At 38.4% G+C, this 72,089-nt stretch overlaps 1 pseudogene; it reads left to right on the plus strand.

The window, feature by feature from the left end:
• Positions 1-26,443: 26,443 nt before the first annotated feature.
• LOC117694899 (SNW domain-containing protein 1 pseudogene) lies at positions 26,444-34,790 on the plus strand (annotated as a pseudogene).
• Positions 34,791-72,089: the final 37,299 nt, after the last annotated feature.

Consider the following 72,089-nt stretch of genomic DNA (forward strand, 5'->3'; position numbering starts at 1 on the left):
TGCACCCTATCAGACCCCCATGGATTAAGGCTGCTCTTTAATAATGACAAAAACAATGGAAAGCCCACATACACATGGAAACTGAACAGTGCTCTACTCAAGGATGACTTGATCAAGGAAGAAATAAAGAAAGAAATTAAAGACTTTTTAGAATTTAATGAAAAGAAGAACACCTCATACCAAAACTTGTGGGACTCCATGAAAGCAGTACTAAGAGGAAAATGCATAGCTCTAAGTACCTACAAAAAGAAACTGAAGAGAGCATACATCAACAACTTGACAGCACACCTGAAAGCATTACAACAAAAAGAAGGACACATACCTAAGAGGAGTAGACAGCAGGAAATAATCAAACTCAGAGCTGAAATCAACCAAGTAGAAACAAAAAGAACTATACAAAATATCAACAAAACCAGGAGCTGGTTCTTTGAGAAAATCAACAAGATAGACAAACCCTTAGCCAGACTAAACAAAGGGCACAGAGACAGTATCCAAATTAATAAAATCAGAACTGAAAAGGGAGGCATAACAACAGAAATTGAGGAAATTAAAAAAAATCATCAGATCCTACTACAAAGGCTTATACTCAACAAAATTGGAAAATCTGGATGAAATGGACAATTTTCTAGACAGGTACCAGATACCAAAATTAAATAAGGAGCAGATAAACCATCTAAACAGTCCTATAAACCCTAAAGAAATAGAAGAAGTCATGAAAAGTCTCCCCACCAAAAAAGTCCAGGACCAGATGGTTTTAGTGCAGAATTCTATCAGACCTTCAAGAAAGACCTAATTGCCAATTCTCTTCAAGCTATTCAATCAAACAGAACAGAAGGAACAATACCCAATTCATTCTATGAAGCTACCATTAAACTCATACCCAAACCACAGAAAGACCCAACAAAGAAAGAGAACTACAGACCAAACACTCTTATGAATATTGATGCAAAAATACTCAATAAAATTCTCGCAAACCGAATCCAACAACACATCAAAACAATTATCCATCAAGATCAAGTAGGCTTTATCCCAGGAATGCAGGGATGGTTCAATATTCGGAAATCCATCAATGTAATCCACTACATAAATAAACTCAAAGAAAAAAACCCACATGGTCATCTCACTAAATGCTGAGAAAGCATTTGACAAAATTCAACATCCCTTCATGTTAAAAGTCTTGGAAAGATCGGGAATTCAAGGCCCATACCTAAACATAGTAAAAGCAATATCAGCAAGCCAGCAGCCAACAACAAACTAAATGGAGAGAAACTTGAAGCAATCTCACTAAGATCAGGGACTAGACAAGGCTGCCCACTCTCACTTTACCTATTTAATATAGTGCTGGAAGTCCTAGCTAGAGCAATTAGACAACAAAAGGAAGTAAAAGGGGTACAAATAGAAAATGAAGAAGTCAAAATTTCACTATTTGTAGATGATATGATAGTATACTTAAGTGACCCTAAAACTTTCACCAGAGAACTCCTAAACCTGATAAACAACTTTAGCAAAGTGGCTGGATATAAAATCAACTCAAACGAATCAGTAGCCTTCCTCTATTCAAAGGGTAAACAGGCTGAGAAAGAAATTAGGGAAATGACACCCTTCACAATAGCCACAAATAAAATAAAATATCTTGGAGTGAATCTAACCAAGCAAGTGAAAGATCTGTATGACAAAAACTTTAAGTCTCTGAAGAAAGAAATCAAAGAAGATCTCAGAAGATGGAAAGATCTCCAATGCTCCTGGTTTGGCAGGATTAACTTAGTAAAAATGGCCATCTTGCCAAAAGCATTCTACAGATTTAACACAATCCCCATCAAAATACCAAATCAATTCTTCATAGAGATAGAAAGAGCAATTTGCAAATTCATATGGAATAACAAAAAACCCGGGATAGCGAGAATTATTCTCAACAATAAAAGAACTACTGGGGGAATCACCATCCCTGATCTCAAACTGTACTATAGAGCAGTAGTGATAAAAACTGCATGGTATTGGTACAGAGACAGGCAGGAAGATCAGTGGAATAGAATTGAAGATCCAGAAATGAACCCACACACATATGGTCACTTGATCTTTGACAAAGGAGCTAAAACCATCCAGTGGAAAAAAGTCAGCATTTTCAACAAATGGTGCTGGCTCAACTGGAAGTCAGCATGTAGAAGAATGCAAATTAATCCATTCTTACCCCCTTGTACAAAGCTCAAGTCCAAGTAGATAAAGGACCTCCACATAAAACCAGATACACTGAAACTAATAGAAGAGAAGATAGGGAAGACCCTTGAATACCTAGGCACAGGGGGAAAGTTTCTGAACAGAACTCCAATGGCTTATGCTCTAAGAACAAGAATCGACAAATGGAACCTCATCAAATACCAAAGTTTCTGTAAGGCAAAGGACACTGTCAATAAGACAAAATGGCAACCAACAGATTGGAAAAAGATCATTACCAATCCTACATCTGATAGAGGGCTAATATCGAATATATATACAAAGAACTCAAGAAATTAGATGCCAGACAACAAAATAACCCCATAAAAATGGGGTACAGAGTTAAACAAAGAATTTTCAACTGAGGAAACTCAAATGGCCGAGAAGCACCTTAAGAAATGCTCAACATCCTTAGTCATCAGGGAAATGCAAATCAAAACAACACTGAGATACCACCTCACACCAGTCAGAATGGCTAAGATCAAAAATTCAGGTGATAGTAGATGCTGGTGAGAATGGGGAGAAAGAAGAACACTCCTCCATTGTTGGTGGAGTTGCAAAGTGGTACAACCACTCTGAAAGTCAGTCTGGCAGTTCCTCAGAAAATTGGACATACCACTACCTGAGGACCCAGCTATACCATTCCTGGGCATATACCCAGAAAATGCTGCAACATATAACAAGGACATATGCTCCACTATGTTCGTAGCAGCCTTATTTATAATAGCCAGTAGCTGGAAAGAACCCATATGTCCTTCAACAGAGGAATGGATACAAAAATTGTGGTACATTTACACAATGGAATATTACTCAGCTATTAAAAATAATGAATTTGAGAAATTCTTAGGTAAATGAATGGAACTAGAAAATATCATCTTGAGTGAGGTAACCCAATCACAAAAGAACACACATGGTATTTACTCACTGATAAGTGAATATTAGCCCAAAAGTTTGAAACAACAAAGATTCAACTAACATACCACATGAAGCTCATAAAGAAGGAAGAACAAGTGTGGATGCCTAGGTCTTACTTAGAAGGAATAACAAAATACCCAAGGGAGCAAATATAGGGACAAAGTGTGGGACAGAAACTGAAGGAGAGGTTGTATGGAAACCATTCCACGTCGGTATTCATTGTAACGCGCGCCCCCAAAATCCCTTTTCGCCCGCGAATAAGGACACGGAGGCAGTAATTGGGTATCACTACAGACGAGGCTTTACTTCTTGTAACAGCAAAAGCGGAAAGACCGAAGAAACCGGAAGAGGCTCCCTTAAATACACCCTAGAGTGACGTATTCACTTTTGGTTGGCTGTTCGTTCACCACCCAATATGCCTCGGGATTGGCAGTGACTAATGGCCCGCCTATCAGCCTAGCAACTGCGCAGATAATTGTATAGCCACTGCTAACAGCAGCTTCCTACATCTCCCCCTGTTTAAATTATTAATATGAAACAGCCTTTTGCCTATTAAATGTAGTATCAAATAAGATTCGAACTCAAACCCGATCAAGCAAACTCCATCTTGGGGGGGAGTAGGCGATCAAGAGCTTATAGCCCGAAGAATTTTTCCTTACCCTTCCAGGTGCCATGGAAACGAGTCCTCTGGGTGCATGGGCTAAGGAAATATAAAGAGAATTGACACCCATCCCTGTGCAATGGAGTATATATATAGCTCCCAGGAGTGCGAGGGCTGTCAACCTATTATTAGGTATCACAATTATTTAGGCAAGAGCTGACTGGACAAGACCTCTCATCTACCCAGTGCAAATGAGCAGAGCTCTTGGGGTGCATAGACTGAGAGTGTCTCTGTCATAGGCTATTTTTTAGCCTAGATCGTCAAATTTCAGGGAGGGATGCTTGCTCCAAGGCTTGCGAGTGCTTAGGCTTTTAGCTACCTTGTCACTTATATTGCTGGGCTCTGAGCTTACAAACCAACCATTTATGAATACTAATTCACATCATAGAGCTGTATATCAAGCAGGCCTATTCCCGCTCTTTAGAAAGAAAGAAAGAAAGAAAGAAAGAAAAGGCAGAAGAAATTTATTTTTAATAAGTAAAATCTCCACGGGAAACAGGCTCCATCCACACTCCATCAAGGCTGGAAATCCGGATTTGCAATGGCTGCTGTATCTGGTCCAATTTCCCATTTCATTTTCCTTTTAAATAAGCAGAAAGATCATGGCTTTAAGTAAATGCATCATTCACAAATCTTAGAGGTGTAACACCTGGATGTGGGGCTGTTGACACAGTTTATTTGAGCCACATCTGTGAGCCCCTTCACATGGGCTAGAGCCAATCAACTCTCTGATTGACCAAAGTATATTTTAAGTCTCTATAATGATGTATTGAGATGGGCACAAAGGTAGGCACATGCACAACCAAGGCTAGGTCTAGTGATCCATTTTAGCCTTGTGCTAAAAGCATGTAACATTTTTATAATCCAAGATATCAGAATTATTTTGAAGGTTGGATAACATAAAGAAAAATGAAGGGTCTACACACACCAACACCGGTTGTGTAGATGTATTTTTAAATACCTTATTAATTTTTTAATGTTATTTAAATGGCTAGAGATATTAAATCTTGTAGCCGAAACATTTTGCACTTTATGAAACATATTTAACAAGACAAAGGTAGATATACCCCTTTTTAACATTTAAAACAGTGACTACAACACATAAATTGTGTTGAAGCAAGATAAACTCAAGAAAATATATATATGATTTAATTTAGGACTTACATCCCTTTGAAAACATTAAACAGAGGTTTTAAATCTTCTTATGGTAAGCTTAAAATGAGGTTTTAGTCAAATAATATCTCTTAACAACCTTTAAAAATTACTAAGAGTAATTCAAGATTAAAGTAAACTATTTTTCTTTGCATGTACACTCATAGGCCAGAAGATGGCGTTAGATCCTCACCACAAATGGTTGTGAGACACCACGTGGCCGCTGGGAGTTTAGCCTTTATATTTTAAATTAAGTCCAGCCTTAATGGCTGAGTTATTTCTAAAGTCAAATTGACTCAAACATTGAAAGACACTGTCTTTGAATATCTTTTTGAAGTAACAAGTATTTTAAAAATTTTAAAAGCTCGCTATATTGAAGCGATAGTTTGTAGAAAAAATTTCTTTAGAGAAATCCACTAATAAGCTATAATATACACCAAAGGATTTAACCTCTTACCCTTTTGTATTAAAGCAACAAAATTTGTATATATATGTAAAGTATAAAACATTACCCATTTTTTAAAGCAATTATTTTTTAACAAATATTGTTTCATGGGCTCTTAAACATTATGAATAAATTTATTATCTGTAAACCTTTTACCTTTACCAGAAATGTAAAGGAATGGTATAAAAATATTTTTTATGTAAACATTTATTGAAATGGCAGCTGGACAAGACAAGTTTGGCTTTATAAAACTTAAATTTGAATTTTATTTTGGATTAATTTAATAACCAATCTTTTTTGTCCCATGAGAATATCAGATAAAAGCCAATTTTATTCTCTAATAATTGTTACACATATTAAAGGAATCTAAGGAATCTTATTTTTAACAACTTTGAATATAGAGGAATTAAAATAATTTGAACCATATTCTATCAGCAGGCACAGCTATACTCATGGAGGGAAGCAGATATAATTTTAATTTCTGCAGTACAATCATAACCTTTAGCCCACAGACTGTTGTAAAATCTTTGGGTCTTAGGTTTACTCCTCCTCTCACAAGAAACAATGAGAACAAAAGACAAATTCCCTTAAGCACATTTCTAGGGCCTGGTCTGAAGACCCAGAACAAAAGGAAATGCTTTGCACCCGGGCTTCTACAGGCAGTCTGCATTGTCTTAATTCAAATGTAAATGCACTTAACCTCCCTCTGCCTGCCTGCCTGCCAGTTTAGGTGCAGTCTCGAACTGAGAGATTTTGCCTTTATTTAAAACCTTAAATTTGAACTAAAAACCTCTGGAACAGTTTAAGATTTTACCAAATCCCACATCGATATACTCAGCCAAAAATGGCAGGAGAGTCAGAGCCGAAATCTTGTAATCCAGCTTCCTTCTTTCTGATCCTGCGACGGCTCCCGCTCCTGCAGCCGCGTCTGTACCACGTGGGGGCCAGCGACTCCAGGCCGTGCTCCGCCATCGCTCCGCCATTTTGGCTGCAGCAGCCACGTGGGGACCCAAATTAAATTGTTTCCACCTGTGAAATAAACACAAACAGCTTCCCACCCCGGGCCACAGCACGCTTCTAGGCAATTTTTCAGTCTCCCGTTCCCACGTTTCGCCGCTGCCGCCGCGAGCGGTTTCGCAGCTGTCGCGCGCGGTTCCGTCTCTGCGGCGCGCGGTTCAGTAAAAATCCCTTGTTCTATCACTGGCATCTTGGGTGGTCTTTCCACGGCACCTTGACGTTCCCGGGTTTTTGGCACCAGTTGTAACGCGCGCCCCCAAAATCCCTTTTCGCCCGCGAATAAGGACACGGAGGCAGTAATCGGGTATCACTACAGACGAGGCTTTACTTCTTGTAACAGCAAAAGCGGAAAGACCGAAGAAACCGGAAGAGGCTCCCTTAAATACACCCTAGAGTGACGTATTCACTTTTGGTTGGCTGTTCGTTCACCACCCAATATGCCTCGGGATTGGCAGTGACTAATGGCCCGCCTATCAGCCTAGCAACTGCGCAGATAATTGTATAGCCACTGCTAACAGCAGCTTCCTACATCTCATCCCATGTGCAGTCACCAAACATAGACACTGATATGGATGACAGTAAGTGCATGTTGACAGCAGCCTGATAAGGCTGTCTCTTTAGAGGTCCCCCAGAGTCTGACATACCTAGAGGCAGATACTCACAGCTAACCATTAATCAGGTCAAGGGTTCCCAAAGGAGAAGTTAGAGAGAAGACTGAAGGAGCCAAAATGGTTGGTGGCCCCAAGAGGAGAGCAATAATACCAACCAACCTGAGCCCCCCAGTGTCTAAACCACCAGCCTAGGAGCACATAGGGAGGAATCCATGACTCCAGCTATTTATGTAGGGGAGGATTGTCTTGTTGGGCATAGGCGGGAGAGTAGATCTTTGGTCACATGAAGGTTCATTATTAAGTCAGGGGGAATCTGAGGGGGGAGGTGAGAGTGGGGGGTAGGTGGGGCCACACCCTCATAGAAGCAGGAGGAGGGGGGTTGGGATAAGGGGTTCCTGGGTGGTGGGGGGAATGGGGTAAGGGGATAAAATTCTAAATGTAAATATTATATTCAAAAAAGGGGAAAAAAGAAAAGCTGTTAGAACCAACATATTTAAAAAAATATCAGCCCTCTTAAACAATTATCTTGATACTAAAATTTGTTATGAGAATTGTACATTTCAGAATACACAGCATTGGTGTTTCTACTCATCAAGCAAGCTATGCAGACCTGCTCAAACCTCTGAGATCCTGGAATTCCAACTGGATGCAGTGAAGACACAGCCTCAGAGGCTTATCAACTTACTCCTTCCCCAACCCCTCATCTAATATCTCAATGCCCCTAATCAGCTTGAAAAAGTTAATGAAGAGTCAGCCTCCCTATTCCCTGGGCTTGTGGACTAAGGTGGTTAATATTGGGCTGTCTTTCTAGGGAAAAGTAGCGGCTTTTGTGGTAATACGGAGGATTAGCTAGGATTTATTACATAGCCATAACCTATTGGTAGAAATCGGTATAATTGTTATCAAGATGAAGTTATAATTTCTTAAATGGTACAAAATTTATTTTGATTTCAAATTTAAGGTTTTCTTTGGTACAAGCTTCTTTTTGACATAAAAGTGAGATAAATATTGGTACTCTCATAGGCATTTTGCCTGTATAACACATTTAGAAATACAAGGCTTAGACCCAGTCCTTCTTTAACTTTTTCAACTGATTTGAGATGGTTAGCCTGTGAGTTAAGGGACTATAGCAAATTCATGGCTTAGAGTTTATTGTTAGAGTGTTTTCTATATTTTATTTAGAAATAGCTGAGTGGAATTAATAGACAACACTCCAGATTACCTTACATGGATAGTTGGTTTTCAAAACATCAGAAGTCCACAGAATTGACTTTACAAACATTTCTGTATTAATGTTCATTTTGATTAGAGACCTGTCTGCTCCTGACAGCTTCCTGGATTGGATTCTAAGAAGAAATTGAGCATCTTTGGAGTTACTCCAGTTGTGGTGAGTAACCCACTAGGCAAGAATTGACTCTTTTCTTTTCTTTTTTATTTTATATTTTATTTACATTTAAGATGCCATCCCCTTTCCCCACTCCCCCCCCCCCCCTAGAAAAACCCTGGTCCCATGCACCTGCATTCCTTTTTGCTTTTATACAATTTTTTAAATGTTAATCAAAGGATTTATAAGTTTGGTAATGCTCAATCAGAAGTGTAACCCAATACCCAACCTAGATATAAAAAACTATCTTTGACTGGTGGAGACATGTGAACATCTGCCTCCATGCCCCCTCTCTCTTTCTCTCTCTCATCACCTAGCTTCTCCTCTCCTTCATCTTCTCTCCTTACTCCATCTCTTCCTCTCAGTACTCCTTTCCACTTAGCTCCTCCTACATATCTCTCTTCCTGTTAAAGTAAAACTTTTCTCTCAAAATACAATTAGAGCATACTTATTCCTAATTGTACCAGTGAGGTACAATATAGTCCTAATACCCAGTCCATCATTTTGTTGACTAACCAGAACCTCTGTCATCTCTTCTAACTAAAATACTTACTTTTGATCCTGGCTTTTTTTTTTTTTTTTTTTTTTTTTTTTTTTTTTTTGGCTTTAGAATGAATGTCAGCTGAAAACCATCTACTCAGATCTTTTCTCTCAAAGTAAATAGCCAGGATTGGCTATGAGACTATAGGTCTTCAACCCCATCAGAAATCCAGAATGACTGAGTTAACTGAAGTTATGGGAAGCACTAAACATAGCTTCTAAAACTTAGCCAATTTATAGAGACTGCTGAACACCTGAAAAGCCCCTATACTACCGAACATTGGAGCATAAAATCTTCAGCCTTCTGGAATTGCCTCTTTTCATCTACAGACATATTACTGTCCAGAAAAGAACACAGTTGCAGAATAGTCAACTGATTATATCTGCCTAGACAGAGTAATCAGCCCTACAGAGTAATCAGCCCTTAATAATTCTGCATCACTAGGTCTGTCAGATGATCCTGGGCCAGAAGGCTGAAGATCAGATGCTCCAACGTTTTGTAATATAGGGAGTGTCCAGGTGTTCAGCGGTCTCTATAAATTGGCTAAGTTTTAGAAGCTATGCTTTGTGCTTCCCATAATTTTAGTTAACTCAGTAACCCTGGATTTCTGACAGGGTTGAAAACTTATAGTCTCATAGCCAATCCTGCCTATTTACTTTGAGAGAAAAGATTTGAGTGGATGGTTTTCAGCTGACATTCATTCTAAAGCCAAGAAAAAAAGCCAGGTCCAAAACTATGTTTTTTATTTAGGATAGATGACAGAGGTTCTGCTTAGTCAACAAAATGATGGGCTGGGTATTAGGACTATCTTGTATTTCACTGGTACAAATTGGCATAATTATGCTCTAATTGTATTTTGAGAGAAAAGTTTCATTTTAACAGGAAGAGAGATATGTAGGAGGAGCTAAGATGAGAGGGGTACCCGAGAAGAAGAGTAGGAGTAAGGCAAGTAGGAGAAGAAGGAGAGTAGAAGCTAGGTGATGAGAGAGAGAAAGAGAAGGGGGATATGGAGGCAGTTGTTTACGTGTCTTCACCAGTCAAAGATAGTTGATATATCTAGGTTGGGAATTGGGTTACACTTCTGATTGAGCATTACCAAATTTATAAAGCCCTTGATTAACATTTTTAAAACGTGTATATAAGCAAAAAGAAAAAGGGGGCATGGGATAGGGGCTTTCTGGGGGGGGGGATGGGGAAAGGGAATGGCATCTGAAATATAAATAAAATATCCAATAAAAACCCAAAAAAACCCAAAAGACAAAACAAACAAACAAAGAAACTACAATTCCTCTAACAGACGCTTCCTTAAGAGAATATTAAGTTTGAGAAAAATCCCATGAAAATAAGGAAATTAATAAGTAATGATTATACCTTAACATCCAAATAGAGTATCATATTATGTTGCCAATTTTCTCAAAGCTTTATTATAAGAAAAAAGGTGTTTGTCCTAAGATATATTTGACAATTTTGTAAATACTATTTTCAAGAAAATACCTCTTAAATTGAAGAAGAAAGCAATTCAAAAAAGAGATCTTAAAGTTTAAAAAAAAGAAAAGAAAAAAAGAAAATTAAGCTTCACTCAACGTAAATGTCTTTTATTTATTGTTCACCTGGTTTCTCATACAAGGAATACATTTATAAATCATCTGAAGATTGTAAAACGTTAGTAGCAAATATTAGGAGAAATGGCACTCTATTTATTTACATTAATTTCTCTGTGATGCAACTTTCAGGTGTTTTCTGTATCCTTATGTATTTTATTTTATATATACACATATACATTTTATTTTGAATTTTTATCTCTCTCTAGTTAGTCCCACAATTCTACCATTTCAGAAGCTGCATGAACAGTAAGTGTAGTTAAGTTATTTTAATTATACTTGTCTCTGTCATCACCAATAAGTGTGGATCTGCCCTGTGTTTAGGCCTAGAAAATAAGTTAGATAATGTATATGCATATTTCCCATAGCACTGTTATATAGAGATAATCACTTTGGAAGGAAACAGTGGCTTGGAGAAGCTCAATGAAAAATTGAAAATTATAAGACTTTTTAATTATTTTTTTCTTTATGATTGACTTATTTGGTCAAAACCTATAAAAAGTCAAACATACCTTATATGAGCATAGTTGCACTTGTTTTTCTAGAATTTTTCTCTTTCTAACTATGGAAGCTCTATAAAGCTGTAATTTAGTCAACTTATACTACACTGAATATTTTATGAGCTAGAACCTCCTGGACAGTTTCAGTAACATTTTTTTGCTCTTTCTTATTACTCTAACAGAAGAAATATAAACGTCATTATTGTTCATTATTATGTCTATGATTTTCTTTTTAAAATTGCTTAGGCAATTTGTTTTCTGAAACAGGGTATCGTGTAGGTGAGACTATGATGCTAAGCAGCTAGGGATGGCTTTACATTCTTAATATCCTGTTTCTACATCTCAAGTACTAGGATTCTAGGCATTCACCCTCATGCCAGATTTTAATTCTTTGCCTTTATCTCCCTATATCTCTGGTCATTTTCTGGTTGTCTGTTGTATGAATCTGAATTGGTACTTGCCCGTGTGGTGATTTTTGAATCTGTCTGTTAGTGTGTCTGTATGTGGGGGATGCCCATGCAACTTACAAAGTGATGTGCTTTCTCTTTTATTGAACTTCACAGAAAGCATAGCATAAGGAAGGAATGAGGTATAATTTGCAGAAATCTTTAAGAGTTGTATAAGGTAGTAAGTCACTAATTCCAACAGATCCTGATAACTGTACTACAACATCATTTCACACAGACTTATCAACCTGTATCTTTGTTATATCCAACATCTGTCATGGATATTTGTTTTATATGATTTTTATAAAATTCTTTCAAGCCTCTTATTGCTTTTAGCATTTATTACTATAATATACATACACACAGGTATATTACTTCAGGTTAGGGAAATGGAAAAGTTCAGAACTTAAGATTAGAGCTATGCATTAGCTTAGGTTGTGAAGGTCGATCACGAATGAATTCAAAGGCCAGGACAGTTTGTTGATGCATTGTTTGTTTTAAGGCAGGTTAAGCAAATGAGCTCACTACAAAGTAGGATATGTGCCTTAAGTCATGAAAAACTTTAAAATATGTTAACTTTGACTGTGAGGTCCAGCATAAGCTCCACTGTCTTCAAAAGTAGAAAATATTTTCATAAGATATAATAATGAGGAAGAAGACAAAATATTACCCTTGTATTTGGCTGGTGGAAATATAAATTGGTGCAATCATCAAAATTCACATGGATGTTTTTCAAAACATTGCAACTATTAAAAGAACTACTATGTGATCAAACCTACATCCAAAAGAGACAAATTTTATATCTCAGAGAATTGTCTACACCCATGTACACTGTAACTATAATGTTGCAGTGACCAAGAGACTCAATTGGGATACTCCTTAGAATTAAGGATTCCCATCTCTTTGGATTGAAACATAAAATAAATTTTGGAAGATGATGAAAAAAAGATAATAGCCAGCAGGGGTGGCACTGTCTTTAATCCCAGCACTTGTGAATCAGAGGCATGCAGATTTCTGAGATCCCAGCCAGCCTGATCTACAGAGTTTGTTTCATGACAGCCAGGAATACACACACACACACACACACACACACACACACACACACACATCTTGTCTTAAAATACCTATTCCTGCAAAATTTCAGTTTTAGCTTTGTAAAAGAAACTTGTATTTCTTTTTCAACACAATAGATGAATCTATGCTAAGGGTACCATGCTGGTTACCTGGGATATGTGTGTGGTTGGGGGGTGGGAATGAGAATTTGAGAACTTGATCACCCAGTACAACCCTCCAGTTATAAGGTACAACCCTCCATTTATAAGGTGAATTAAGTTTAGGGAATCTTGTGTACAGTATGGTAATCATAACTGGCATGGGTGTTTTATTTGCTTGAAATGTTGTAAAACAGCAGATACTGTTACATTACTACAAATACATACATAGATCACAATTATATCTTTGTGACAGATATGTTTGTTTAATTTGATTGTGCTAATCAATTCATACTGATATATGAAAATCATAACATGTGATGTTCAACTGTATACACATTTTATGGTTAACTATGACTTAAGAATTCTGGAAAAATATACCCAAAATTTGTACTTGATGTAGTGTCTCTTGGTAGGTAGATGTAGTTCATAGTTTGTTACCAACAAATAGTGACTGAATTGAGAACACTTTGGGGTGTGCAAATCAGAAGTTCAAATTGAGAAACACTACAGTAGACAATATGCACAAACATGATTTGGGCATTGCAGCCCACCTGTGATTTCAGTACTGGGAAGGCTTACATAAGAGATCACATAAAGCAATCTGGCTAGCCAGAGTAGTTGCATTGCAGAGCTCTGAGTCCAATTGGGAGATACTGCCTCAGTGAATAAGATGAAACCTTTGGACTACATGCACGAGTGTGTGTCCAAGCCCTACAAACCAGAAAATAGAGCAAAAGAAACATACTGGGGAAAAACATGTCTTTACAGAGTTAATGCAAAAGTTCCCTGACATAAATATTATTCAAATCTAATCTCAAGAAAAAATGATTATTCTCAGAAAAATATTGATATCAATACTTTCTACAAAGGAGAAAGATAAAGAAAGTGATATCTTAAAACTAAAACAGAAAATCTTAACAGCTTTTTTTTCAGCAACACTGTGGTGCAGAGAATTATTCAAACTCAGTGCTATGAATTGAGTTCAATCTGGAGGCAGATATTGACTGACAGGTGAAAGCCTCTGAAAAGACATTTCTGTGACTCCCTTTGTCATTATTTTATATGGTTGTATCCAATCAATCAAGGAGGTAGAACATTCTTAGAAAATGTGGCAGTTTTGTGAAAATAATCTATTGAAGTATGTGAACCATGTCCCATCTTTCTTGAAGACTATGAGAAAAAAAATATATATGAAAATCATTCTATAAGATACACTCAAAATACAAATTAAAAGTTTGGGAAGGTGATGAACAGTTTGAAGGAAGGTAACACATTTGTCATCTTTGATTCCCAATGTAGGGGCGACAGCGGGTAAAGAAACAGGAAGCTTCCGTCATGACAGAAAAGAGGCCTCAGGCTTCCTAAAACATTGTTATGGCATATTTTAAATTCAGTATATAAGGATTCTTTAGAATTCTGATTTTCTAGTTTATAATCTGTCATTCATTTAGGAGTTGATTTTAAGTCAAAGAATTTAAACAGAGAGGTTATATTTAGAACTTCTCACCTACCCACACAGATTTTTTTAACAGTTGAATGATTTAGGGAGAGCATGATCCTTGGAACCGATGTGAAGCTGAGAACTTGGTTATCATATGCTACACCTAGGAAACTTGACTAAGAAAATGTCCTTGATGAGACCCCAAATTTTTATCAATAAAGTTAGAATTTTTATCATATGGTTGAGGAAATTAAACTCAAAGGAGATTGAAGCACACTAAAATATTAAGCTGAGAGGACCTGTGTTAACAGGCTTAAATGATGTCTATGTCAAAGAACATTTGACTTGACTCTGCAGAGACATATTTGTCCTCAGCATACTTTAAAACCTCACCAGGTCAAAGCTCACTATACCTCATAATTCCATGCTGATACCTAGTTCCAAATATTACAATCCTATAGTCACCCCAACTACAAAACTCAAGAATTTAATTGCTCTAATTCTTCCTACTACAATCTCTAAGTGTTTTATTTACATATTTCAACAAATCTAGTCTTTTCTATGAGAGTGCTACCATACCTGTTTTTTCCTGCAAAAATTTTTTTGAAGACTGTAAGAACTTAAGAAACACATATTCAAAATAACCCACATATTCAACCCTGCTTGAATCTGACTTTACATATTAATTCTGAACAGATCAAATAAACAATTTTAGTAAACTTGTTACTGAATTTCTCTCAAGGGCTGACATATTTCACAAAATTTTTGTGAGAAGTATATGAGAAGGTATGATTAAAAAGGTTACTTATGTGAAGCAAAGTAGCATCAAAAAATCACAGAACTTATTTTTACCTCTACTGAAACTTCTGCACATAGCATGCATGTAAATATTATCTTAAGAAATGGCCTTGAGAATAGTTTTTGCTATTCTGAGTTTTTTGTTATAACAAATGAATTTGAGAATTGCTCTTTCTAACACTATGAAGAATTGAGTGGGAATTTTGATGGGGATTGCATTGAATCTGTAGATTGCTTTTGGTAAGATGGCCATCTTTACTATATTAAGCCTGCCAATCCATGAGCATGGGAGAGCTATCCATCTTCTGAGGTCTTCTTCGATTTCTTTCTTCAGGGGCATAAAGTTCTTGTCATATAGATCTTTCACTTGCTTGGTTAGAGTCACACTAAGATATTTTATATTATTTGTGACTATTGTAAAGGATGTTGTTTCCCTAATTTCTTTCCCAGCCCATTTATTCTTTGAGTAGAGGAAGGCTACTAATGTAATAGGGTTAATTTTATATCCAGCCACTTTGTTGAAGTTGTTTATTAGCTGTAGGAGCACTCTGGTACAATTTTTGGAGTCACTTATGTATATTATCGTATCATCTGCAAATAGCTATATCTTGACTTCCTTCTTCCCAATTTGTACAATCTTGATATCCTTCTGTTCTTTAATTGCTCAGGCTAGAAATTTGAGTACTATATTGAAAAGATAAAGAGTGGGCAGCCTTGTCTTGTCCCTGATTTTAATGAGATTGCTTTGAGTTTCTCTCTATTTAGATTGATATTGGCTACTGGTTTGCTGTATATTGCTTTTATTATGTTTAGATATGGACCTTGAATTCCTGACCTCTTCAATACTTTTAACAAGAAGGGGTGCTATATTTGTCAAAGGCTTTTTCAGCATCTAATGAAATGATCATGTAGTTTTTTTCTTTGATTTTGTTTATATAGTGGATTACATTGATGGATTTTCCATATGTTGAACATCCCTGCACTCCTAGGATGAAGCCTTCTTGATCATGGTGAATGATCATTTTGATGTGTTCTTGGATTTGGTTTGTGAAATTTTATTGAATATTGTTGCATTGATATTCATAAGGGAGATTGGTCTGAAGTTCTCTTTCTTTGTTGTGTCTTTGTGAGGTTTAGGTATGAGTGTAATTGTGGCTTCATAGAACAAATTGGGTAGTCTTCTTTCTGTTTCTATTTTGTAAAATAGTTTGAAGAATATTGGTATTAGGTCTTCTTTGAAGATCTGATAGAATTCTGCACTAAAAGAATTTGGTCCTGGGCTTTGTTGTTGGGATAATTCTAATAACTGCTTCTACTTCCTTAGCAGTTATAGAACTCTTTAGATGGTTTATGTGATCCTGATTTATTTGGTACCTGGTATCTGTCTAAGAAACTCTTCCATCTCGTCTAGATTTTCTAGTTTTGTTGAATATAGACTGTTGTAATAGAATCTGATTATTTTTTAATTTCCTCAGTTTCTGTTGTTATGTCTGCTTTCTCTTTTTTAAAAAAAATGAATATTTTTATTTATTTACATTTCAGATATCATCCTCTTTCCCCATTTCCCTTCTCTAGAGAAACCTCCATCCCACCCTGCCCCCTGCACCTGCTTTTTGCTTTTATACCATTTTAATAACATGTAAGTATTAAGGTCTGATTTAAGTTGAGGAAATAGCAATACAATAGATGCAAATAGTCAAGGACCAATCAAGACAGTAAATGCAAATAGTTAAAGAATAAGCAAGGCAATAAAAAAAAGTTCCATGAAGACTCCTGTGATCACTTTTTCTAAGGGCTTGTCAGGATGTTCAAAATATCTGAGCCAACTTCCCTGTCCTAGCCCAACGTCATTTTCATCTCTCAAGCCTACTTCCTTGTTTTAGCCTAATATTTAGATTCCTGCCTAAAATTACTTCTTTGTTCTAGCCTAATATTTAGATTTCTGCCTGAAATTACTGCTTTGTTCTAGCCTAATATCAGATTCCTGCCAGAAGCCCACTTCCTTGTCCTTGACCAATGTCAGATTCCTGCTAAGCAGCCCATTTTCTTGCCCTTGGCCCATGTCAAATTCTTGCCAAGCAGCCCCAAAAGCTCTCTGCCCCTCCCCCTTTTTATTTAATAAACAAGACTGAGCATGTCTTAGGTGATTCTGACAAGAATGCCTTCTATACCCATCATGGAATATGCATTATCAAAAGACTTCTGTCTTAGGTTGGTAAGGCTCGGTGCAGAATTTTACCCATCCTTGGCTTGCCAGCCTGTTAATTTAATAACTCTGTCTGGGGGTCCATTTTCAGGTTCAAACCATGCACTTTGGCTGCCAACATGTTGATGTTGCTAAAGACAATCTTTCACATGATGGGCAGGATTAAAAGTATTCACAGTACAAAAAGAGCTAGTATGATCAAGCTATATATGTCATTCTTGAGGCTTGACCAAAATAGAAATACTGACTGCAGGTCATGGGTAATTTTTTCAGCAGTATCTGCAGCATCAACACTCAGCAGAGCAGCATTCTTTACATTCATAAGCTCACTGTGAAAATTTAAAATATTCAGAGAGTTGTTAGAATTATGTCAAATACACTTCAAGTATCTTTAAACTTTTTCCTAATTATAATGACTACCATTGTAAATTATAGAACTAATGGTATTGAGCATAACACTTGAGGTGGCTTCTTTCTTTTAAACTCTGAATCTCCTTCCAATAATTTGAATAGAATAAAGAACATCAATCTGTTGTTCCAAATGCCTATCTAAATCTTCTTGTACATTCAACACATTAGTAACATATATTTGCTAAATGATTAACAAAAGTAGTTGTCTTAACTTCTTGTGTCAAAGCAATTGCAGAAGCAGTGGTGGTAATTAATATAATTAAAGCTTTTATACCAACAATAATCAAGCTCACTACCCTCTTGCTTCTGCTTAAAGCCTGAGTCACTTCTTCTAGTACTTGAAAGCTATTTTCAGAATACCAAGGTTCTGTGATACTCAGGGCAATAAAAATAAATAAAAAAAAAAAAAAAAAAAAAAAAAAAAAAAAAAAAAAAAAAAACAGCTGGTTGATAGACTTCCCTAATAGATGTGCTGGGTTTCAACACAGTAACACAATTAGAAACTGTACAATCAATGCAACCTACATTAAATACTGTAGAAGAAACAAAAGTATTTTTAACTTGACAAAAAAAGAGCCAAACACATGTCCAAACACTTGTTTGAAATCCAGATCAGGTCTCATCTTTATCTCTTGCTAACATAAACATCATAGAGATCTGCAACAAACTTCCAAATATGTCTCTGACAATGTCCAGATCCAGCCTTCCAAATGAAGACTGTTATTTCCAACATTGGATTGATTTCTAGACCAGTCCATGATTAAGTCCAAATAACTGGTCACATTTAATAACAATACAAGAGTCATTATAACTTCTCTTTTTGATTCTCTGTTCCACAGGGTCTAAAAACTTGAGGCAAGGCAGCTTGTCCCATCTGGGATACAGGTAAACAAAAGTGGGAACATATGTCCAATACAGCTTCCTAGTCTCCATTGTCAGGATACTCAGCAAGCTCACAAGTCAGCATCATTCTTTGTCCCAGCATCAGTATGTCTCACCTGTCACTCTGGCAACCACCTTGCTCCTTCAGCATCCTGCAGAAAAAAACAAAAACATGCCCTCTTACCCATAATAAATACCTGATCAGGATCATGTCATATGCCAGTAAGTAGATCCTTCCCTCTCACCCATGCATAAGTATGCCTAGTTGTAGGGTACCATATACACTCAGCAGAAAGTTCCTTGGCATCCAAATTAAAAAATTAAATAAAAAGAACCTGATTTAAATGAATTTGTGGTGTATAGGGATATACCTCCCCTCTTTTTTATTTTATGAATATATTGTTTAAAAGTTCCATGGTCCCCTCCCACAATCCCTTGTCCTTGACAATTATTAAGGGATCTCAGTAATATGGGTAATATTAAATTGCTGACAAAAAGTCTCAAGTGCTTGACTGCGATAGCCAGGTCCATTATCTGCTACTACTACTACTACTATTGGATAATTTATTTTTCTTCATTTCAGATGTTATCTCCTTTCCCTAGTCTACCGCCCAGAATCCCTTTGTCCCACCCCCTCCTCCTGTTTCTATGAGGGCGTGCCCCCAACCATTCACCCATTCCCACCTCCACACCCTTGAATTCCCTCATATTGTGGCATCTAGCCTTCATGAGACAATGCCTTCCTCTCTCACTAATGCCTGACAAGGCCATCCTCCACTATATATACAACTGGAGCCATGGGTTCCTCCAAGTATGTTCCTAGGCTCATGGTTTAGAACTTGGGAGCTCTGGTTGCTTAGGATTCTTTCTCTCCCCATGGGGACTCAAGCTCCCTAAGTTCCTTCAGTGTTCTCTCTAACTCCTCAACTGGGGACTCTGTGTTCTGATCTCTTCAATGGTTTGCTGTGAGTCTGCCTCTGTATAAGTCAGGCTCTGGCACAGCCTCTCAAAAGACAGATATATATCAGGCTCCTATCAGTATGTACTTTCTGGCATCCACAACAGTGTCTGCATTTCATGACTGCACATGGGATGGGTCCCCAGGTGGAGCAGTGTCCGGACAGTTCTTCCTCCAGTCTCTGCTCCACACTTTTTATCCTTACTTACTTCCTTGAGTATTTTATAACTCATTCTAAAGAAGGACCAAAGAACCTATACTTTGTTCTTCCACCTTCTTGAGCTTCCTGTGGTCTGGGTGTTGTATTGTGAGCTTTTGGGCTAATATCCACTTATCAGTGAGTGTATACCATGTGTTCTTTTGTGACTGAGTTACCTTACTCAGGATGATATTTTGTAGTCCTATTTTCCTAAGAACTTCATGAATTGTTTTAAATAGCCGAGTAGTACTCCATTGTGTAAATGTACCACATTTTCTGTATCCATCCCTCTGTTGAAGGACATCTGGGTTCTTTCCAGCTTCTGGCTATTTTAAATAAGGCTGCTATGAACATAGTGGAGCATATGTCTTTGTTATATGTTGGAGCATCTTTTTGTGTATATGCTCAGGAGTGGCAGAGCTGGGTCCTCAGGTAATATTAAGTCCAATTTTTTGAGGAATCACCAGACTGGTTTCCTGACTGGTTATTCCAGCTTATAATCCTACCACCAATGCAAAAGTGTTCCTATTTCTCCAAACCTCACTAACATCTGCTATAACCTGAATTTTTTATCTTAGCCCTTCTGACTGATGTGCAGTGGAATCTCAGGATTGTTTTGAATTGCACTTCCCTGATGACTAAGAATGTTGAACAATATTTTAGGTGGTTTTCAACCATTTGAGTTTCCTCAGTTGAGAGTTCTTTGTTTGCTCTGTACCTCATTTTCAATAGGGTTATTTGATTGTCTATAATCTAATGTCTTGAATGCTTTGTATATATTGAATATCAGCCCTCTATTGTATATAGGATTAGTTAAGATCTTACTAATCTGTTGGTTGTCATTTTGTCTTAGTGAAAGTATCCTTTGCTTTGCAGAAGTTTTGCAATTTTCTGAGGTCTCATTTGTCAATTCTTTATCTTATAGTATAAGCCATTGTTGTTCTGTTCAGGAACATTTCCCTGTACCCAAGTATTCAAGGTTCTTCCCCACTTCCTCTTCTATTAATTTCAGTATATATGGTTTTATGTGAAAGTACTTTATCCACTTGAACTTGAGCTTTGTACAAGGAGATAAGAATGGATTGATTTTCATTCTGCTACATACCGACCTACAGTTGAACCAGCATCATTTGTTGAAAATGCTGTTTATTTTCCTCTTAATGATTTTGCTCCTTTTGTCAAAGATAAAGTGACCATTGGTATGTGGGTTTGTTTCTGTGTCTTCAGTTCTGTTCCATTGATCTTTTTGTCTATCTCTGTACCAATACAATGCAGGTTTTATCACTATTGCTCTGTAGTACAGCTTGAGTTCAGAGTTGGTGATTCCCCCAGCAGTTCTTTTATTGTTGAGAATACTTTGCTCTATCTTGGATTTTTTGTTATTCCAAATGAATTTGAGAATTGCCCTTTCTAACTCTGTGAAGAATTGAGTTGTAATTTTGTCAAGGATTGCATTGAATCTGTAGATTGCTTTTGGCAAGATGGCTATTTTTACTACATTAATCCTGCCAATCCATAAACATTGGAGATATTTTCATCTTCTGAGATCTTCTTCAGCTTCTTTCTTCAGGGACTTGAAGTTCTTGTCATACAGATCTTTCACCTGCTTGGTTAGATTCACACCAAGGTATTTTATATTATTAGTGACTATTGTCAAGGGTGTCATTTCCCCCAATTTATTTCTCAGCCCACTTATCTTTTAAGTAGATGAAGGCTACTGATGTGTTTGAGTTAGTTTTATATCCAGCCACTTTGCTAAAGTTGTTTATAAGGTTTAGGTGTTCTCTGATGGACGTCTTGAGGTCACTTAAGTATACTATCATATCATCTACAAATAGTGATGTTTTGACTTCTTCCTTTCCAATTTGTATCCCTTTGACCTCCTTTGTTTTCTAATTGCTCTGGCTAGGACTTCCAATACTATATTGAATAGGTAGGGAGAGAGTGGGTAGCCTTGTCTAGTCCCTAACCTTAGTAGGATTGCTTCAAGTCTCTCCATTTATTTTTATGATGGCTACTGGTTTGCTGTATATTACCTTCACTATATTTAGGAATGGGCCTTGAAATCTTGATCTTTCCAAGACTGTTATCATGAAGGGGTGTTGAATTTTGTCAAATGGTTTCTCAACATCTAATGAGATGATAATGTGGGGGTTTTTTTGTTTGTTTATATAGTGGATTATATTGATAAATTTTCATATATTGAACCATCCCTGCATCCCTTAGATTAAGCCTACTAGATAATGATGGATGATCATTTTGATGTGTTCTTGGATTCGGTTTACAAGAATTTTATTGAATATTTTTGAAGTAATATTGAAAAGTGAAATTGGTCTAAATTTGGTTGGACTTTGTGTGGTTTAGTTATGAGCATAGTTGTGGATATATAGAACAAAATGGGTAGTTTTCCTTCCATTTCTATTTTGTGGAATAGTTTGAAGAGTATTGGTGTAAATTCTTCTTCGAATGTCTAATAGAATTCTGCACTAAACCCATCTGGTCCTGAGGGTGGTTTTTTTTTGGGGGGGGGGTGGGGTTGGGAGACTTTCAGTGACTGTTTCTATTACTTTAGGGATTTTGTGACTGTTTAGATGCTTTGTCTGATCCTGATTTAACTTTGCTACCTGGTATCTGTTTATATAATTATCTATTTCTTCCAGATTTTCCAGTTTTGTTGAGTAGAGGCTTTTGTAGTAGAATCTGATGATTTTTTAATTTCCCTGGTTTCTGTTGTTATGTCTCTCATTTCAGTTCTGATTTGATTAATTTGGATACTCTCTTTGTGCCAACTGGTTAGTCTGTCTAAGGGTTTATCTATCTTGTTGATTTTCTCAAAGAACCAGCTCCTGGTTTTATTGATTCATTGTATAGTTCTTTTTGTTTCTACTTTTTTTGACTTCAGCCCCATGTTTGATTATTCCTGCAGTCTACTCCTCTTGGGTGTATTTGCTTCTTTTTGTTCTAGAACTGTCTAGCTGCTAGAGTATGCTCTTTCCATTTTCTTTTTATAGGCATATAGAGCTATGAGTTTTCCTCTTAGTACTCCTTTCATTGTATCCCACAAGTTTTGGTATGATGTGTCCTCATTTACATTAAATTTCAAAAAGTCTTACTTTCCTTTTTATTTTTCCCTGACCAAGTTATCATTAAGGAGAGCATTGTTGAGCTTCCACGTGTATGTGGGTTTTCCATTGTTTTTGTCATAATTGAAGACCAGTCTTAGTCCATGGTCATCTCATAGGATGTATGGGGTTATTTCAGGTTTCTTGTATCTGTTGAGGCCTGTTTTGTGATCAATTATATGATAAAATTTGGAGAAGGTACCATGAGGTGCTGAGAAGAAGGCATATTCTTTTCTTTTAGGATGAAATGTTCTATAGATATCAGTTAAATCCAAATAGTTCATAACTTTTGTTAGTTTCATTGTGTCTCTGTTTAGATTCTGTCTTCATGTCTGTCCATTGATTGAAGTGGGATATTGAAGTCTTCCACTAATATTTTATGAGGTACAATGTTTGCTTTGAAGTTTAGTAAATTTTCTTTTATGAATGTTGAGTGTCCTTGCCTTTGGAGTAGAGATGTTCAGGTTTGAGATTTCATCTTGTTTGATTTTCCCTTCGATGTGTATGAAGTGACATTCCATACCATTATTGATAACTTTTGGTTGGAAGTCAATTTTATTCGATATTAGAATGGTGACTCCAGCTTGTTTCTTGGAACCATTTTTATGGAAAAAAATTTTTCCTGCCTTTTATTCTGAGGTAGTGTTTGTCTTTGTCATTGAGATGCATCTCCTGTATGCAGCAAAATGTTGGGTTCTGTTCAGGTATCCAGTTCAATAGTCTTATGTCTCTTTATTTTGCAATTGAATCCATTGATTTTAAGAGATATTAAGGAGAAGTGATTGTTGCTTCCTGTTATTTTGTTATTAGAGGAAGAGTTATGTATGTGTGGCTATCTTCTTTGGGTTTGTTGGAAGAAGATTACTTTCTTGATTTTCTAGGGCATAATTTCCCTTCTTGTGTTAGTGGCTTCCCTCTATTATCCTTTGTAGGGCTGGATTTGTGGAAAGATATTGCATAAATTTGGTTTTGTCATGGAATATCTTGGTTTCTCCATCTATGATTATTGAGCATTTTGCAGGGTAGTAACCTAGACTGGCATTTGTGTTCTCTTAGTGTCTGTATGATATCTGTCTAGGCTCTTCTGGCTTTTATAGTGTCTGGTGAGAAGTTTGGTGTAATTCTGATAGTCTGCTTTTGTAAGTTTTTTGACCATTGTTTCTTACTGCTTTTAATATTATTTCTTTGTTTTTTGCATTTGTTGTTTTGCTTATTATACAACAGAAGGTATTTCTTTGCCGATTCAGTTAATATGGAGTTCTGTAGTCTTCTTGTATTTTCATAGGTATCTCTTTCTTAAGGTTAGGGAGTTTTTTTTTTCTATAGTTTTTGAAGATATTTACTGGCCTTTTAAGTTGGGAATCTTCACTCTCTTCTATACATATTATCCATACGTTTGGTTTTTTTCACTGTGTCTTGGATTTCCTGGATGTTATACTTTAGGAGATTTGTGCATTTTGCCTTTTCTTTAACAGTTGTGTCATTGTTTTCTGTGGTATCTTCTGCACCTGAGTTTCTCTCTTTTATCTCTTGTATTCTGTTGGTGATGCTTGTATCCATGACTCTTGATCTCTTTCCTAAGTTTTTTTTGTTTGTTTGTTTTGGTTTTTTTGTTGTTGTTTTTATCTCCAGGGTAGTCTCCCTTTGTGATTTCTTTATTGTTTCTATTTCAATGTTTAGATCCTGGATGGTTTTGTTCAATTCCTTCACCTTTTTTTTTTTTTGTATTTTCTTGTAATTCTTTAAGGGATTTTTTTATTTCCCCTTTAAGGGCTTCTAGCTGTTTTACCTGTGTTCTACGGTATTTCTTTGAGCAAGTTATTTATGTCCCTTTTAAAGTCCTCTACCATCAATATAAGAAATCATTTTAAATAAGAATCTTGCTTTTCTGGTGTCATGGAGTGTTCAGGATTTGTTATGGTGAGAAAACTAAGTTCTGATGATATCAAATAACCTTGGTTTCTGTTGCTTATGTTTTTGTGCTTGTCTTTCGCCATCTGGTTATTTCTAGTGCTTCCTTTACTCACTGTTTCTGACTAGAGCCTGTCCTTTCCTCTTATCTTGGTTGTGTCAGAACTCCTCTAGTCCAGCTATCTCTGTGTTTCTATGATTCTAAGCTCCTGGGTGTAAGAGCTCCTGGGAGTCAGGCTGCTTCTGGGATCCTGAAATCTGCTTGTGACCAAACTCCTGAGATCCTGTGAACCTATGATCCTGTGTTCTTGGTCATGTTAGAGCTCCTGGGAATCCAGCCTCCTCTGGGTTTGGAGGATTGGGTGCAGAGCTGGTGCCTTAGGACTGTTCAGGGCACTGGCACAGACCCAAAGAATCTATGTGTGCCTTTTCATTCCTGATTTTGTTAATTTGGATACCATCCTGAGATTCCACCTCACACCAGTCAGAATGGCTAAGATCAAAACCTCAGGCAACAGCAGATGCTGCTGAGGATGTAGAGAAAGAGGAACACTCCTCCATTGTTGGTGGCACTGCAAGCTGGTGAAGCCACTTTGCAAATCAATCTGGCAGTTCCTCAGAAAATTGGAAATAGTTGTATCTGAAGACCCAGCTACACCACTCCTGGACATATACCCAATTGATGCTCCAACATATAGCAAGGACATATGTTTCACTATGTTTATAGCAGCCTTATTTATAATAGACAGAAGCTGGAAAGAACCCATATGTTCCTCAATAGAGGAACAGATACAGAAAATGTGGTACATTTACACAATGAAGTACTATTCAGCTATTAAAAACAATGTATTCATAAAATTCGTAGACAAATTGATGGAACTAGAAATTATCATCCTGAGTGAGGTAACCCAGACACAAAAGAAGACACATGATATGTACTCAATGACAAGTGGATATTAGCCCATAAGCTCACAATGCCCATGATACAACCTGCAAACCGGTTATAGGGAGTTTAGGAGGAAGGAAGGAAAGAGAGTGGATGTTTCTGTCCAGCACTGAGAGGGGAAAGGGATGATCACTGGAGGGAGGGGGAGGGGGGGCCTAGGATGGAGAGCAGACAGGGAGGAAGTAAGGGGGCACAGGATCAAGTAATGGAGGGGATGGGAGAGAGGTACAAAGGATCAAGAAGTCTAATAAAATTATGTAGCAGTTGAGGATAGGGAACTGGAGGTAGCTACTGGAAGTTCTCAGACACCAAGGAAGCCAGAGCCTCCCATGTCCCAAAGGGGAAAACTTTAGTCAATATGTACCTAGTAAAGGAGAGATAAAACCTGTAAAAACCACCTTCAGTAGATAAGCACATCCACCATTTGAGGGATGGTACCACCCACCCATCTCCATGCTTTTAATCTAAAAATGTTCCTGTCCAATGGAAAGACAGGGCCATCTGGTGAATGCTTCACCTGGGGATCCATCTTGTCTGCAGACACAAAACTGTGACACTGTTGTCATTGCCAAGAGGTAGTTGTTGACAGGAACCTTGTGTGGCTGTTCCTTGGGAGGTTCTGCCAGCAACTGTTCAGTGCAGATGTGAATTCTTGGAGCCAACCTTTAGACTGAACTTGGAGTTGCAGGTAGAGCTCACGGACCTTGGTGGAGAAGCTGGCATAAGCACTGGAGGAGCAGAGAGGGGATTATAATCCCAAAGGAAGAACAATGTCAGCTGGCTTAACCACCCAGGGCTCCCAAAGACTAGACCACCAACCAAGGAGTGTACAAGGAGTGATCCAAGGTTCCAGATATATATGTCACAGAGGATGGCCTTGTCTGACATCCATGGGAGGGGAGGCCCTTGGTCTTGTGGAGGTTTGATAGCCTTGTAGGAGGTAGTAACAAGAAAGGTTGCTATGGCCATGCCAGTTCATGAAACTGACAAGCTGGCTCATGCCCAGTATATCTGCTACACACCATCTTAGCAAGGAGGGACATTCAATTCTTGAGCTAAACAGATGGTTATTCGAATGGTAGAAATGCAGAGAGACACATTGGAGCCTCTAAGATGCAAAATTATTAAGAAAATTCCCCAGGGACCACCTTCTACTCTGGCACCTGTAATGTACTCTCCTACTCAAGAAGCCTGTTAAAAAAACAGCAGGGGTGGAAGATCAAGCCATGTATATCCAACTGGAAAAACTCAAAGGGTTATAAGATTCCAATGGATAAACAAGTGGCTGCTAATGAAGGATGACTGCAAGTTATACATATAAATGAAGATTTTGCCAAACTGGTTGATCAGAAGACACATGAAGCTGTGGAAATGCTAGCACAATTGGAGAAAAAGATGGCTCAAAAAGAAAAGGAGAAACATGAAGAGAAACTTAGAAAAATGGCCCAGAAAGCCAGAGAAAGGAGAGCTGGGATGAAACCCCATGTGGAAAAAGATGATGGAAAGGCCCGTGAAAGCGATGAAATCTGTCATGACAGGGGAAAAGAGAGAGAGCACGACCAGAACCTTTCCAGGGCAGCTCCCGATGAGAGATAAAAGCGACAGAGAAATGAAAATTGTGATACCAGTGAAGTCATTGCTCTTGGTGTGCCCAATTATCAAACTTCCAATGAAGTCCAGTATGACCAAAGGTTCTTCAACCAGTCCAAGGGTGTGTGGATAGTGGGTTTTCAGGTGGAGATAAAATTTACAATCTTTATGATCAGGGCTAAAGAGGTGTTAAAGTTGTGGCTCAGAGTATCTACAGGTCCAGTAAAATTCTGGATGGCATGTGCAGTGATGACCTCAGAACCAGGATAAAGACTAACAGATTTGTTCCTTGTAGTGAGCCTCTGTTTCAGTGGCTGCACACGTGCATTTTCCAAGATGGCGCTGGCTGCATGGTTCCCCAGCAGTAAACAATCATTCTGCGCAGCTGCTAGGCAGAAAGAGCACCAAGCCACTGGCCTATCCCGAGGCGTAATATTGGGTAGTGAGCGAACAGCCATTCAGAAGTGAATACGTCACTCTAGGGTGTATTTAAGGGATCCTCTTCCGGTTTCTTGGGTCTTTCCGCTTTATCGTATGGAGTAGTAAAAAGTTCCTCGTGGCAGTAAACCCGACTATCGCCTCCTGTCTTTATTCGCGGGCGAAAAGGGATTTTGGGGGCGCGCGTTACATCTGGTGCCGAAACCCGGGTAATTTTAAGGCACTGCGGGAGACCACCCAAGTTTGGGGACGGATTAAAAACTGCGGAACGCGAGGTGCATCTTGGAAGGTATGCTTGGCGTGGAGACCTTTGTTGCGACCGAATTTTCATTCACTGCCGCTGCTGTAGTAGCTGGCCTTGTGTGGTTTTCGTTGGCAGTCTATTTTTGTTGTGAGGAACTAGCTCGAGGCACAGCTAATAGGGCGAGTGGAGAGGTTTCAAAAAAGGTCTGCTCTAAGCTATCAGAACCAGGATGTGGCAACAGGTGCTCAGCCATAGGGTTGAGAAAAGAGAAACAGACGAAGAAGTCTAGAGAGAGACTGGCCAGAGAGTTTGGTTATAGGAAAGAATGTTCAGGAGGAATACAGGCCACTGCAGGGCCTGTTAAAGCTACGAAACCTTCACCGGCTGGTGAAGAGAAGCGGGAACCCCCGCACCCAATTAAGGAGCCTGCTTCCATACACCTTAGCAGCTCCGAGGAAGATCTAACACAAGGAGAGGAAGAGGGCCTGGGACAGGAACCAGCGGCCTGTACTAAGGCTGGTGGTTCCAAAGTAAGACTAAGAAAGCCTTTGAATTCCTCAGCCCCACCCTTGCCTCCGACTTATGATTCGGGCGGAGGCCTTAACTCATTCCTCAGTCCGGCAGATCAGAGGCAGCTACAGCTTGCATTTCCGGTCTTTGAAGCGGCAGAAGGCGCCCGCGTTTATGCTCCCGTAGATTATAGACAGGTCAAAAAATTAGCGGAAGCAGTGCGCGCATATGGAATTGGAGCTAACTTTACTGTAGCCCAAGTAGAGAGGTTAGCTACAGCCACCATGACTCCAGGATATTGGCAGAACACAGTGAAGGCGGTACTTAACAATATGGGCCAATACCTAGAGTGGAAGGCCTTGTGGCATGAGGCGTTACAAGCACAAGCTAGGATTAATGCAAATACTGAGGGACAGGAATTATGGACTTTTGATATGCTAGCGGGAGTTGGCGCACACGCGAATGACCAGACCGCTCATCCTTGGCAGGTCTACGCGCAGACAGCAGCAGCTGCGATAAAGGCGTGGAAGTCCCTCCCTAGGAAGGAAGGCAGTAACCTTTATTTGTCCAAGATAATTCAGACAGCTAATGAGTCGTTCTCTGACTTTGTGGCGCAATGACCGAGGCAGCGGGTAGAATCTTTGGGGATCCAGAACAGTCGATGCCGCTAATAGAACAGATGGTTTTTGAAAACGCCACGGCGGAATGCCGCGCCGCTATTGCTCCGCGGAGAGCTAAGGGGTTACAAGATTGGTTAAGAGTGTGCCGAGGATTGGGAGGTCCCCTTACTAATGCAGGGCTCGCGGCAGCGAACTTAGAAATGGCGGCAATGCTGCTTAAGGGTCAGAATCGTGGAACCTTCCCTTCAAAACATATGGCCCGGTGCTATGCCTGTGGGAAGGCCGGACATAGAAAAAGGGAGTGCCCAAATAATCAAATACCAACGAAACTGTGTACTAGGTGTGGAAAAGGCTATCATTTGGCTCAAAATTGCCGTTCTGTTAGAGATATAAAAGGTCAAATTCTACCCCCAAATCTCTCAGCCATTAAGGAGGAAAATTTTTCAAAAAACGGATATGCGGGCCCGAGATCCCAGGGCCCCAAAAGATATGGGACACTGCGGAACACTCAGGGGACTCTTTTCGCTGCAGAGCCACAAGGGGCTCCGCAGGACCGGACCTGTGCTCCACCTCCCGAGTCTTATTAATGCCACACATGGGGGTGCAGCCGATCCCGGTCGATTACAGAGGCCCCCTGCCAGAGAGAAGCGTTGGTCTTATATTAGGCCGTTCCTCTCTCACCTTAAAAGGGCTTGTGGTACACCCCGGTGTAATAGATCAGGATTATACCGGAGAACTTCAAGTTCTCTGTGCTAGTCCACAAGGTGTATTCTCTATCTCCCCTGGAGACAGGATCGCTCAATTGGTTGTCCTTCCAAGCTTACATGATTGTTTTCCATCCACTGAGAAGCTTAGAGGTTCTCAGGGGCTTGGTTCCTCAGGAACTGACTTCGCTCATCTGGTGGTTGATTTTAAAACTAGACCCACCTTACAGTTAGCAATAGAGGGGAAGAAATTTACCGGAATTCTGGACTCAGGAGCGGATAAAAGTATCATTCCCGCTAATTGGTGGCCTAAGGCATGGCCTATAGAGAAATCATCTCACTCCCTACAAGGATTGGGATATGAAGCCAGCCCTGCAGTCAGCTCCCGCTCGTTGACTTGGAAGGCAACAGAGGGTCAGACAGGAAGTTTTATACCTTATGTGCTTCCCCTCCCCGTCAACCTCTGGGGAAGGGACATTTTACAGGGCCTAGGGCTAGTTCTGACCAGTGAATACTCCCCACAAGCTGTAAACATTATGAAAAGCATGGGATTTAAAGAAGGGAAAGGTCTTGGCAGGAACGAACAAGGAAGGTTAGATCCTGTCTCACACGAATCAAACGCAGGAAGACAAGGACTGGGTTTTTCCTAGTTGCCACTGAGGGCTCAATGCCCATACCCTGGCTCACAGAGGAGGCCATCTGGGTTCCTCAGTGGTCATTATCCTCTGAGAAATTGGAAGCTGCTACAAAACTAATTAAAGAACAAGTGCAGCTCGGTCATTTAGAACCTTCTACCTCCCCCTGGAATACACCTATATTTGTTATTAAAAAAAAAATCCAGGAAGTGGAGGCTTTTACATGATTTAAGAGCAGTCAATGCACAGATGCGACTATTTGGCTCTGTGCAACGGGGTTTGCCCCTACTCTCTGCCCTGCCTAAGCAGTGGAGAATTATAATTATAGATATTAAAGATTGTTTTTTCTCTATTCCCTTATGTCCACAAGATAGGCCAAGATTTGCGTTTACACTACCTACTGTTAATCGTTTTGAGCCTGATAAGAGATATCAGTGAAAAGTTCTGCCTCAGGGCATGGCGAACAGCCCTACCATATGTCAGCTGTATGTACAAATGGCCCTCGAGCCAATTAAGAAACAATTTCCTTCGCTGTTGCTGGCTCATTATACAGATGATATTATTATGTGTCATAAGGATTTAAGTACTTTACAGACCTCATACCCCTTATTATTAAAAACCTTAGAACAGTGGGGTCTACATGTTGCTACTGAGAAAGTTCAATTTTCAGAGATTGGTTCCTTTTTAGGGACAGTTATCTATCCAGAGAAGATAATTCCTCAGAAATTGGAGATTCGTAGAGACCATTTACATACTTTAAATGATTTTCAGAAATTATTAGGTGATATAAATTGGTTAAGACCGTTTTTAAAAATTCCCTCGGCCGAGCTGAAACCTTTATTTGATATTTTAGAAGGGGATGCTCATATTTCCTCACCGAGGGCCTTAACACCAGCTGCGAGCCGTGCTTTGCAAATAGTAGAAAACGCTTTGCAAGATGCCCAGTTGAAACGCATAGATGAAACCAAAACCTTTGACTTATGTGTTTTTAAAACTAGACACTTACCAACTGCTGTATTATGGCAGGAGGGGCCCTTGTTATGGGTCCACCCTAATGCGTCTCCTGCAAAGATCATTGAAAGGTATCCAGATGCAGTTGCTCAGCTTGCCCTTCAAGGGCTAAAAGTGGCTATTACTCATTTTGGAAGAGAGCCTAAGGTTTTAATAGTGCCTTATACTGCCCATCAAGTCCAAATATTAACAGCGACCTCTGATGTATGGGCAGTGCTGGTTACTTCCTTCAATGGTCAAATAGATAATTATTATCCTAAGCATCCCATCTTACAATTTGCTTTAACTCAAGCTATCATATTTCCACGTATTGTGTCTCAGGAGCCGCTCCCAGATGGAATGGTAGTTTATACGGATAGGTCAAAAACAGGAATAGGTGCCTATGTGGTTAATGATAAAGTTACATCCAAACAATATCATGAAACCTCACCTCAAATTGTGGAATGCTTAGTAGTGTCAGAGGTTCTGAAAATCTTTCCAGGTCCCTTAAATATTGTTTCAGATTCCTTCTATGTGGTTAATGCAGTAAAAGCATTGGAAGTTGCTGGGTTAATTAAGACATCTAGCAGACTTGTGGAAGTTTTTCAAAAGATTCAGCTTACCCTGGCTAAGCGTAGATCCCCGGTCTTTATAACTCATATTAGGGCTCACTCAGGCTTACCGGGACCTATGTCCCGTGGTAATGACCTGGCAGATCGAGCCACAAGGTTAATTGCAATTGCCCTTTCGCCAAAGTTAGATTTGGCTAAAGCTTTTCACAAAAGGTTTCATGTGACAGCTGAGACATTAAGATGTCGATTTAACATCTCTAGAAGGGAGGCCAGAGATATTGTGACTCAATGCCAAAACTGCTGTCAATTCCTACCTGTTCCCCATACAGGAGTTAACCCTCGGGGAATCAGGCCATTACAAATCTGACAAATGGATGTTACCCACATCCCGTCCTTTGATAAATTACAATATTTGCATGTTTCTATTGATACTTGTTCTGGAGTTATATTTGCCTCTCCTTTGACCGGAGAAAAGGCGGCCCATGTTATTCAACATTGCCTCGAAGCTTGGAGTGCTTGGGGAAAGCCTAAAATCCTTAAAACGGACAATGGGCCAGCCTACACTTCTCAAAAATTTAAACAATTTTGTCGCCATATGGAAGTGACACACCTGACGGGTCTCCCTTATAACCCCCAGGGACAGGGCATCATTGAGCGTGCTCACCACACCCTTAAAACTTATTTGATGAAACAAAAGGGAGAAGTTGAGGAAGCTCTGCCCACGGTGCCACGAGCTACTATTTCTCTGGCACTTTTTACCCTCAACTTTCTGAATTTGGACAGTCAGGGCAATACAGCGGCTGATCGACATTGCCTGGAACCAACTAGGCCAAAAGAAATGGTAAAATGGAAAGATGTTTTGACTGGTCTATGGAAAGGCCCGGATCCTATTTTAATAAGATCCCGGGGAGCGGTCTGTGTGTTTCCACAGGGGGAAGACAATCCATTTTGGCTGCCAGAGCGACTGACGCGGCGACTTGCGGTTCCTGAAAAAGACCCCCGGAAGAATTCATCTGCAGACGCTCTCAGCTCCCATTTGGACTCTCCTAAATCGGGTTCCTAGTATATACAGTGAATTTAGATGATTAACCTATCTGCTTCTCAAAAACCTATGCCCTTGCCTTCTTAAAAGGTGTTGCTGCTGCTAACTTGTACCAATGTAACTCGCTTTATATTACAGTGCTGGTCTGCTTTTCTATAGGCAGGTATAATAGCCAGTTTACCACTCTGATCCCTATCCCCGTTCAGACGTCTGAGACCTTGATTTTATCCTGACAAGAAAAGAGATTTTAATATAACTGCAGCCCTTATCGCTGCTATTACCATCCCTACAAATTGCAGCTGTGACAGCTGACTCAGACATGGTTAATCAAGTTACGGCAGCTACTGTTGCTAATCAAATTTCAGAAAAAACCTCTGAGGCTTTGACCCTCCCACAGAAAGTAGATGTGTTGGTCAATCAGAGAGTCAATTCGCTCCAAGCACATCTGATACAGCTCGCAGACGTGGCTCAAATGAGCTGTGTCTCAACGACCCCATATCCAGGTATTTCACCTCTGAGATTTGTGAATGATACGTTTATTTAAAGCCATAATCTTTCTGCTTATTTAAAAGGAAAGTGGAATGGGAAGTTAGACCAGATACAGCAGTGATTGCAAGCCTGGATTTCCAGCAGATGGAACCTGCTGCCCGTGGAGATATTACTTCTTAAAAATAAAATTCTTCTGCCTTTTCTTTCTTTCTTTCTTTCTTTCTTTCTTTCTTTCTTTCTTCTTTCTTTCTTTCTTTCTTTCCAAAGAGCCGGAATAGGCCTGCGTGATACACCCCTATGATGTGAATTAGTATTCATAGATGTTGGTTTGTAAGCTCAAGCCCAGCAAAATAAGTGACAAGGTAGCTCAAAGCCTAAGCACACGCAGCCTTGGAGCAAATCATCCCTCCCTGAAATTTGACGATCTAGGCTAGAAATAGCCTATGACAGAGACCCTCTCAGTCTATGCACACCAGGGGTTTGGCCCATTGCACTGGGGTAGATGAGAGGTCTTGTCCACTCAGCCCTTGCCTAAATAACCGGTACCTGAGCAGTTAGAGGTGTTTGCGAGTGGGTACTCGACAGGGAATGTTCCACGAGTGTGGATAGATTTCCCGAAAGTATGCCTGATTGCACAAAGGTTTGATGCCAATTACCTCCTCCTGGTGGCGCCCCAGGATAGAGGCTTCCTTTCCCCGTCAAAAGGTATCGAGATTGGGTATGGGAATTAAACCCATTACAATATCTCATTTTGCACAGGGGATCAGGCTTCTGCTTTCCCTCACTGAGTTGGTGCTGCGTTCTATGGGCGAAAGGCTGTTTTATATTAATAATTTAAACAGGGAGAGATGTAGTGAGCCGCTGTTTCAGTGGCTGCACACGTGCATTTTCCAAGATGGCGCTGGCTGCATGGTTCCCCAGCAGTAAACAATCATTCTGCGCAGCTGCTAGGCAGAAAGAGCGCCAAGCCACTGGCCTATCCCGAGGCGTAATATTGGGTAGTGAGCGAACAGCCATTCAGAAGTGAATACGTCACTCTAGGGTGTATTTAAGGGATCCTCTTCCGGTTTCTTGGGTCTTTCCACTTTATCGTATGGAGTAGTAAAAAGTTCCTCGTGGCAGTAAACCCGACTATCGCCTCCTGTCTTTATTCGCGGGCGAAAAGGGATTTTGGGGGCGCGCGTTACAGTTCCTGATAGAGAATTTTCTGGTTCAGACCATAGACAGAGAGGCCGAAAAGGACAAATTCATTTTGAAGAGGATCTTTTTGGTTTGGACAAGTTTTTGAAAGAAGCAAAACAGCACCATGTTTCTAAAACACCCTCTGAAAACAGTCGCCCCCAAGGAACCTGAGCATGAAGGTAAGAAGCAGAGGAAGGAGTAAATAGGCCTCTTGAAAGTAAATCTGACATATACAGCAGAGGATTGCCTGGTCTAGACTCTGCAAGAGAAAATGCACCTACTTATAGAGAGACTTGAGATCCCAGAGAGTGGGGAGGCCTGGTGAGGTGTGGTGGTGGGGAGTGGGGACATCCTCTTTGAGACAAGGGGGAGGAGGAATGGGATGAGGAACTGTCAAAAGGGGGACCAAGAGGGGGTTAAAGACTGGACTGTAAAATACAATGTTAAAGATAATAAAAAGAAAAAAACAACAACAAAAACATGACTTTGCTTTCTTACATGCTAAGTTAATGCTCAGTTTTTCCTGAATAATGTGTTTGCCTCTGGTTATCTAGACATCCTGAAAGCCCATTTTTCCATAAGCATGTATCCATTAGATTAACATTTTGTTTCCTCTATCATGTTAGTCATGAGGAAGTCAATGATGAAAAATAGACAACTGCAAAAATAATTCACACAAGCTCTAAATATTTAAAATAAATTTTAATTGAAATTTACATTTGAGGAATTGGGTTTTATTCCCCAAATGGCAAATAAAAACTACTTCAATACACAATTTGAGGAAGTTTGAATTCAATATCATTGAGAAATGACTTCACATCATGATAACAGTTCTAGAATTCTAACATCTGATACTATTTTGAGAAACAATTGGCCCACTATTATACAAAAGTTTCACAGGGTATATAAAACAGCCTTTCTGCTGAGCCCCTTACCTCTAGCCTTTCCCAGGTGTGTAGTTTGGTAATATTTTCTCAGCAGAACCTGTTGGCCAGAGGGGTATGGCTTTCTTCTAGCCTTCTCAGCAACACAACGCTCTTAGGAAGTCACAGCTGATCTCACTGATCAGCAACTCTGACTTAAATTCAGAAGTCCTCTAGAATTCATCTTCCCTAGAAATTAGCATCGTAATCTTTTTGTATGTATGTGTGTGTATGTGACAAATAGAGACAGACATAGACAGAATTAAAAAACGAATAGCAGGCAGTGAAGTTGGGAGGGAGTAGAAGAAGGGGGGACATTGGACAAGTTGGAAAGGTTGGGGAGAATAATGGAATTATATTCTAAATTTAAAAAATAATTAAAAATTTAAAATTAGCACCTTGGGGGATGGAGATGTAGTTCAGTGGTAGAATGGTGACTTAGCATGCACAATAGCATGGATCCAAAACTCTATGCTGTAAAACAAACAAACAAAATGTTCAAGACCATATCCTACTGTTACAGTTTATCTGTTAATGAGGCTGGCTATTTCTTTACAGTTGATAGATATTTAGATTTCCTCTTTTGTGAATTTTCTACCTGTCTCCATTTCCCATTTACATACTGGTTTCTCAACTTCTTGTTGATTTGTGAAATCTGCTTTTATAATCTAGACAATAATACACTTGTAAATTTTCAACATTAAATGTGACTTTCCATGGGATGTAGAGGGGAAAACCTGAGAGGGATAAAGGAGAGGGAAGGAAAGGGGGGGCTGGATCAGGTACTGGAGTGTACATAGGAGAGAGGTACAGAGGGTCTGGAAATAAAAAAAAATAATTGTAGCAATGGGGGATGAGAAACTGGGGGTAGCCACTGGAGGGTGCAGACACCAGGGAATTGAGAGGCTCCCAGGATCCGAGGGGGATGACTTTAGCTGAAATGCTTAAAGAAGAGGAGACAGAACCTGTAGCGATCACCACAGTAGAAAGGCAAAGCCCCCAGTGAGGGATGGGACCACCTACCCATTTCAAAGTTTTTAACCAAGAAATGTTCCTGTTCAAAGGAAAGACAGGAACAAAATAATTGAACAGAGACTGAAGGAAGGGCCATCTGGGAACCACCCCACCTGGAGATACATCCTATCTGCAAACACCAAACCCAGACACTGTTGCTGTTGCCAAGAGGCTCTTACTGACAGGAACCTGGTATGGCTGTTCTACCAGCACCTGACCAATACAGATGCAGATGCTCCAAGCCAACCATCAGACTGAGTTCACTGGACTGGAGGAGCAGAGGGGCATTGCAACCCCATAGGAAGAACAATGTTGGCTGGCCAGACCACCCAGAGCTCCCAGGGATGAGACCAACAACCAAGGAGTGTACGTGGAGGGATACATCGCTCCAGAGACATATGTAGCAGAGAATGAGCTTGTCTGATGTCAATAGAAGGGGAGGCCCTTGCTCCTGTGGAGGTTTGATGCCCCAGTGTAGAGGAATGCAGGGATGAAGGGAGTGAGTGGGTGGGTGGAGAAGCACCTTCATATAGTTAAAGGGGGGAAGAGGGCAGATGGGATGGGGGGATATTGTGGAGGGGTAACCAGGAAGGGGGAATGTCATTTGAGATGTTAAAAGAATGGAATGATTAATAAAAACAAATAAAAAAAATTAATGTAGGATGACATACACATAAAACAGTGAAGTAGAAGCTTGGAAGATGTGATAGGTTTCAGGTTTCAGGTTTCTGAGGATAGATTGCAGATGGACATGATGTCTGAGATGATTCTGTGCCTTTCAGTGCATTGTGACATAAGACAGTAAATCTCATGATTAATGCTAGATCAGCTGGGCAATTTTCTATTTCAGATTATTTTCTTGTGAATTTACCATTTCTCTCAATCATTTTAAAATAATTTTGCAGTTAATTTTTGTATCTGGTGATTCTCTACAATGCATCTCATTTACTTCTTAATTTTAACATTCCTTTTCCATTATAATTTGTAATTACACAATAAAGGACAATTTCTCCTTTTCACTTGTTTATTACATATGATTTATTCTTATACAAAGGTGAGGCAATGAAATGTACCATTATGTTAAAGATATTAATTGGAATGTTAATTTATAGTAATTACTATTGTACATTAAATTACATTGTACATTAAATTACACTGTAATAGTCTGACAAGTGCTTCATGAAAACTTTTTGAGTTTCAACATATGTATCTATGTACAATAGAACATCAACATGTACATGTGCCTTGATCACACAGGTTCATTTTCTCTTGAAGTCATGGATGAAGACACATAAAAGCCAAAGACATATAAAAAAGGTAATGCAAATCAGCAATGCAGATTTCTACTTGGTGGCTGTTATGACAAGATGGTAGAGACAATCATTTTATATCACAGAAAAGTCAATATCAAATCAAAACAAAAGGATCACTTTTATTTATTTAAATATTATATATGTGTACCCTGTTTAACCCTTTCCTCATTTCCCTTTCCTCCTTCTAGATCCTCATAATCCTTAATCCTCTTAAATGCATGGCTTTTTACTTTAATTATTATTGTTACATATGTAGAGAATCCATTTAGTATTTCTCATATGCATATGTTTTAGGAGTTGACTATTTGGTGTTGGAAAACCAATTATGGGACTCATTCCTCGGAGAGACTGTTTTACCCTATCTCTATAGTCATTAGTTACCTGTAGTTATTCATTTAGGAATGGAGCCTTGTGAGGTTTCTCCCACACATATTGGCATGTCAACTGCTGTTCTCATAGCTCATGTTGTTTAGGCAGCATGTTGTTGAAAATTCATGGGCACAGCTTCCCTATCAAATATAAAAGCACTACCTTGCATCAGACATCCTGGTTCTAAGGTTCTATCAATCTTTATATCTTATTTTCTCAAATGTTTCCTGAGACTTAGGTGTAGGGATTGTGTTACAGATGTATTAATTGGGCTAAGCACTTTATAGTCAGTTAGTTCTTGCATTTTTGATCAGTTGTGGATTTTTTAAATGAGGACCAGCCTTTTGAAAAACAGTAGAACATAATAAAGAGCATCTTAGATGTTCAAAAACTGCTTTTCTTTCCTACCTTAATTTGCCTTTTTAAAAATTTGACAATGTGTAATCTATACTTTTTTTCTCCATTTAAAATGTATATCTCATTAACAAAATAATATTTGTAATTTTTATCTATATATTAAATCTTAAATGACCTATAGGACTAACATGAACTACCTACATTTGTCATAGGGTTTTATTTGTATCCTTACATCACTAAGAAAAGAAAATGTGTGAACAAGAAAGATGGCTCAATGGTTAAGAGTATTTGTTGCTCTTACAGAGGACATGAATTCAAATCCAGTACCTACATGGTAGTCCAGAACCACCCACAATTCCAATTTCAGGTGATCTAACAGCCTCTTTTTGCTTCCATGGATATGGCGAAAATGTGTACATGCAAGAAAAACATTAATGAATTGAAAATAAAATTAAATCAATATTTTGAAAATAAATGAAATGAGAATTGTCCATGTGGTACAAATTGTCTTAATGCAAAGCCTGACAGACAATGTTCTTCTAGCCAAGCAATTTTCTCCTAATTTTACTTTAAAAAAAAGAAGGAAATCATGCAAGACTCTTCATGCTCAAGCATAGTCCAAAGATTTTCTTACTGCATAATATTTTCCAAGTCAATTATTCTTGTAAAAATTACTACTCCCAGTGTCAAAACAATTAATTGATTTTGATTTGGTCCTTTCAAATAAAAAAAAAAATATTCATAGATATAGTAGAAAACAAAGAGTCTGATTAGTTGTTTCATCTCATTTAAGGTATTTTGTCGTTTCTTCAAGCAGTAAATAGCCAGAAACAATGATTATGAATTGGTTTCCTCAAAGCTCCTTCTTTCATTAATATCTGAACTGAAGAGACCAGAAAACTAAATTAGTACTAGCTCAGCATTTCTTATAATGATAAGCTGTAGTAACTAAGGGAGCTACCTTCAAAATCCATTACAAAATTGAAAGGGAAAAGCTTTGGGAGGATTAGGATTTTACTACTTCTTCAATTAAAAGTTTTAAATTTAAAAAGGCCACATATGTGTAATAACCTAGTAAAAAGTCAAACTTGAAGGAATCTAGACACAGCCTTCAAGTCATTTAACTATAGTATAAAAACGTTACTTGTTCACTTGTAAAGCAGTTGTAGTTTATTTAAGAAGTGTGAAAGAAGATAATCACAAGAGGTTAAAAAAAACAGTAAGCATGTCTAAAAAAGTCATTACATATAATTCTGTTATCTGTCTACCTTAAATACCTATAATACATCTAAGGTTAGGTAGACATACGCATACACACATATATTGGTTAAATTAACGTTTTTCATCTGGATTAACAATGATCCCACCAAGATTCATAGCCTAACAAAAGCCTCAATGCCAGGCATATGAAGGCCTCCTTTAAGCTATTGATCAGGGTTGTCCAAAACAAAGATTATTTCTATTGCCCTTGGTTGCCCATGGGCAGTGGAAGGAAGTTCCTTAATGCTAAATACGCCATGAACTTCAAACACAGGACCCAGAAGCCCTGAACCAGATCTGACCTGAGAACTTCCTCTGTAGAAAAGAGAAAATATGACATTGATTTGAGAAAGAGAGAGAGAGAGAGAGAGAGAGAGAGAGAGAGAGAGAGAGAGAGAGAGATGATAGGGATTGAGACAGAAATAGAGATATATAGATGACAGAAATAGAATTAGAGATAGATATATAGATAATAAATATATAAATAAATGATAGATAGATAGATAGATAGATAGATAGATAGATAGATAGATAGATAATAAATAGGTAGGGGTGAGTACCTGAGAGGTGTTTGAGGGAGGAAAGAGAAAGAAAAATGATAAAGTCTCAAAAAGAAGGAAAATTAATAAATAGTTATTACTTTGAATGGGAAAAGGCATGAATGGGGAGGGGTGAATAAGAAAGTGAGTTCTTCATTTTAATAGTTTCCTACATAGTTACAAAATTCTTGACTTCTTAAACACTCTATCCTCAACTATTCACAGCCAAGGCTTCTACAAAACAGGGCATGGTTAATGCCTGATTCCTGCTCCTCTCTGCTGGGTGTTTTTGTTCCTTCTGGACACAGTGACTCTCATCAGAGCCAACACTGCTTCTATTGGTTATTGCCACAGCTGTTCTACAACCCCATATTAACAAGGCTTGATTATATAGAGACCATAGGAACGCTTTTGCTTTGCTCTGTGCTATATTTTATTTCAGGAAATGATGAAGACTAACAAGTCCTCACAGCATTTTGATTTCATATTATAAACAGATTTTAGTGAAACTGGATCATGAAAAATTTGCTCGCATATTTTGTCCTTAAGCTGAGGCATGGGTTCACAAAGGGCTTCTCTTTAAATATATGTTGCTATAATACTATAGACTTCAAATTATCCTTCTGTTAACAGATTAAGGCTATCTCTACATGCTTGATTAAGGCATTCTTTAGAAAGAATTATCTTTGATAGATTTCTAAAAATTATAATAAAGACAATTCCAATGACCCATGCTATTTTTCTGGAGAATCGAAATTCTATGACATAAATTGATAGGGTGAAGGCTCACCTGCTACCTTCATAATATAAAGAAAAATAGGTGCAATACATTGGACTGTAACTTCCAGCTTATTTTTCTGCTTTCATCCACTAAACATCCCAAATTACTCAAAACCCTATGTGTCTATTGGAAATATAGATGTACTATAAATATATTTTATCCTTTATGTGTAAACAACTTATAAATTTAAGAGGCATTCTGAAACCATTTTGATAAAACATAAAAGCATAGATATTGAAGTGGCAGAAACTCTACACTGGATATGGAATGATCAATTTTCTATAAAAAGAAACATACATTGGACTAGACAAGCAAAGAATACCATCCAGTAAGATTGGAAGGATGAGTTACAGTGGACACATGGTTTGAATGCGGTATGATCTAAAGAATGAGGTGAGACTTTCAGCACTCTGGGAAATAAGTCACCATCTTAAAATGTTAGATAGTTGTTCAGTTGATACTAAATGTTTGGAGAAATGGATGAATAGGTAATAATAAAGTATGTTTTCTATAACACTTTAATGCTTCCAAAATATCTGTGAATAATTTTTTCATATGATATTCACAATTCAATTTCAAAAGGTTACTGCCTTTATATATTTTACATGATGCACTCAAGGTCATACCACAACTAAAATGCTGCTCAAACTTTGTAATTATACCATTGATACATCAAAAACTACAAAGCATCAGTAATGATATCCATAAGAAGTATTACTGGTGGTAGGAGTGTCCCCTGATTCCTTGACATGTGTGCACTAGAGTTTTGTCTTCTATGTCAGCTTTTAGTTTAAGTGTAAAATGACAAGTGCCTTGTATATAACATGATTTACTGTTAAGATTCTTGATATTGTGCATGGTAACACAAAAGTCTAGAACAATCTTAGATGATTTGGCTTTGAGGAAATGAATTCCCACAGCTACATTTGCATTCAGAAATACTTCCATGGAGTCAACAGATACAATCTTAAACTGAATTACAACATGGTAAGCTGATGTAGTGACATAATGCAAAAGGCTTATTCTAAAAAAGATAGTGTACAATATGATTGAAAACTATCTACTTTGTAAACTAATTAGTGATTTCTTTTCAATGAAAATATGTGTTGTTATTTAAGGTTTAATTTAAATCTTGCAAATGTCAGTAGTGATTATAGTTAATATAAACTTCAGCATAAGTGTCTGTAATAAGGAGTAACAATTTCAATACTAGGGATCAGAGAGAGAGAGAGAGAGAGAGAGAGAGAGAGAGAGAGAGAGAGAGAGAGAGAGAGAGAGATATGCAATTTAGGGAAATAAAGTAGAATAATTTGACATTCAGGATAATTTTCACCTGAAAGATTGCCCCAGTCCCACAGGGCATTGAACTGGAATCATGACCTGGAAGAGGGAACTGGAGGACATGGGACACTTAGAACGAGCGGCTTGTCTATAGACTTGTCTATAGCATATAGGCTGATCAAACCACTGATTTTACTTTTTTCACACAAGGGTTATAGACACAAAAAGGCAGGATGTGGGGAAGGGGATGACACAGGAGTGTAGGTGTTCAGGGGGAGTACAGATATCTTCCAGAACAGGGTATCAGCTGGGTGAAGGTTCAGGGAACAGGACATTATGACTCTGCCTATGATTCACTTGTTCTTTTCTAAATTGGTACTATCTGCCAAGGCTACCCAAGGTCTATGACTATCCACAAGACCTATGACTACTTGTTCCTATTCAGGCTGGTAAATTTCCACCAAAGCTGCCTGTTTACAATATCTTATAGCTATCTGTTTCAGTGTTTTTCCACAGAGACCCGAGACTGTGTTAGCAGGCTGACTTAGGCCTGTGGCTAATTTTAGGCCTTCAGTGTATAAGCAAAGCTGCCCCTGACAAAAGATTATTTCAATACAATAAGAAGCAAACAAAATATAAAGAAGCATCATTAATCAGAAGGATGAATTTTTTCTCAGATCTTCATTACCAATTATAGGAATTTATCTTCATATATCAAAGATATAATGGGAAGTAAAAATGTGAAAATTACTCGAGAAATCATTACATGAAGACTGAAATTATACTTTACTCGGGAACTAAGTTGAATAAAGATTAAAAAAAAAGGATCCACATGACAACTGAATGGAAAGGGTTAATTTTGTGAAAGATGGTTAAGGGAAACGACTATTTGCAAATATATTTACCCTTAAAATACAAAATAATATAGCTTTATAAAGTATTTATTTTCATTGTTAAAAGTCTTCAAACATTCTTAGATTTACATAACTTCTATGAATCAATACTCCTAACCCCCATTTCCTTAGAGCAGAAACTAAACTCAGCAAAACCACATGTTCTTACAGGTTTTTAGAGCCTGTTCTTCATGAGTAGCTGGGCATAGCTCTTGCGGTTTCCTGGTATAACAGAGATCAGACTTTAGTAACTGCTTTAATGTAAAAAACAAAATGATGACAGACTACTAGAATTAAAATGATTCCTTATAAAGTTTTGAATTTAAGTAAGTAAGATGATTAGTGCTCTTTGATATCTTTGTAGGCATTAACATCTCCAATTCTTCAAGTAGCTAAAAGAACAGAGTACTAACTTTTTATATGCTTCTACATCATCTTTGAATTCTCTATTCTTCATTTACTCATCCTAGCAATTCCATAGCCTCATGTACTGTCCTTCTAATACTATTTATTTCTAAATCATATATAGATTCCCATATTTTCTATCTATGCTTTTTCTTCCTGAGACCACTTTAACTCGCTATCATTGATGTCCCCAAGTTCACTGTGGCTAACTAACGTAACTGTCATTGGACCAGAGTGTGCATGGGTCCCTTCATGATTTCAAATTCAAGGCCAAGTCTGGCAATGAACTGTTTTACAAATGCCCATGTAGACTTTATGGTCTCTTTGGTTGTTGTCTAAATTCTTTCCCAATGCCCTATAGGCCTAGTGGAAGACCTGTTCCTCATCCTCCACAGCCTCATTATCATCTCCATTCCTTATTCCTGAAAAACACATCTGTTTAAATTATCATAGCATGAACAGCTCTTAGTAATGGGGGAAAGTACATTCCTCAGAAAGAAAGATTGAAAATAGAGTAGTAAAGTTAGCAGATCAACTTCGGGGCAACAACAATTATCACCACACATGGGGATCAAGGGAATCAAAGGCCTGAAAATTCTACAGGGGAAAGAACTGTGTCACATCTCCCTTACACAGCCATGTTGGACCCTGGAGAACACTGTATAATTAATGCCTTTCTACTAAAATTAATGCCTTTCTACTAATTAAGCTGTATGCTTATTGTCATCCTGGTTTAGATCACCATCCCCTATGCTTTGAGGGCATATTGCCTGAGTCCTGATTTTAGCTCTGGCCCTTAAGAACTGAGCTTTCTGCCTTTCTACTTACCCTTTAAAACAATCTATAATGTGGTGACAAAGCATCTAAGTAAGAAAAAATTCTGGAAAACTAAGTAAAACAGATTTTTGAAAGTAAATTTCTATGTATTTCAGTGTTTCTAATTTCTGACTATATCCTAGATAACATGCTTGGATACCTTATGATTATTGGATTATACTATAAGATTTTATGAAAAAACTTTAAAGGAAATCATGTTTTGATTACAAGTGCTCTCTCTATATATGTGGGTGTGTGTACTTTATTCTGTCACAAAAATTGATTTGAGACTAGTTGCAAATAGAAAAGACTTCTGAAACATTTTGTTGTCATTGGTAAAATGTTATATTTTGTTTCCAGTACAATGAATCATTATATTGAAGATTAAAATTCTAAGAAGAAACTTTGTAAAAAGTACTACTGTTTGGAGTATTTATTACAGTAAATATTTTATTGGTCATATTATGCAATACACATTAGCCTGATGATGCTTAGCTCAGTGTAACTTCTGTTCTTTTAGGGCGGGTTACAAAAGCCCTTTTATAAAGCCATTTTTATACAAAACAAAACAAAAGGTTTACAAAAGACAAGAAAAAGATAAAAAAAAAAAATCACTTGCTTCATATGTCTCCAACAGAAAAAAATAAAGGGGACAATACCAAAATGCTCAACAATATGGGGTTCTTTTCCTTATTTCTTAATACAAAATACAACCAAAGGATACACATGATAGGAGCCTAAGAGGCTCTGCCAGAGGCTGACAAATACAAAGGCAAATGCCCACAGCCAACCATTGGACTGAGCATGAGGTCCCAATGGAGGAGTTAGAGAAAAGACTGAAGGAGATGAAGGAGTTTGCAACCTCACAGGAAGAACTTCAACCAACCAGGCCTTCCAGAGCTCCCAGGGACCAAACCACCAACCAAAGAGTACACGTGGAGGGACCCATGGCTCCAGCTGCATATGTAGCAAAGGATGGCCTTGTGGGACATCAATGAGAAAAGAGGCCCTTGGCCCTGTGAAGGCTTGATGCCCCATTGTTGGGGAACATGAAGGCAAGGAGTTGACAGTGGGTAGGTGGGAGAACACCCTCATAGAAGCAGGGGGGGGGGGGATGGGATAAGGGATTTCGGGGGGGGGGGACCAGGAAAGGGGATAACATTTGAAATGGAAGTAAAGAAAATATCTAATAAGAAAAAGGATACACATACTTAAAACAAATTTCAAGAGCAGACAGCAGTCCTGGAAATCCTTCAGTTGAAGCAAGCTGGGAGTTTGTTGTTGCTGTTGTTTATGCAAACGTGTAAAGACCAGGATATGTAAATGTATTTAATAAAGCATCACATGAGTCTACCAATGGATGTCGCATCTATAATTCATGAACATGATCAACAAAACATGATCATGTTCACTTTAACTCGGTTTCATTTAAATTAAAGAAAAAAAAACTTTAAATAAAGTGGTTACATTAAAACTTTAGCTTCCTTAGTACCACGCTGCAGATTTCAGTACTGCTAAGGTATTGAAAGAATACTCAACCCTCTGTTGTCTAATCATGTATCAAGCCACACTGCAGTCTAAAGAAAAGGCTGGCAAGCTCTCAGCCCATGGCGTAACAGTTAGGTTAGCTTTCTGACACTTTCTGCTCAAACCACGAAAGATTAAAGACTAAAATCGAGGAAGACTCAACCGTATTATACTCAATGTGAATTTGTTTATAAAGAATGTTCTTCTTTTAAATTTCTCCTTTGAATGAATGGATATTTAGCCCAATGGTTGAGTGCTGGTTATAGGATTATAGGAGGCCCAGGATTCCATCATAAATACCATAAATAATGAATAAATCAATAAATTATCCCTTACATCCTGCTCAAAATGAACATGTGGCAATATCTTGCTTATTTTGAAATAAAACGTTTCTCAGCAATGGTAACTACATATCAATAGTGTTTTGGCATGTATGGCAGTACATTTTATATTAGTTCTTACCACCATGTGGCTGATAGAAATTTTTCAACCAAAGAAGTGGAGCTATTTAGCTTTCACTTAAGGTAAAAGAACATTAAACACATCAGAACCCAAAATAAAGTTAGCAGTCTTTTTGCCTTTTTTATTGATTATTACATTTTCTCATAACAATTACTTAACAATTTCTGAGATTTGGATCTTATGTATTTTCATAACAAAATCTTGGTTGTCATTTGGCATTGTTCAGAAGTCACAAAACCTTTAAGAGATGGGACAGAGTGGAAAGCTTGTAAGTAATTGTGGATGTGCTCCTGAAGGGGATTATGGAATCCTCTCCTTTTCTTTTTCTCTACCTGGCCAATAGGTAAGCAGGTCTACTGTTCTGCAACTTCCCAGTCATAATGTGTTGGCTCACCATAGTTCAACAGTAATGGAATGAACTGGCACTTCTAAAACTGTGACTCAAAATGTGTTTTTTTATGAATTGATTGTCTCTGTTATTTGATATAGTAGCAGAAAGACAAGCAACATACATTTCTCAGAATTTGAAACCTGTTTTTTTTTTATATTCTCCTTTCGAGATACTGACATATTGATTGAGAGTTAAAATTTATAGCTAGCACTCAACATCTGCAAAGAGTGCTCTTCAAGTCCTGATGACAGTTGTTTTGTACACATCTCTGGATGAGGCTTGTTATATAAAATAATATAAATAAAATAAATATATTAATTTTTTAAAATAAATTACATAATATATTGTAATTATATAACATAAATATATTATGAGTAAATATAAAAAGATACAAAATAAAAAAAATAAAAGTAAAACAAACATAGACATTTTCCTATAAAATAAATGAGAATATAATACGAATTTTTACTTTCATGAATCTTGAGTTTATCTCATAGTGAAGAAAAATAAATGTAAACTTTGGCAGTTCAAATTATGGATCTGGTGCTGTTTTTCACTTATTTCTAAGGATTACCCCACCATATGACATCAAGAATACTAAATAATGGCTTAGCCTTAGTATCAGAAAATTAAAAGTATTAAAATGAGCCTTGGATGCCTTATTATTCACACTTGTGGAAAAAACAAGGGTTTAACTGTGATGTATGTAAAGTATAAATGAAGAGTAAACATACTAACAACTCTAACAGAGAATCTGTAATCTCAATGTCAAACATTAGTAAATGGAGAACAAATTTATGAAACTATGTTTGGAAAACAGATAATATATTCAATATAGTTCAAACTATCATAATCAGGACATAGCGTATAATCAAGTTGCTTTTGAAAGGATAAGGATACATGCTCTAATGGACTCAGAAACTTTATTCATACTAACCAGAAACTAGAAACAAAACAACAGATGTCCCTCAAGAACTGATGCATAAGATGTAGTTCTTTTACAGAATGAAATACTACACAGATATTAAAAACAAAGGCATCATGAATTTTGCAGGCAGATGGATGGAACTAGACAATATCATCCTGAGTGAGGTTTTCTAGACACAAAAGGATGTACATGATGTATACTCACTGGCAAGTGGATAGTAACCATAAAGCACAGAAGACCCATGATATATCCCACAGAACTAAAAAAATTAAACAAAACAGAAAGGCCAAGTGATGATGTAGGGGAAGCTTTAGAAAGTCCCAGAGACTGGAGATGGGGAAGGACCCTAGGAGTCAATTCAGGTGACTTTAGCCAAGATGCCTAACAGTGGGGACACAGAAACTGAAGAGTCCACCTCTTATAGCCAGGCAGTACCCATAGTGAAGAGATAAGGACACAAACATACCCACCAAATTTTTGACCCAAAATGTGTCCTGTCTAAAAGAAATGAAGGGACAAAGATAGAGCAGAGACAGAAGGAATGGCCAACCAATAACCAGCCCAACTTGAAATCCATCCCATGGGCAAGCACCAAACTCTGACATTATTAATGACACTATATTATGCTTGCTATGAGGAGCCTAGCATAACTGTCCTCTGAGAGGCTCTACCCAACATCTGACTGAAACATATGCAGATACCCACAGCCAAACATTGGATGGAGGCCAGGAACTCTTATGGAAGAGCTGGGGGAAGGATTGAAGGTCCTGAGTAGGATAAAAACCCCACAGGCCAACCAACACAGTCAACTAACCTAGATCTCTGGGAGCTTTCAGAGAGTGAACCACCAACCAACTAACACACATGGACTGGAATGAGGCCCCTGGAACATATGCAGCAGACATGGAGCTCAGTTTCCATGTGATTTCCCCAACAACTGTTGCAGAGTCCATCCTTAAAGCTGTAGTTTGACTCTGCTATCTATTCTCTAACTGGACTTCCTTGTCTGGGCAAAGTGGGAGAGGATGTGCCTAATCTGTCAGAGACTTGATGTGCCATAGTGGGTGAATAGCCAGGGGCCCCCAACCTCTCAGATGAGAAGGGATGTGGAGGGATTAGGATCTTAGTGAGGATGGACCAGGGGAAGCAGCTCTAGGGATGTAAATAAATAAATAAATAAATGAATAAATAAATAAATTTTAAAAGGTAAGTTTAAAGCTAATTTATGTGTATATTCTGCTGAAATATTATAACCAGAGATAGTGTTTGAACCACAACTATGTCAATTCTGTTAAGTTAAATGCACACTTTGGTCTAAAATCAATCTTTTTGTAAAATGATAATTTTAAAACAGGATTTCTGTCAAAATAAGCACTAAAAGCATGCATGAAGTAAAGTGGCTTGCCGTGGAAGGCATGTGGCAACTCCCCAGGGAGTTATTGCCAAATGGCCGGGACAGTGTCTCAGTGTATCACATCTATGCACTCTTTCTCTTATTCATAAGTGCATAGACTCCAATAATTTACTTTCAATGCTGTATTACCCCCAGTATTATATCTTATTGTTCATCACTTTCTCTTTACTGGGCACTTTTATCAGTGGAGCTAAATTTTACAACATTGCCATTTCTTTATCCACACACACAAGAAGCTTTTTGTCTCAGAAAGGTGAAATTGATGCTAATTCAAGATGTTAAGCTTCATATCCTTCTTGATATTACTCATAGGCAAATATGCTTTCCTGGCAATTATGTTTCTCTAGCTCAGTGGGAAGAAAAAAAATCCTGTGCTTCTGTTTTATTTTTGACAACATAGAATTTTACCTAAGCCATGTACTCCTGAAAACCAATAATGATAAAGACATTACCCCTGAAAAAAATGATTTAGTGAAAAGGAAATGTTTCACCTTAGCAAGCCTTGTGGATACCTCCTTGGTTTATCGATGATATAGCCAAACACTAACCCTCCAAGATCTCACCCCGCTTCTCAAAAATGATTGGCTGGATTCATCAAAAAATGAGCAGTTTAAGTTATTTTTACTGATCAACTGTAAAATCATATTGCCCAATTGAATATTGAATAAATTCATCTTTCTTCTGTAGGTCCTGGGCCTTTCATTTGACCCACTCTCAGGTTGATCTGAAAGGCTTCTCCAGAGAATAGTCTGGTCTTGAAATAATTATTTTTAACATCTAATATTTCATATCTTACTACCAATTTTGTTTTATTTTTAATATTCATTTTATTCTGGGATTGTTTGTTCCTCTTTATTAGAGAAAAGTCCATTTTAATTAAAGTTTTTTTGAGCCTGCAGATCTCATAGCCATAATTTCCTTCTTATTGAAACAATTACTTTCCTCTTTTTATGATTGCCCTGTGAATAAAATTTTTACATTAGCCTTGTAAAAATTAATTTTAATTTTTTGAAATTAAATTTTAATTATTATTTTCACCCTTCTCTTTTCTCCCTCTCAACCTTCCCTTGTACTCCTGATTGTTCTCTCTCTAATTCAATGATTATTATTTTTTTGTTCTTCTTGTTCCTACATAATAATTATATGTATATATTATATATTGTATATACTATTGTTGCTTTTATTCTCCTTCTGTTCCTCTTCCTCCTCTTCTTCCTTTTCCTCCTCTTCCTCCTTCTCCTACTTCTTCTGGTGGTGGTAGTGGTTTGGAGCATAAAGTATAGGAAGGAAATGATTGAAAACCTGAAAAAAGACAAAAACAATAAAAGGAATCTGACCTGCCATTAGGCATATAATGTGTGCCTGTGTTTTTGTCTGTGTCTGTGTCCGTGTCTGTGTCCGTGTCCGTGTCTGTGTCCGTGTCCGTGTCTGTGTATATATAAACTTTCTCATATAGAAATTTAAGGACTGGACTAGACTCAAGAAATGTGTTCCCAGGAGGCTGTAAGACCATGTATCCCTAAATTGGCTTCTCTACTAATACCCATTACAGGCAAGCTTATCCCTGGAGGTAGAAACTGCCTGAAGGGTAAATCTTTGGGAAGATTGCAACTTGTCAAGTCTCCAAAGTTTATAGGAAACAGAAGAAAATAAATATCCAATAAGCTGATCAACAAAATTTCAGCAAATGCTATATATAAGTTTACTGAAGAGAATATTAAATAATGCCCAGCAACACCTGCTCTGGTTAATTTACTGCTGATATGGCAAAGCACTTTGACCAAAAGCAACTTAAGGAGGAAAGGGTTAGTTTGACTTATATTTCCAGGTCAAAAGCCACCATTGAAGAAAGTCAGGGGAGAAACATAAGCCAAGGACCTTGGATTGCTGGTTGGCCCTGGTTTGCTTGCAAACCCAGGCTAAGCAGCTTTCTTATACATCCCAGGCACACTTGTCTAGGAATAGAACTACCCACAATGGGATAGGCCCTCATATATCCAGATCCTCCCAGAAATTCCCACAGGCCAATCTGATAAAATCAAGCTGTGTCAAGTTGAAAATTAAGGCTAACCAGGACAACAATAAGTAAATACTGATACATATCACCTCTTTTAAAATAATAATGTCTAATGGAGTTTCAAGTATGATTTAATGCAGTGGAGCAATATACAGTGGGATGAAATTAAACTTAAAGATTAACTTATTGAAATATCTAAGAAGATGAGAAAACTCTATCCTTAATTTTCAATTAAGTTTACTTTGGAATATAACAAACACACAGAAGATCCATAAAAATATTAAAGCATAGTTTAATAGGATATTGGAAAGTCAATTACTTGTATAAACAACTCTATTGATTTCAATCTGCTTTCTTCAAGTTTCTCCACTGGTATAAAGACTGTTCTGCTCAGAATATTCACTCTTTTGTGTTGTTCTACCAATTTTGTCCTCAAAATTTGTAAATAGTCTATATATAACTTAAATGAATACATATCACCCTGTTGAATAAAATTCCTTAATATTAAAGACTGTATTTATAGATATTGCGCATGTACCCTATATCTTATATAATGCTCTTTGATGGTTATTAACAGAGCCATATGCTAATATTTCCCCCAGTGACTCTGGAGTGTTTTTCTCTTTGTAATTTTGCAGTTTTGCATTTTATTTGTGTTTAATATATGCCCTAATGTGTGTGCATGTATGGTGGTTTGTGTGTATATGTATTACTATATATAGAGAGCGATGGTAATGTATACTTATAATACAGTGTATATATGTGCACATATGCATATACATATATATATGTAAATTCTAATACATTCTCTTAGTTCTTTTTCTAAAGACATAATAAAACACCATGACCAAGGTAAATTATACAAAGAAGGGCTATTTAAGCTTATGGTTCCAGAGATACAGTACATGAAGGCAGAGAACAAGTGATAAAGCAAGCAGACAGCTAAGACTCAGCATGGCTAAGTACAGCTAGGAAGCAGAGAGAGATTTTGGGAATGACACAAAGCTTTTGAAACCTCACAACGTGCCCCAAGTGACATGCTTCCTCCAGCAAGACTACACCTCCAAAGCTTTCTTGCTACCAACGAGGGATGAAGTTTTCAAATGACAGAGTTTATGGGAAACATTCTTGTTCTATCCACAACATATATGTATACACATATGGTAATATATGCAAACATACAAGAACTAGGATACATTGCTGGTATATGTGTATATTGTATATGCTGAAGCCTATGTACTTATTTAGTTATTCAGCTGCCTTTCTGACTAAATGAACTTTTTTCATTAATTTATTTATTCACTTTACATCCTGATCAAATCCCCACTTCCTCCTATCCTGGTCACTCTCTCATACAGCCCTTACCCCATCACCCCCTCCCATTATCTTCTGAGAAGGGAAAGGCCTACATATCCCCACCCCTGATATTGCCACACAATGGCACATCTAGTCATTGAAGGAATAGGCTCATCCTCTCCCACTGAGGCCAAACAAGGCACCCAAGTTAGGGAACCGGAATCCACCGACAGGTAAAAGATTCAGGAACAGGCTCTAGTTGTTAAGGGACCAGCATGAAGACCAAGCTGCACATCTGCTACATATTTGCAATGGGCCTAGGTCCAGTCTATGAATGCTCTTCTGTTGGTGGTTCAGTTTCTGGGAGCTCTGAAGGGTCAAGGATAGTTAACTTTTTCAGTCTTCCTGTGGAATTCATATCCTCTCCAGAACCCTCAAACCTTCCTTCAGTTCTTCCACAAGGCTCCCGGAGCTCCCTCTAGTGTTTGGCTGGGGTCTCTACCTCTGTTTTAGTCAGCTGCTGGGCAGAGCCTCTCACAGGACAGTTATGCTAGGCTCCAGTCTGCAAGCATAACAGAGTATCATTAAAAGTGTAAGGAATTGGTGTTTGCCCATTGGGTCAGTGATTAGTTTCCATTCCCTAAGTCTCTACTCTGTCTTAATCCCTGCACTTCTTGTAGGCAGGAGAAATTTTGTATGGAAGATTTTCTGGGTAGGTTGGTGCCGTTATCCTCTCATTTGGAGTCATATCTGCCTACAGAAGGTGGCCACTTCAGGTTCCATATCTCCCACCGATAGGAGTCACAGCTACAGTCACTCCCATAGACTCCAGCGAACCTCCCCGTCCCAGGTCTATGGTACGTCCAGAGATGTTGCCCGACCCCTGCCAGCTGCTGATTTCCATTCACTCTTCCAACACTTTCTCCTCCACTTTTCCCACACCTGATCCTGATCTCCCCATTCCCCTCGCCATTCCCACCCCACTCAGTTTTTTCCTTCCATCTGCCTCCCATGACAATTTCATTTCCCCTTCTGACTGGGATTCAAGTGTCTTCGATTGGGCCTTATTATTTAGCTTCTTTGGGTCTATGGACTGTAGCATCTTTATCCTGTATTTTATGGCTAATATCTACTTATAAGTGAGTACATTCCATTCATGTCCTTTTGGGTCTTGGTTACCTCAGTCAGAATGATAATTTCTAGTTCCATCCATTTGCTTGGCAATGTCATGATGTTCATGTTTTTATTTTTATTTTTATTTTTGTTTTTATTTTTATTTTTATTTTTGGTTTTCGAGACAGGGTTTCTCTTTATAGCCCTGGCTGTCCTGGAACTCACTCTGTAGACCAGGCTGGCCTCAAACTCAGAAATCCGCCTGCCTCTGCCTCCCAAGTGCTGGGATTAAAGGTCATGTTTTTAATAGCTGAGTAGTATACCATTGTAGAAATGAACCACATTTTCTTTATACATTCTTTGGTTGAGGGGCATCTTGGTTGTTTCCACTTTACAGCTATTAGAAATAATGCTGCTGTGAACATAGTGGCCTAGGTGTCTTCATGGTATTGTGCGACATCTTTTGCATATATGCTAAGAAATGGTATAGTTGTGTTGTTATGTTGAAATAATCCCAATTTTGTGAGAAACTGCAAGATTGAGTTCCTGAGTGGTTGTATAAGTTTTCACTCCCACCTATTTGGAGGAGTGTTCCCCTTGCTCCAAAACCTCTCCAGAACATTCTGTCTCTTGAGTTTTTGTTCTTGGACAATCTGATGGGTGAGTGGAATCTCAGAGATGATTTGATTTATATTTTCCTGATGAACAAGGACATTGAACATTTATTTCTATACATGTTTCTCAGCCATTCGAGATTCCTCTGTTGAGAATTCTCTGATTAGATTTGTATCTCATTTTTATTGAGGTATCTGGTTTGTTGTTTTCTAACTTCTTGAATTCTTTATATATTTATATATTTTAGTTTTTAGCCCTCTGTTGGATGTAGGATTGGTGAAGATCTTTTTCTGTTCTGTAGGCTGCAGAGTTTTTTTCCTATTGATGGTATCCTTTGTCCTACAGAAGCTTTTCCATTTCATAAAGTTCCATTTATTACTTGTTGATCTTAGTGCCTGAGATATTCGTGTTCTGTTTAGGAACTAGTCTCTTGTTTCAAAGCTAAAATTGCAATTCCACCTCTGTCTTCTATTAGATTTAGTATACACAGTTTTATGTTGAGGTTTTTGATCCACATGTATTGAGTTTTGTGCAGCATGATAAATATGGATCTATCCCTATTCTTCTACATTCAGACATCCAGTTATATGAGCACCATTTGTTAAAAATATTTTCCATTTTTCAATTTTTTTTGATTTTGGCTTCTTTGTCAAAAATCAAGTGTCTGTGTGTGTGTGGGTTTATTTATTGGTCTTTGATTGGATTCTGTTTTTCACCTAGTCTGTTTTTATATCAATACTATGCAGTTGTTTTTTTTTTTCTATTTCTCTGTAGTAAAGATTGAAATCAGAGCTGCTGAAACCGCCAGAAGTTCTTTTATTATTCAAGGTTGTTTTAGCTATCCTGGGATTATTTTTGTATTTTCTGGGTTTTTTATTGGTTGTTTTATTTATTTATATTTCATATGTTGTCCCCTCCAGGATTCCCCTCCACCAACCCCCATCCCATCCTCCCTAGCTTTTGCCTTTATGAGGGTGCTCCTCCACCCACCCACCCCCATTTCCACCTCACTGTTCTAGCATCCCCTTATGCTGGAGTATCAAGCCTTCACAGCATCAAAGCCCTCCCCTGCCATTGATGCCAGATAAGGCAATTCTCTGCTACATATGTATCTGGAGCCATGGGTCTCTGCATGTGAACTCCTTGCTTGGTGGTTTAGTCCCTGGGAGCTCTGGGGGATCAGGTTAGTTAATATTGTTGTTCTTCCTATGGGGTTGCAATCCCTTTCAGCTCCTTCAGTAGTTCCCTTAACTCTTCCATTGGATTACCTGGACTCAGTTGACTGTGAGTATCTGCATCTGTATTGTTCAGGTGCCGGCAGAACCTCTCAGCAGACAGCTATACCAGGTTCCTGTCAGCAAGCACTTCTTGACATCACCAATGGTATCAGGGTTTGGTGTCTGCAGGTGAGATGGATCCCTGGGTCAGGCAGTCTCTGGATGGCCTTTCCTTTGTCTCTGTTCCATTTTTGTCTCTGCATTTCCTTTATAGGAATAATTTTGGGTTAAAATTTTTGAGATGGGTGGGTGGCCCCATCCCCTCAACTGGAGTCTGTACTTATTTACTGGAGATGGTCTCTACAGGCTCTATGCCTCCTTTGTTGGGTATTTCAACTAATGTTATCCCCATTGGTCCCTGGAACCTCTTGCTTCCCTGACATCTGGGAATTTCTTTTTTTTTTTTTTTTTTAGCTTTTTTTAAATTATCAAATCATAATTTTTACTTATAAACACAAAAATGCAGGATGTGGGGAAGGGGATGACACAGGAGCATAGGTGTTCAGGGAGAGTACAGATATCTTTCAGAACAGGGTATCAGCTGGGTAAAAGTTCAGGGAACAGGTCACTATGACTCTGCCTATGGTTCACTTGACCTTATCTAAGTTGGTACTATCTGCCAAGGCTGCCTATTTACAAGGTCTATGACTACTCAGGCTGTTAAAATTTCCAAAAAAGCTGCCTGTTTACAATAGCTTATAGCCATCTGTTTCAATGTTTTTCCACAGAGACCCAAGACTTTGTGTTAGCAGGCATGTAAGTCAGGCCTATTGCTGATTTTAGGCTTATGGCTAAATTTAGACCTTTAGTGTATAAGCAGGGCTGCCCCTGACATCTCCTCCCTTCTCCAAGTATAGAAGGGCTGTGGCAATTCTAATCCAAGGTGGGGATAGAGGTCTGACCTCCAGTAATTAAAGGGGACCTTGTAATGGCTCTGGTCCTCCTGTTGTTGTCCAGTGAAGCATGAGGGCCATAACCATCCCAATGTCTTTTTCCTGGAGAGGGGATACTTTTGACATCAACCTCTATGCAGTCAGGCTTGGCCCTCAGTGAACCCAGAAACATATTTTTAACTTTTATTTATATTCCCTGGCAGTGCTTAGCCTCGCAGCCTACACAATAATTCAGATCGCCAGACAGAGGGGGTTCTGGGTGTCCCCTCTCTCTGCTTGGTCTAGGGGCAGATGTCCCCTCTTTCAGGTTGGGTGGAGATGGGGTTTAGGAACACCCTGGATAGAGTAACATCCTCATCTTGCGTCTCATGGTCCTCCATAGCTAACTTATGATAATGTATCTGAATAGATTTTGCTATCAGATTATTTATCTGTTGTTTCACAAAGTTAGTCAGCCTATTTAAGGCCCAGGGACCAAAATAAATAAGCAAAAATAACCCAATTAATGGTCCCAAGATGGAAGGGAGTAGGGTTGACAACCATGGAGAGGTTGAAAACCAATTCTTGTACCAGCTCTCATCTTTCTCTTTCTCTCTCTGTCTTTTCTCAAGACCTTCTCTGACCTTTTTCATGCTCTCTTTAATCATCCCTGTTTTGTCTGTAATTTCCCTCAACAATTAATTGACAAAAAGGAGTAATTTTACAAAAAGTAGAAGAAGCTATCATTAATTGATATATTATATAGATTGATTAATTGTTGGCTGTTTAATAATAGTCCTTTGATAAAAGAGATTATTAATAAAGATTTATATTTTTTTAAATAGTGTCTTCACAAATGGTGGACGGAGTAGCTGTTGGCACTTTTGCCCTGATTTTACAAGAACTCTGAAAAATTGGCTTTAAAAACAAAAGAGGGGAAACTGTACCCCCAGAATTAGTCTCCCAAAAGTACTCTGCATCATGCCTTGTTCACTTTTAACTTTCTAAATCTAAAAACTCATGACAAAGCTGCTGCTGATTGCCTCTGGCATAGCTGAGACCAATAAAAACTATGCCACAGCTATGTGGAAGGACCCTCTTACCCTTAAATGGAATGGCCAGGACCCAGTTCTCATATGGGGTCAAGGATTGATATGCCTGTTTGATACCACAGAAGGCACAGCTAAATGGCCACCAAAAAGATTGATGAAATAAATAGATACCCCCACAAAACCATGCCCAATTATAAATAAGATGAATAACAATTGACATCCAGGGAAAAGAAATCTCCCTGCGAATTACCTTCTTTTTTTCCAGGTAAAAATGAGTCACCAGTGATGTCTGCTGTTAGGAGTTCTAATCCTAATGCTGGCCTCCGGACTTATACTACTCAGACCTTCGATGGGCCTTTGACAAGGACGTCAAACAGCTAGAGACTTACATCACTAATCTGAAGAAATCCCTTGTTTCACTGTCTGAAGTCTCCAAAAATTGCAAAAGACTTTATTGGACTTGACTTACTCTTTTACAATAGAAAAGACTATGTACAGCTCTAGACTGTGTACAGCCCTTAAAGAAGAATGTTGCTTTTACATCTGGGACTTTCTAGTGGCTATCCTCAATTCCCCATCCCCCACTGCTACATATTTCTGTTCTATTTTCTTACCCTTTGTACTTCTCTCCTGTCTATTCCCATACCTGTTGTTGGCCCCCTTTTCCTTTCCCCTCCTCTCTCCCTCTCAGATCCCTCCCTCTTTCTATCTCCCATGATTATTTTGTTCCCCTTTATAAGTAGGAATGAAACACCCACACTTTGGTCATTCTTCTTAAGCTTCATGTTGTCTGTGAGTTGTATCGTGGGTATTCTGAGCTTTGGGGCTAATATCCACTTATCAGTGAGTGCACATCATATGTGTTATTTTGTGTCTGGGTTACCTCACTCGGGATAATATTTTCTAGTTCCACTCATTTGCCTGCAATTTTCATGAAGTCATTGTTTTTAAAGCTGTATTTTGTATTTTCATATGAAGTTGAGAATTGTTCTTTCAAGGTCTGTAAAGGTGAATGTTAGAATTTTGATGGGAATTGGATTAAATCTGTAGATTGCTTTTGGTAGCATGTTGTGGGTATCCCCAGCCTTGTATTTTGATACTAATTCCTCTTTCCTGTGAAGGGCTGCAGAGAAAGTATGAGTCATTACACAGGTGAGTTCTAGTGGATCTTCTGCCCATCTTAATCTGTAAAATAAAGGCTGGAGCCAGTGATTGGGCAGAAGAAGGGGAGGTGGAGAAATAAAGTTTGGTGGAAGAGAGCAGAGGAGGACTGGAAGAAGACAATGGAGGAGGAAGACAATAAAGGAGAGGATGACTGGGAAGCAGGAGGTAGAAGGACAGATGCAGGGTCTGGAAAATCTTCAAGTTATAGGGGTCTCATAGCTGAGGAACAGAGTAGTGTAGAAGTATTTGCCTGATCTAGGCTTACAGAATATATTCATAATTACTGAGTTGTGTTTTCATTGAATGGTCATATTTGGGTTGGAGATTTAAATATCTCCCACTACAGTAACATGATCATTTTTATTATGTTAATCCTACTGATCCATGTACCTGGAAGATCTTTCAAACTTCTGTATTATCTTCAATTTCTTTCCACAGAGACTTGAAATTCTTGACATATAGGTCTTTCACTTGCTTGGTTAAAGTTGTACAAAGATATTTTGTATTTTTTATGGCTATTGTAAAGAGTGTGGTTTCAGTAATTTCTTTCTCAGCCCATTTATCATTTGTGTAAAGGAGGCCTACTGACTGTTTTAAAGTTAATTTTATATGTAGCCACTTTGGAGAAGGTGTTTATCAGCTGTAGGATTTCTTTGGCAGAATTTTTGAGGTCACTTATATATACAATTAATATCATCTGTGAATAGCAATACTTTAACTTATTCTTTTTCAATTTGTATTCCCTTGAACTCCTTTAGTTTTCCTGTTGCTCTAGCTAGAACTTCAAGTACTGTATAGGAAATATATACACAAAGTGGACAGGCTTGACCTGTTGCTAATTTTAGTAGAATTGCTTTACATTTCTCTCCATTTAATTTGATGCTGTCTATTGACTTTCTGTATATTTCCTTTATTGTGTTTAGGTATGTCTTTTATTCCTAATCTTTCCAAGACTTTTAACATGGATGTGTGTTGGATTTCTCATAGGCTTTTTCAGGGTCTAATGAGATAATCATGTATGTATAGTTCATACAGTTAGATTATATGGTAGATTATGCTGATAAATTTTCAAGTATTGAATCGTCTCTGTACTCCTAGAATGAAGCCTACTTGATCATTGCAGATGATGTTTTTGATGTGTTCTTGGTTTTGTTTTGTTAGTATTTTACTGTGTACTTGTATATCAATGTTCATAAAGGAAATGGATCTGAAATACACTTTCCTTGCTGAGGTTTTATGTGAGTGAGGTGTCAGAGTGACTGTGGTCCCATAGAATGAGTTAGACATGTTTCTCCTGTTTCTATTTTGTAGAATAGTTTCATGAGTATTGGAAGTCTGGTAGAATTCTGTTCTAAAACCATTTGATCCTTTGCTTTTTTGGGGGAGGGACTTTTAATGACTGCTTTTATTTCCTTAGGGGTTATAAGACCCCTATATAGTTTATATATAGTTTAAGACCCCTTTATAATTATAGTTATTTCATCTTGATTTAACTTTGGTAAGTGGTATGTATCTAGGTAATCTTCTATTTCATCTATATTTTTCAATTTTGTAGAGTACAGGCTTTTAAAGTAAGACCTAATGATTTTATGAATTTCCTCAGTGCCTGTTGTTATGTCTTGCTTTTTATTTCTGATTTTGATAATTTGTATACTGTCTCTTTGCCTTTTAGTTAGCTTGGTTAAGGGTTTGTCTATCTTGTTGCTTTTTTCAAAGAACAAGCTCTTGGTTTCATTGATTCTTTGTATTTTTGTCTTTGATTCTAATTGATTGTTTTGAGCATTAAGTTTGATTATTTCCTGCTATCTACTCCCCTTGGATGTCTTTGCTTCTTTTTCTAGAGCTCTCAGGTGTGCTGTTAAGTTGCTAATATGAGATATCTCCAGTTTCTCTATTAGGGCACTTAGTGCTATTAATTTCCTTTAAAAACTGCTTTTATTGTGTTCCATAAGTGTGGGTATGTTTGTGGCTCCATTTTCATTGAATTCTACAAAGCCTTTGATTTCTTTTTTATTTTTACTTTGTCCCAGTTATCATTGGGTGGAGAGATGTGGAGTTTCCATGAGTTTATATGCTTTTTTGTTGTTGTTTTCCTGTTATTATTGAAGTTCAGCTTTAATCCATAGTGATTTGATAATTTGCAAGAGTTTATTTCCATCTTCTTGTATCTGGTAAGATTTGCTATTGTTTTAAAGTTCCATGGGCCCCTTCCACAGTCTCTTGTCCTTGACAATTATAAGGAATCCCTCTAATATGGGTAACGTTAAAATGCTGCTAAAAAGTCTCAAATGTTGACTGCGATAGCCAGTTCCATTAAGTTTTTTTTGTTTGTTTTTCTTTAATTTTTAATTATTATTGAGTACTTTATCTACATTTCAGATGTTATCCACTTTCTCCATTCTACACATCCAGAAACCCCTTAACCCATCCTCCCTCCTCCTATTTCTATGAGGGTGTGCCCCCAACCATTTACCCACTCCTACCTCCCTCCCCTTGAATTCCCCCTCTCTGGGGCATCCAGCTTTTAAGATCCCTCCTCTCCCACTGATGCCCGACAAGTCCATCCTCCTCTACATATATAGCTAGAGACATGGGTCCCTCCATGTGTGTTCCCAGGCTAGCTGTTTAGACCCTGGGAGCTCTGGTTGGTTGGTATTTTTGATCTCCCACTGGGGACTTAAGCCCCTTCAACTCCTTCAGGCTTCTCTCTAACTCTTCCACTGGGAACTCTGTGATCAGTTTGATGGTTAGCTGTGAACATCTGCCTCTATATATGTCAAGCTCTGGCAATGCTTCTCCGGAGACAGGTATATCAGGCTCCCATCAGCATGCACTTCTGGATATCTACAACCATGTTTGCATAGAGTGATTGCATTTGGGGGAATCTCCAGGTGGAGTGGTCTCTGGATTGTCTATCCTCCAGTTTCTGCCCCACACATTGTCTCATATTTGCTCCTGTGAGTATTTTGTTACTCCTTCTAAAAAAGACCAAAACAGTATCTTCATAAAATAAAAAGGGGGAGATATAGCCCCATACACCACAAATTTATTTAAATCATGTTCTTTTTATTTTTTTATATAAAATTTTTCTTTTAAAAAAATTTGGATGTCAAGAAACTTTCTGCTGAGTATCTATGGCACTCTACAACTAGGCATACTTATGCATAGGTGAAAGGGAAGGATCCACTTACTGGCATAAGGCATGATACTGACCTGGTATTAAATATGGGGAAGAGGGCATGTTTGTGTTTATCTGCAGGATGCTGAAGGAGTAAGGTAGCTGTCAGAGTGATTGGTGAGACATGCTGATGCTGGGACAAAGGATGATGCTGACTTGTGAGCTAGCTGAGTGACCTGACAATGGTGACTGGGAAGCTTTATTGGACATATGTTCTCTGCCCACATTTGCTTACCAGTATCTCAGATGGGACAAGCTGTTTTGCCTTAAGTTTTTACACCCTGTGGAACAGAGAATCCAAAAGAGACGTTATAATGACCCTTGTATTGGTCTAAAATGTGATCATTTATTCAGACTCAATCATGGACTGGTTTAGAAATCAATCCAATATTTGAAATACCAGTCTTCATTTGAAAGTCTGGTTTTGGACATTTTTCAGAGACATATATGGGAATTAGCTCCAGTTCTCGTTGATGTTATGTTAGCAAGAGATAAAGTTGGGACAGGATCTGGATTTCAAACAGATGTTAATACATGTGTTAAGACCCTTTTAATTGTCAAGTTAAAATACTTTTGTTTCTTTTACAGTATTTAATGTGAGTTGCATTGATTATACACCTTCTAATTGTGTTTGTGTTTTGAAATCCGGCATGTCAGTTATGGAGGTTTATCAACCAACTTTTGCATTAGTGTCCTGAGTATTCCAGAACCTTGGTATTCTGAAAAGTATCTTGCAAGTGCTGGAAGAAATGAGTCAGGTTTTAAGCAGAAGCAAGGGGGTAGTGGCCTTAATTATTGCTGGTGTAACAGCTTTAATTAGATTAAGTGCTAGCACCACTGCTTCTGCAATTGCTGTGACACAAGAAATTATGACAGCTATTTTGTTAATCATTTAGCAAAAAAAATGTTACTAATGTGTTGAATATACAAGAGGGTTTAGATAGGCATTTGGAGAATAGATTATTGCTCTTTATCCTATTCAAATTATTGGAAGGAGATTCAGAATGTAAGGGTAAGGAGCCATTTCTAGTGTCATGCCAAATACATTTGGATTCATGTTAGTTCTAAAATTTACAATGGTACTCATTATAATTAGGAAGAACGTTAAAGACACTTGCAGTGTATTTGGCATAATTCTAACAGCTGTCTGGATGTTTTAATGATAGTGAGCTTATGAATTTCAAGAATGCTGCTCTGCTGAACGTTGATGTGGTAGATACTGCAGATAAAATTACGCATGGCCTGAGGTCAGTATTTCTTTTTTGTTCAAGCTTCAAGAATGGCATATATAGTTTGTTCATGCTAGCTCGTTTTTGTCCTGAGAATACTTTTATTCATGCCCATCATGTTAAAGCTTATCTTTAACAACATCAACATGTTGTCAGTCAAAAAGTATATGGCTTGAACCTGAAAATGTACCCCCAGACATATTTATTAAATTAACAGTCTGGCAAGCCATGGATGGGTAAGGTTTTGTACTGAGCCTTGCTAACCTGAGACAGAAGTGCATTGCTTTGGATAATGCATATTGCATGATGGGTAAGGAAGGCATTCTTGTCAGAATGACCTAAGACAGGCTCAGTCTTGTTAATGAAGTAAAAATTGGGAGAGGTGCAGAGCCTTTGGGGCTGCTTGGCAAGAATCTGACATGGACCAAGGACAAGGATATGGGCTGCTTGGCAAAAATATGACATAGACCAAGGACAAGAAAGTAGGCTTCAGGCAGGATTCTGACATTAGGCTAGAACAAAGAAGTAATTTCAGTAAGAATCTAAATCTTAGGCTAGAACAAAGAAATAATCTCAGGCAAGAAACTAAATATTAGGATAGAACAAAGAAGTAATTTCACACAGGAATCTAAATTTTAGGCTAGAACAAGGAAGTAGGCTTTAGACATGAAAATTACCTTGGACAAGGACAGGGAAGTAGGCTCAGATATTTTGATCATCCTGATAAGCCCTTAGAAACAGTGATCAAGGGATTGTTCACCTAATTGGGTTTAATGCCTTACTTGTTCTTTGACTATTTGCGTTTATTGTCTTGCTTGTTCTTTGACTATTTGCATCTATTGTATTGCTAGACCCTCATCCTAAAACTGACCTTAATAAATGCATGTAATCAAAATGGTATAAAAGCATAAAGGAGGAGGGGGGATGTGATAGGGGAGTCTAAGGAGGGGAAATGTGGAAAGAGGATGACATCTGAAATGTAAATAAATAAAATATCCAATAAAAATTAAAAAAAAGAAAAAAAAGATTTGCTATTTGACCAAGTATATGGTCAATTTTTGAGATGTTTCCATGAGGTGCTGAGAAGAAAGTATATTCTTTTCTGTTTGGGTAAAATGTTCTGTAACTATCTGTTAGGTCAATTTGACCATAACATCTGTTAGTTGAATTATTTCTGTTTAGTTTCTATTGAGATGACCTGTCCATTGATGAGAATGGGCTGTTGACATCTTCCCCTACTAATGAGTGGGGTTCAATGTGTGATTTAAGCTTAACAATGTTTCTCTTACAAATGTGGGTGCTTTTGCATTTGGAGTATAGATGTTCAGAAGTGACATGCCATCTTGGTAGATTTTTCTTTTCTTGAGAATGAAGTGTATATCCCCATCTCTTTTGAATACTTTGGGTTGAAAGATTATTTTATTGATTGTTAATTAGAATGGCTACTCTAGCTTACATTTTATGGCCGTTTGCTTGGAAAGATTTTTTCAGGCCTGTATTTTGAGATAGTTTATATCGTTGTTGCTGAAGTGTATTTCTTTTAAGCAGCAGAATGGTAGATCTTGTTTATCCATCTACTCTTTTAGCCTATGTCTTTTTATTGGGGGAATTGATTCCAATTATTTTCAGAGCTATTATTGGTCAAGGATTGTTACTTCCCATTGTTTTAATCATGATGTTAGCAGTGTATGTGATTGTGGTGTTGTTAGCAGTTTGTGTGTGTGTGTGTGTGTTTTGAAGTTGTGACTGCATTCTTTTGGTTTTGCTGATGTGCAATTATTAATTTCTTTTGTTTTCTTGTGTTCAGTTACCTTTCTTGTGTTTGAATATTCCTTTTAGTATTCTCTATAGGTCTAGTTTAGTTGAAATATTATTTAAATTTAGTTTTCTTGTGGAATATCTTTGTTTCTCCATCTATGATGATTGAAAATTTTGCTAGGTGTAGTAGTCTGAGTTGACATCTGTTGTCTCTGTAGGGTCATCTAGATATTTGTCCAGGCCCTTCTGGCTTTTAGATTCTCTGTTGAAAAGTTAGGTGTAATTCTGATATATCTGCCTTTGTATGTTACTTAGCCTTTACTCATTGCAGCTTTTAATACTCTTTTTGTGTTCATTTAATGTTTGATTGTTATGTGGTAGGAGGATTTTCCTTTCTAGTTCAATCTATTTGGTATTCTGTAAGATTTTTTTACCTTATTTTTTTAATTTTTACATTTTAATTAATCTTTTTTTACAGTTCAGATTTTATAACCCTCCTTGTCTACCCTCTGACTGTTCTATATCCCATATCTCCTCCCCCACCACTGTCTCTATGAGGATGTCCCCACCCCCACCCCCAGCACCCACCACCCACTACCACTCCACCAAACCTTCCCAGTCCCTGAGGACTCCAGTCTCTTAAGGTTTATGTGCATCATCTCTGACTGAGTCCAGATCAGGCAGTCCAATAAATATGTTGAAGGGCCTCATATCAGGTTGTGTATGCTGCATGGTTGGTTGCCCAGTATCTGAGAGATCCTGGGGGTTGAGTTTTGTTGAAACTCCTGGTCTTCCTATAGGGTCACCCTCCTCCTCAGCTTCTTCTGGCTTTTTCCTAATTCAACCACAGGGATCTCCAGCTTCTGGCCATTGGTTGGGTGTAAATATCTGTATCTGACTTTTTCAGCTGCTTGTTGGGAATTTTGGAGGGCAGTCATGATAGGCTCCTGTGTGTAAGCACACCATAGCATTAGTAATAGTGTTAGGCCTTGGGGCCTCCCCCTTGAGCTGGATCCCAATTTGCGTCTGTCACTGGACTTCCTTTTCCTCAGGCTCTTCTCCATTTTTGTCCCCGCTGTTCCTTCAGGCAGGAACAATTCTGGTTCAGAGGTTTTGACTGTGGGATGGCAACCCCATCCCTCCACTTGATGCCCTGTTTTTCTACTGGAGGTGGATGCTACAAGTTCCTCTCCCCATTGTAGAGCATTTCATCTAAGGTCCCTCCCTTTAAGTCCTGAGAGTGTCTCACCTCCTAGGTCTCTAGTACGTTCTAGAGGGTCCCTCTACCTCCTACCTCCCAAGGTTGCTTGTTTTTATTCTTTCTCCTAACCCTTAGGGCTTCTTTTCTCTTTTCCCCAACCAATACTAGATCATGTTCCACTCTTCTACTCTCTATCCCCTTCCCCAATCAGGTCCCTCCCTTCTGCCCTCCTCCTGTAATTTCTTTCTTCTGTCTCACAAGTGGGATTGAGGCATCCTTACTTGGGCTCTTCAGTCTAATAACCTTTTTTTGAGTTCTGTGGATCATATCCTGGATATTCTGTACTATTTTGGCTAATATCCACTTATTATGGAGTACATACCATGTATGTCATTTTGGGTCTGAGTTACCTCACTCAGGATAATACTCTTTCAGCCTTTGAGCTGCATGTTTTCTTATATTCCAATTATTCTTAGGACTGGTCTTTTCATTATTTCTCAAATTTCGTAGATGTTTTGTGTCATGAACTTTTTGTACTTAGCATTTTCTTTAGCAGGTATGTCAATTTTTCTATTACATCTTCTATAAATAAAATTTTTCAGCCAGGCGGTGGTGGTGCACTCTTTTAATCCCAGCACTTGGGAGGCAGAGGCAGGCAGATTTCTGAGTTTGAGGCCAGCCTGGTCTACAGACTGAGTTCCAGGACAGCCAGGACTACACAAAGAAACCCTTTCTTGAAAAACCAAAAAAAAAAAAAATTCTTTATTATTTCAGTTTCTTTATCCAATGTAAAATTTGCTTTGTTTTAATTTATTTATGGAAGGACAGATCCATGAGCATATATGATTGATACTTTTTATTTTCCTTTATATTTTGCACCAATATTCCTTTCTCACTAGGGTAATATTAAACCTGTTTTTTTCCTAACTCTAAGAATGTAATCCTTTAGAAGCCCATATTACCTTGTGTTGAGACTTGACTTTCATACTTTTGATTTCCTCTTTTAGTCATCTCTATTCAAGCCAGATAATCTAACTACTAAAATAAAAGAAGTTCAAAATCTTTGAGGATAAAAAAAAGGGATAGTGATTTCTCTGTGCTCTGCATGACCTGAAATATTCTGAGTCATGTTTATGTTTAGATACTTTTGAGGTGACATTTTGTGGCTTTTTTGAAATTTTTATTTTTAGTTGTGTGTGTGTGTGGGGGGGTGTGTGTGTGCTGTCTTCATGTATGTCTGTGTACCATGTGTATGCCTGAGCCCTGCAGAGGTCAGAAGAAGGTGGTAAATCTCCTGAGACTGGAGTTACAGAAAGGTGTGAGCTGCTGTGTAGGTGCTAGAAATTGAACTTGAATCTTCTGTAAACACGCAAGTGGTGGAGCTATCTTGTCAGCCTGTTTTGGGGTGGTTTATTTGTTTGTTTGGTATATTTTAGTTAAAATAGAAATATATCACTTACCTCTTTTCCTTTCCTCCCTCTAACTCCTCCCTTAAACTCATTTCTTGTCCCTCTCCACACTCAGATTGACAGCTTCTTCTTTTTTGTGTGTCATTGTCAACATATATTTAACAATAATATGCACACATACCTAAGTACAACCTACTGAATTAATTTTTGTTGTTTCTGTGTATAGAGTTTCGGGGCTGACTTTGTACTGGATAACCAGAAGTTTGTTCATCCCTAAAAGATGCTAACTTTCCCTTTCCCAAAACATTGGTTGCCTATAGTTCTTTGTTTATGGGTGCATCTTTAGTGAAAGATACCTCTCTGTTATCAAACTAGCAATATACTTCTTTATCCTTAAGCAATACATTAATTACAGAGGGGTAGATAAAAACATACAAAAATGCTCTAAACATTGACAGAAGTAGAAAGAGAAAGCTCAGTGGTTAAGAACACTTGCTATGCAAATATAATGACCTCAGTATGTTTCCCAACATCTACAAAAATAAAATAAAATAAAATAAAATAAAATAAAGCAGGCATTTCCATATGCATCTTTAACCATTAGCAATGTGAAGAGTAGAATCAAATGGTCCTCTTGGGGCTTTCTGGTTGCTAGTCTAGCTTCAGCGTCAGTATAATAAACATATTTCAAACAAATATGACAGAGAGTGATAGAAGAGAACACATGATACCCTATTTGGCCTGAATATGCACCCACACCTGTACATTCACATGCATATCCATATATACACAGCCTCCTACACACCACACACACACACACACGAAAAATGAAGAAAAAATATTCTTTCCATTTTTACACCAGAGAGAATATTTTTCTTATTTGTATTCTCTCTCATAATTGACAGAGGAAAGATATTCTTGAACTATAAAAATATCTACAGTGATGAAAGACCTGGTCTTTCTTACAAATAGAAGTATATCTCAGAACTAAAAAACAACTGATATAGGCCCAGGAGAAGATAATGCTGATTCCTAACGTCCATTAATTCCTAATTTATGATGATAGGATTATAACTATTATTTATACTGAGCCCTCATCTGGAATTCAAAGAATATATGATGCCAACTCCTACAGGCTCACAGTAGAGATCTGAATGATACATACTGTAAAAAGTTTCAAATTGCTTCTAAGTCTATGCTATTTGCAAATCCAAAAAAAACCTGTGAACTGTGTAGATTTTAAACACCAAAAGATTTTTATTTTTATTGAAGTTAAAGGGGATGTGAATCATTGGTAGACTGTTAAAGGCTCAATGGACTTCAAGGGTGTCAAATTGTTTTAGATAAGGAAAGTTGAGATTATGTGCCATATAGACTATTGAAAGAGTAGGTACCAACTCATGGAAATCATGACAATTATGGACCTCATTTAAGAGGCCTTAGTGGGTATTATAAAGTTATGAAGCAGACATAAATATTAACATGATAACTTTAAATATCCAGGCAATTATGGCAGAAGTAGTGTTCCGTGCCCCTCTGAGTCCCCTTCGCCCGTGAAAGAGACACGTGAGGCAGTGTTCGGGTGGTTACTACAATGAGGCTTTATTCTTGTATCAGCTGAAGCAGAAGACACCAAGCCCGGAAAAGGCACTGCTTATATACACCTTAGAGTGGCGTGTTCACTTCTGATTGGCTGTTCACTCATCACCCCCTATTATGCCCCGGGTTGGGCAGTGACTTTGGCACGCTTTTGCCTTTTGCACCTGCGAAGTTAGTTGTTTACTTGTGGGAGCACAGGATGCCAGCGCCATCTTGTAATGGCGAATGTTGTCACACTCACCGTGGCTCCTAACATCGCCCCCTATCAATTTTATTAAGATGGAACAGCCTTTTGCCTATCAAGCACGACACCAACTCAGTGAGGGAAAGCAGAGGCCTGATCCCCTGTGCAAAATGAGATATTGTAATGGGTTTCTTCTCTTGTCATCGTGCAATGAGTAATACTTCCCATACCCATCTCGATGCCTTTTGATGGGGAAAGGGAGCCTTCGCCCTGGGGCGCCACCAGGGGAGGAGGTTTCTTGACATCAAACCTTTGTGCAATCAGGCATACTTTCGGGAAATCTATCCACACTCGTGGAACATTGCCTGTCGAGTACCCACTTGCAAACACCTCTAAATATTCAGGTACCACAGTTATTCAGGCAAGGGCTGGCTAGACTTAGACCTCTCATCGACCCAGTGCAATGGGCTGAATCCTTGGGGTGCATCGACTGAGGGTTTCAGTCATCAGTTACTTTCTTAGCATAGATAGCCAAATTTCAGGGGAAGATCCTTGCTCAAGGCTACGAGTGCTTGGGCGATAGCAGCCTTGTCACGTTTTTGTTGGGCTCTGAGTTTGCACACCAACCATAACATGAACACTAATCCACAACATAGGGCTGCACCAAACAGGCCTATCCCCACCCTTTAAGAAAGAAAGAAAGAAAAGGCAGAGGTAAGCCAAGAAGTAAAATCACCAGGGGTAACAGGGTCCACTCGTGTTCCATCAAGGCTCAAGATCCGGATCTGCAATTGCTGCTGCATCTGGTCCAGCTCCCTAGTACGATTCCCTTGTAAATAAGCAGAAAGATCATGGCCTTGAATAAATGTATCATTCATAAATCTCAGAGGTGTAATACATAGATGTGGAGTTGCTGACACGCAGCTCATTTGAACCACATCTGTGAATTATTCTAAATGGGCTTGGAGCAAATCAACTCTCTGAATGACCAACAGAATGTCTGATGCCAAGTGTGTATCCACTTTCTGTAGAGTGGTCAAAGCCTCAGAAGTCTTTTCTGAAATTTGATTAACAACAGTAGCTGCTGTAACTTGATTAGCCAAGGCTATGCCGGCTGTCACAGCTGCAGCTGTAGAGATGGTAATAGCAGTGATAATGGCTGTAGTAATGCCAAAGTCTCTTTTATGTCTTATTAATGATGTAACAGGGAAAGTTTCAGGATCGGCTTCTACTGGGATGGGCACAAAGGTAGGCATGTGCACAACCAAGGCCAGGTCCAGTGATCCATTCCAGCATTGTGCCAAAAGGCATGTAACATTCTTACAATCCAAGATATCAGAATTATTTTGAAAGTTGGATAACATAAAGAAAAATGGGGGGTCCACACACACCGACACTGGTTGTGCAGATGCATTCCTAAACACCTTATTAATTTTAATGTTATCCAAATGGCTAGAGACATTAGATCGTGTAGCTGAAACATTTTGTACCTCATGAAATATACCATTTAACAAGGCAAAGGCAGATACACTGGCACTAGCTCCAGCCTCACCACTCAACACCCAATAATAAAAGGGCCAAATATTTTCTATGCCAGTGCTCTTACCTGTATTATTCATTATAGCCAAATCGAGAGGAAGGGACAAATCAAATCCTCTGGCAATTCGCTTCCTGGGTTTAATCTTAGACTGGCAAGGTGAAAACACCACTGGAAAGGACAAATCTGGATAGCACCAAGGTATCATCTGTTGCGAAGTGGCATTATTGGTATGCCAATTGGACCTCTTAATTATAGTAACATTACTTCTAATCATGGTGGTGGTAATGTTTATAGGTGCTGATTAATTCAGACCGACATTTCCCAATCCTTCCATCTGTCCTGAACTAATCTGATTCAAGACAGCCCCTAGCACTCTTGTCTCTACCTTACTGTAAGTCACAGGATCAACCCAATTAGCAAGAGTAGCTTTCTTAAGAATCATACAAGGTGCATGTGGTTTACTTGTCTTATTATCCTTGCTTGCTGCCACAAAACAAAGTGTAAAATTTAATGGAAAACTTGTAGCATTATATAACTCAGGCTGCTGGTGGGTGCGCCGAGAGCACGGGGCATCCATGTAACACTCAGTAGCTGTAAACAACGGCAGCACTGCTGAATTTGAATGTACTGGCATGGGAACAGGCCAAGATCTAACTATGGCCCATAGTGGTATACTTATCCCCAAATTGAACATCAGCATCAGGAGAATCAGAGCCGTTATCTTGCAATCTAGCTTCATTCTTCACGATCTACACCACCCGCGTGGGGACTCAAAATGGATTGTCTTCATCCTGTGAAAAAACACAGACAGCTCCCCTCCCCGGCCATGGCAGGGGTCTATCACATCCCTGATCTTGGAGAAGGACAGCAGCCATCTCTAAATTTGCTGCCACAAGTCCTACATTAGTGAGGGGACCTCCCAAGCCACGACAGACTCTTAACCAGTCTTGCAACCCTCTGTTCCTACGAGGGGCAATGACTGTGCGGCATTCCACTGTAGCATTTTCAAAGACCATTTGTTCTATCAATGGCATTGCCTACTCTAGTTCCCCCAAAGATTCTGCCAGCGGCCTCAGTCATGAGGGCCACAAAGTCAGAGAAGGACTCACTGGTCCCCTGAGTTATTTTGGACAAATAAAGATTACTGCCTTCCTTCCTAGGGAGAGACTTCCATGCCTTTATTGCAGCTGATGCTATCTGTGCATAGACCTGCCAGGGGTAAGTGGTCTGGTCGTTTGCATGTACGCCAACTCCAGCCAGCATGTCAAAAGTCCATAATTGTTGTCCCTCAGTGTTTGCATTAATCCTGGCTTGTGCTTGCAGT

The sequence above is a fragment of the Arvicanthis niloticus genome, chromosome X (assembly GCF_011762505.2).
Source record: "Arvicanthis niloticus isolate mArvNil1 chromosome X, mArvNil1.pat.X, whole genome shotgun sequence".
In the NCBI taxonomy this organism is placed as follows: Eukaryota; Metazoa; Chordata; class Mammalia; order Rodentia; family Muridae; genus Arvicanthis; species Arvicanthis niloticus.